This window comes from Chamaea fasciata, unplaced genomic scaffold, assembly GCF_029207755.1.
Source record: "Chamaea fasciata isolate MVZ Bird 193981 ecotype frontalis unplaced genomic scaffold, bChaFas1.0.hap1 SCAF_7, whole genome shotgun sequence".
NCBI lineage: Eukaryota > Metazoa > Chordata > Aves > Passeriformes > Sylviidae > Chamaea > Chamaea fasciata.
The window spans coordinates 47,767,326-47,839,092 of NW_027094092.1; the positions used below are offsets into that span (position 1 = coordinate 47,767,326).

The 71,767-nt window shown below is 44.1% G+C and overlaps 2 protein-coding genes across 3 annotated transcripts; one reads left to right on the top strand and one right to left on the bottom strand.

Annotated features, from left to right (window-relative positions):
• The first annotated feature begins 10,530 nt into the window (after positions 1-10,530).
• FAM181A (family with sequence similarity 181 member A) lies at positions 10,531-11,438 on the top strand. The gene has a single exon (XM_066186911.1). It carries the CDS (start codon positions 10,569-10,571, stop codon positions 11,436-11,438), a length of 870 nt encoding a protein of 289 aa, XP_066043008.1. The 5' UTR covers positions 10,531-10,568.
• A 5,386-nt stretch (positions 11,439-16,824) lies between these two features.
• ASB2 (ankyrin repeat and SOCS box containing 2) lies at positions 16,825-45,971 on the bottom strand. Of its 2 annotated transcripts, XM_066188717.1 has the most exons (10): positions 45,849-45,971; positions 39,618-39,882; positions 37,890-37,994; positions 33,369-33,535; positions 32,560-32,715; positions 30,356-30,601; positions 27,944-28,115; positions 22,598-23,159; positions 18,766-18,919; positions 16,825-18,036 (listed from the first exon to the last, which is right to left on the bottom strand). In XM_066188717.1, the coding sequence occupies exons 2-10, from the start codon at positions 39,860-39,862 to the stop codon at positions 17,900-17,902; spliced, it is 1,944 nt and encodes a 647-aa protein (XP_066044814.1). In that variant the 5' UTR covers positions 39,863-39,882; positions 45,849-45,971; the 3' UTR covers positions 16,825-17,899. The 2 variants fall into 2 exon arrangements, with proteins under 2 accessions (XP_066044814.1, XP_066044815.1); XM_066188718.1 differs by lacking the exon at positions 37,890-37,994.
• Positions 45,972-71,767: the final 25,796 nt, after the last annotated feature.

The following is a 71,767-nucleotide window of genomic DNA, read 5'->3' on the forward strand; positions in this document are numbered from 1 at the left end:
CCCTCATTCAGCAACTCCTACTCTCCAATTTGCCTTTTGACTGTTGCAGGGCAATAAGGTATAGGGTTTTCAAAAACCCCATACCTTAATTTCAGTTATCCAAGACCTTTCTTAAGTGTTGCTATCTAGAGACTGTCACTGCACATGTATAAGTAGAGTTATTTTTTCCCTAAGTGCCTTACGTTGTACTTGTCAATATTGAATTTCATCTGGCACTTCACTGTCAGTTGGTATTATAAGCTCCTTCTGCAAGTCAGCTTTAGGTTTTATTATTGTGAATAATTTTGTATCATCTGAAAATTTTGCCAATATTCACACGCTTTGACATGCCACATACAGAGATGGTGAACAGCACCAACCCCAGCATAAGCTCTTGGACATTCCTTTTGTAAATTTACCACCAGTCCAGAGAAAATGTTGCTTTATTTATTCTGTCACTCATACAACTACCTACCACATTACTCACTTTTTTTCTTTGAGATGGTGGTTGGTTTAAGCTGTGCTTTGGTAGCTCAGAAATTTCATATTTGAACTCTTTTAGCACACTTAGTTGAATGGCCTTTTGTCTTCATAGTTTGGCTCAGGTCGATTTATCAAAGAGGGTCTGCTTTACAGACACTGTCTGTGATTCTCTGTGTCCACAGTTGTTCCACCTTGCTATCAAAGCTTCAGCTTTGGGAACAAGGCAGGTATTTACCTGTTTATCAGGAATGTCAACCTTTTGCATTTTCCAGCAAAATTAATCCTTAAAAGAAGGGTCCTGTACACCTAGCTGTTAGACTGAGGGTGATTTCTCTACCAGCTCAGGCCTGGGGACTACTTCAGTGTCCAAGAATTGGCATTCTGTTGAACATGGGAGTACAGTGGGGTAGTCTTTTGTATTGTACCAAAGAAAAGGGTTAGGGAGGACTGCTGCTAATCAAAGGTTCATTTCTTAGAGTCCATGTGAATAAGTCTGTGTTGACATCTGTATAGTGCACAAAATCTCTACTTGTGTGTTCCCCTGAACTGGGATCTGGAGCAACACACATAATATGCTTATACCTCTTGTAAGTGAAAAGAAGACTTCTAGCAGTACAGCAAGTTGCATTTTCACCCTTCCTTTTCCATTTATTTTCAGTGCAGGCAGCTCTGTAGTCTACAGGTCTTTCTCTGACAAGCAGGTGCAGAGCTTGGCTTCAGTCAGGCTGGCAAACTGGTGAGTCTCTTTCTAGTTTACTTTGTTTACAATCTAGTTTACACCCCTCTGTGCTAGAACAAACAGCAGTCACTAAGCTGAGGATTGCCAAAGCTGTTGCTTATATCACTCTCTGCTGTCTTTGAGTGCAGCTCCACAGTATGCTTTCATGAAGAAAACAATACAAATTCTGATAAATATTTTAAGTATAAAAGCCTCCTCAGATATAAAAGTCTCATCAGATATAAAAGTCTATTACATTAAATTGCCAAGGTGCAAATCACACTGCAAGTAATAGACATTTAAGCTACTCTCAGAAATAGCTACAAATCTCATTCACCATGAGCCACTGATTATAGAATTTTGTTAGTGAAGCACTGCTTAAAAGCACCATCCACCTGGACTAATTTCCCTGGTTCCCATGATGGATCAGACCAGGACCCCCAATGTCACTGTCTCTCATGTGACGCTCTACTCATGCCTGGCAGTTGCATGCACAGACCTCGCTTGTGCAACAGTGACAGACTTCCCTATGTACCAGGTTCATTGAGGGCAGAAAGAAAAATAACAAACTTAATTATCAGACTTGAAAAAATTAGGTTTTAGACAATGTATTCTTGTTATTTGTCATAAAAAATTAAATACCTTATTTGTCTCTATTAGCATTCTCTCTGCAAAAGATGGTTGAAAAGATTGTTTTAAGGCCAGTAAACATAATTCTTTTTTTGTTTTGGTGGTTTTAGTTTTTTTACTTCACCCTATTGGTGTTCTAAGTCCTTTACATTCTGCAGAAGCACATACCAAACCCTGCTGCCTCCCATCAACACCCACTATAGGATCCCAGTGGATGTAAACACTGTTATATCCCAGGAAAGCAGAGTTCTAAACTGCTGCAAGTACCCAGCTCTTGTATTTTTAATGGAAAACTCATGATGGAACCTAATTTGGTACATGTAAAAATCCATGCTCATTTAAAATTTGGCTTCAGTGGTAGTAATGAGCCCAGAACACCTGGAGCAAATACTGAGCTCCAGCAGAGACTGACTCTGATCACCAGTACTTTGATTAATATTGGCTTTGTGATTTGCTCAGTTTCTTCAGTGCAGTATGTTCTGCAGACCCCATTTTCCTCTGACAATCTTCCTGATGCTTTAGGCAGGACTGGTCCCGAGGAATTGGACTCAAGCACCTGAAAAGTCCTCAGGCACCACTGAACTGAGGGAGCTCTGAGGCTGCCCAGGATTTTGCTCAGACGTCTTTGGTCCTTTTGCCCGGCCAGGGACTCGTGGACACAAAAGCTCGTTTGTTCGTCCGCGATGGCTTTTCCTACTCTCCTGGTGCATTTTAGCGCCAGCACCGTGTGGGGACGGGAGAGCACCCCTCGACCGCACCTCCATCGCCGTGTGAAAGGGGAGGAGAAGAGGGGAGGGGATTTGTTATAAACAACAGTTAACCCCTGATGTTGGCTCTTCTGGCCGGAGTAAAGGCTGCCGCTGCCCGGGCCGAGAGCAGCAGTGGGATGGAGGCAGGCAGGCAGGCAGGGAGGGAGGGAAAGAGAGAAGGAAGGCGGGAAGGAGGGAGGGAAGGAAGAAGGGAGGCAGAGAGGGAAAGAAGGAGGGAAGGAAGGAAGGAAGGAAGGAAGGAAGGAAGGAAGGAAGGAAGGAAGGAAGGAAGGAAGGAAGGAAGGAAGGAAGGAAGGAAGGAAGGAAGGAAGGAAGGAAGGAAGGAAGGAAGGAAGGAAGGAAGGAAGGAAGGAAGGAAGGAAGGAAGGAAGGAAGGAAGGAAGGAAGGAAGGAAGGAAGGAAGGAAGGAAGCCCTCGGCGCGGAGCAGGAACACTTGTGGCTGCGCGTCCGGGCCCAGCCGGGCTCCCGCAGCGCCCCCTCGCGGCGCCGCCGCCGCACGGCCCCAGTCGGGCTCGCAGCGCAGCCCCGAAAGGGCGCACGGACGGGCGGCTGCTCCTGCAGCAAAGGCGTGCTGCCGACCGGCGATTTCCTCAGGTGATGGCCACCTACCTGTGTTAACACAGCCTAGGAACGAAATGCATCACTGCCAGAGGCAGACCTGGCATACCCACTTAGCCTTGAGGCGCTCACTTGGAGACTACCAGGGCAGTAAGGGTGGCAGCGGCTGCCACTGCAGAGAAGTGCCTGGTTCTTCAGTCTGTGTGATGATCATTGCCCTTTCTGTGGAAGTTTCTCCATCTACCCAGCCTGCAGAAAAGCAGGCCCTGAAAAACTCCTTGTGCCCAGGTTGCTCATCAAGTGCAGTTTGCACTTCCTGCCACTTCTTCACGTTTCCAGGCACTCACCTCCTATGGACCCTTCTGGGCATTCCCACGGTGACCCTCAGTAACAGCTGCAACCCCTATCACCTTCGCATATTCCTTTGAAGCATAAGGTCATCTTTAGAGAAGGACACTTCCAAAACTGGGATGGAGGGATAACATCAAACTTGGTACGTGCTGGTTCCACGTCCTTGTGCAGCTTCCTTTGCCTACTGCAAAGGTGGCTGAATTCCCCAAACCATGAATAGTGCTAAAGTTACCAATCAAGACAACAGGTAGTGTAGAGAAGACTCAGAGATCTTTAGAGGTTTTTCTAAGCCTTCTGCATGGATAGTTCAGCCCAGCTAGGCTGGATACTGAGTCTTTATCCTAGTATGCCTCCAGCAGGACACTTAGGACTGCAAGAGGTCCCCCATAGCTTCTGTACTGCAGATGACCAAGAGAGTTTGAAGATCTGGTCCAAGAAGAGGGTTGTAGTTCATCAACTATTTCTGTCATAATAGGTAAGAAAGGAATTTTTTTTTTTTGGTTTGACAATAATGGCCCTTGTAATTTCTAACTGTTTATCAACAAAGAGAAACTTTTAAAACGATAGTCAGTGTTAGCTTTTATTGTCTCTATCAATCCTGTGTATAACAGACCTCAAACAAGCGTGGGTCCAAGGTCAGTTTGTGATGCACAAACACAGTCTGAGCTGAGACTGCTCTGCTATGCCACAGAAAAATAGCTTGTTACAGCCTCAGTGGCTCATTAATAGAAGGAGGAGAAAGAGATCAAAGACACCCCTTTTCCCAGACACCTCCTGGCTCACCCTTTAGAGGGGATGGCAAAGGCGCTTTAAGCAAAGCTCATCCTCTCTGAACTCCTCCTGTGCTGAGCCAGTGCCTGCACACATCTGTGGGTGATGCCCACACACCAGCCAAACCAAGGCTCTTGCCCTGCTCCACACTCTGTGGGGTGGTTCACCAGTGCTGGTGGGCAGACATTGTGTCTGGAAATACAACAAGGGAGGCAGCCAGAAGGAAATGGAACCCCACACTGTACCTTGCTGGATAGATTGCTGCCTGCCTGAAGCCTCATGGTCATCCTGACGTGGGGGCCAGCTCAAGGCAGCACTGCCTGGGGCTGCCTGCACCTTGTCCAAATGCCAAGGGCTGCAAAAGCAAGTGCAGCCCCAGCGAGACTGTGGTATAGGGCCATGCCCCATGGTAAGGGAATGCAGGTGTAGGAATGTCAGGGGTGTGTTTCTGGGCTGAAGAGCCCAGGGCTGATTTCAGTGCAGAAACGCCCATGGGGAGAAGCCTTGCAAAAAACAGTGAAGCAGGGAGCAGGGCTGTGAGGCCCAGGCCAAAATGTGGGCAGGAGGAACACACTACCCTTCTGGTCTGGCATGGCTCTTCTGTACCATGCAGTCAAGATCCAGGCTCTTTCCCTATCCAGAGCCTATTGTGTATTTCTTATTTTGCAGCTTTTTAAGAGAAGGTTGTCACCCTTTCATATGTTCGTATTAATTTTTTTTAATACTTTTTGCAGCAATGTTTCTCATCAACAGACACGCCCTATAACATTTGTCATGGAGTTCATCCTGCTCTTGAAATACTTATTTACTCCAAAAATACGTAAAGAAACCTATATTTGTCCCTGCTGCTTTTTTTCAGTGTGTACCTGCCATGTGGGGAGGTGGAATTTAAACCTTCAGAAGGACCAAACCAAGGCCATGCTTTTTTTAAAAAACATTATCTTATTCACCAAAAAGAGGGGCAGAGAAAGGCAGGATGGGCTTTGATCATGCCTAATTATGGAGCATAATATTGGACACAAGGATACAATATTGTCATGGGTGCTTTTTTTCCTGCCCAGAAAAACAAAATTCTCCTTAAAGAAACAGCTGTGTCCTGCCTGCGGCCTGCAGAAGAATGGCATTAGTCACGTGCAGTCCAACACGTAGCACAATTGTAAAGTTCTCTCTATGAGACTGACAGGAGCTATTCACATCGGCCCCCTCCACCATCTGCCTGAATGGCAGGCTGTGGGGTAGCAGCAGCCCCCCCGTGCTGTCTCTGCACAGCCTCAACACTTACTGCCTGCTCAAAGTCTGTCCCCAAGTGCAGAAAATCAGGGGCTGAAAGCAAAGAGAGGATGTCACTCAGGTCAAAGCAGACTGTCAAGAGGAAAAAAAAAAAAAAGAAAAAAAGGAGAGCGGGGAAAGAGTCAAAGCTTCATATGCTGGAGTGCTAGGCTGCTGTTTTCCTGGGAGCAGAGGTGTTAGTTTCAACAAGAAGATGTGGAGGGTGAGGAAAAGGGACAACTGGATAGCATGAGAAGGGAGAGAAATTCCATATTCTCTTTCCCTGAGCCTAGAGAACTCAGCTCTGGGGCAGGACCAGGCTGTGTGAGTGTCAGTGCCAGGGAGAGATGTCCCTGCTGCTGTCTGCAGTGCCTGCGTGCTGGGGTGCAGGAAGGGATGCAAAGGCGTTTGGCTGCACCCCTATGCACACACTGTCAGACATGAACAGTTCAAGTGAACATGCAGGCCCTGGAATGGACAAGCTTCCATCCCAGGCTGGGGCCAGGCTCTAAGCCAGTTTGGGAACCTGAGTGCCATCAGTACCATACCACCTTTCTCCCTCATCCCTCTCCCCTCCACACACTTTGAAGGTCACACTAGATGGAGGGAGATTAATTTTTATTCTATGACCTGATTTCCCTTCTCATTTACAGACAGTGACATTTTTCCTCATGACAGAAATTCCTGCTATCAGTTCCTGAGGTGCGTGGCTCGGAATTACTGCAATCCTTTCCTCTCCCATTGCATCACCTTTAAGGTCACCCAGTTCTTGCAGTATGATGTTAAATAACATCTTCCATTTTTATGCCATCAGTGCATCATTAACATCTTTCCACTTCAGTCACTGTCAACATGCAATCTAAAATCAGGATCCCCAAGGAAGAGCTTTAGTGGTCTTCCTCCATCCCAATACTACTCCTCTCCTCTCTTCTGGTTTCACCATGAATCATCACTACCTCCCCTCAGGTTCTTGGCTCTCCTTCTCAAGTGTGAAGACAAAGCAGAGGCTTAGGAGGCAGCAGGTGAGTGAAAACAGATCCTGCAACTGAATTATCTTTGCTTTTAACTGCCCATAGTGGATTGGACAAAGAAAACTAACAATTCACATGTGGCCCATCTGAGATGTTCTAGCTAACTGTCTGACATTTCAAAACAGTTGGAGTCCCATTTTCTCTTTGCTTCAAAGTCCACATCCATTAGGCTCAACAAAGAGTAACAGGACTGTTACCTAAATGGGCAAAAAAAGCTTAAAAAATTATAAAAAAATGGAAATTTATTTTTCACCTCTCCTCCTCTGTGTCATCTCTGTACTGCTCAGTTGTTCACTGAGCTGCCTTTTGCTCTACCAGCATGATTTAGGTGTTCCTCTCTTTGAAATGCTCGTGGCACTTATGGGGAGGGATCCCTACCCTGGGTAATGGTGTGCATTTTGGTTAGGGGGTGTGCTCACATGGCCCCAGATAACCTAATGCTGGAATACCTTTGCTGAATGGGCCCCTCAGCCTGGAAATAAACTCCATCAGATTTTGGTGTAGAAGCGACTAAAAGTCGGCATTGCTTACAATTAGTGACACTTTAAAAAAAAATTCAGGTATTTTTGTGCAAGAAAACATTCTTTCTTCTCTTCTTCATTTAGTCTCAAAGGAAATACTTCATTTTAGGAGAGGCCTGGCTGCAATTTTCAAGTGAATGGATTTATTCTTGTGCTTTACTTAAAAAAAGGAGTAAGAAAACTTTACATACCAAAAATTCCCAAGAAGACAGCTGTCAGGAGGTGACATGTCGGATATGAAGTAGCTCTCCAGCTGGTCCCTGTCTGCATGCTGGGAAGGCATGTGGAGACATTTTTTCAATTGCTGTACTAGTTTGACATGTTCACAGTGGAAAATGATGTATCATTCTTGAGCTTTTGCTTGGTGGACACTTCAAAGTGCATTGGATCCTCATAGAGGAGTGCCCTATTGTTAATTGTTCCTTTCACATGTACATTGGGATGAACATGGCGAGAGCAGCGAGGAACAAAAGGGCTCCGGTGGCCTCTTAGAGAAAACCCCGTGCAGCTCAACCTGAGTCTGACCTTGAAAGGGTGGGTTGCTCTGGTTTTTAAATCCTGCTTGCTGGTTCATTCCCCTCTGGCACCCCACTGTTACCAGCTGCAGGGGAATGGGATGGCAGAGCAGCGAGCAGAACAAGGTGTGGGGACCTCCCCCACCCCTGCCATGTGGTGCCCAAAGAGCCTCACCCTGCACGAGCATCCTTCTGGGAAAAGATTGGCACGGCTGTAGTGTAGGAGCTTGGAAAGGGCTTCTGCAGTGAGTGTATTGGAGGTGCTTGTTGTTATCCCCCAATAAGCAGGCAAGTCACATCCACCCTCCTCAATCCAACCAGCCCTCAGGCCCAGAGCACAGCTCAGGGTTCTGGGGCTCCCATGATTGGACATAGGTCTCATAATACACGGCATGAGTTTCCCAGGTCTCTGAGGACATAGTTCATTAATATCCTGAGATAGTCTTTGATTCCCAGGTACTTGTCACATTTCTCTCTCTCTATCTCTCCCTTTTTCTGCCTTGGGAAACTAACTACTTCTAGTGGGAGACTTCACCATGAAATGTGGTATCCTAGGCTGGGTTTGAAAACTCAAGCACAGGAGGCAGATTATTCCTGCAAAGAGAGACATGATGTCTTGGTGTGCATCTCTTTCAGTGAGCTAGACAAAACCTCTCTCTGTAGCCCCAGCTGCACAGAAGTGTCTGTGCAGGCCACATAGACACTAGGAGGAGAGAGGCATACCTGCAAGTAGCAAATCAGCCACTGTGTTACAGCCCACCTTCATGCCAACAGCTCTGCAGCGAATTCTGCTGCAGGATGTCCTGATCCCAGGGTCTCCCTAGACCAGAAACACCTCAGCCTGGGCACCACCACATGTGGCTCAGGCCAGACTGAGAGAAAAGGTGTGAATAGGGATAAGCCACCAATGCAGGGTTCCTGAAGAGTCATCCCTGAGGTCTGTGCCCAGACTTTCATATAATGGCACAGTCTGGATCTTGGCTTCCTCTGATGAAAATTGGATAAACAGAAATAAATTAAAATAACCGTCAGTAAAATACTTGTAAAATGTGGCTGTTTTCATCCCTCAGTGCTCAGGCCTTTGATGCCTCACGTCAGTAAAGCAGATTTTACTTCCAAAATGACTTGGACTTCAGTCCCTGCTTTCCTCAGCACACATCTGTGTTTGGTTCAGAGCTGGCAGTATTTCCCTGATGATGGGTGCACAGGTCCTGTGCCCCTATCCAGTCTTCCCATCCCCCAAAGTTCTGGGGACTGGACAGCACCAGCAAAGCTTCTTCAGCTGTGGGAGGCAGTGGGTGCTGGCTGGCATACAGGCTGCTGCCAGCTCTGTATCATCAGTGCACACCAAGGGCAGCTCTTCTGCTCTCCTTTTCCTCCAGCTCTAGGTTACACTGTGCTTTTAAGCAATTGTCACCCCTTAGGGACAAGCCTTCGAGAAGGCAGAGGGCTCGCATAACTCTGGATCAGTAAAGGAAGCAGCTCAATTAGCATTTCACACGCCTTTTCTTCCCTCTCTTCTTACCTTCCCTGCAGCGGGCATGCTTTCCCCTTAAAGGATTGTCCTGTTTCTGCTCCTTGCCAGCGTTGGCAGGGTGACAGTAGTCGAGTGTGCAAACTTGTGCTATTGTCCCCAGGCCAGGGGGAGTCATGGAGACCCACTAATATGACACAGGAAAATGTTTGCTGATGGCAATTCTATGGGCTTTGTCTAACTCTTTCTCCATCATGACGACTCGATTTAAGTCTCTAACTGTTTGACTACAGATGCAAGAGTACTATCCAACTCCATCCTTTTGTTCGGGTAGTTTGAATGGGTAATTCAGCTTTTGTGTAACTCAATTGAGGGGGCAAACATAAAGACAAGATTCTTGAGCGCTCAAGCTCCCTTTCCATGGATATCTGCACATCTCTTTAGAGATTTGTTCCTTTCCTACCTTTCTCTGACATCATCCTCCCCTTAAAAAAAAAAAAAAAAAAAAAAAAAAAAAAAAAAGCTCTGATGGGGAACGGTTAAAAGTAGGCTAGTCCAGTCCCCCGTATTATATTGTCCTGTGCCAATGAAGCATGTTTAGTATCAGCCCCCAGAGAGCTTTGGAGAATGCAGAGAAAGGGTTGTCTAAACTTTCCTAACTGATCTTCAGCATTTTTGCTTTGGGTTGTGTAATTTTTAAATGAAAGGTTTCCATCGGGGTGAAGAGGATAGGGAGAGTGGTAGAAATCATGGGGAAATGATTGTATTTATTAGCTGTCTTTCTGCGGCTGTCCCCATGGAGACAATTTGTGATGGCAAAGAATGCAAGGAGGGGAGGCTGATGCCTGATTGGGATGCTTTGTATTTGGCAAAGTGGCTTCTGATTGGCCTGGGAGAGCCCCGAACTCGCTGGAGTCGATATTCATTCAGCTTGCTCAAGTGCTTGCTAAACTACATCCAAACACTGGCGGGCCCAGGCTGCCTCCGCCGAGGTTGGCGGTGTGTAACCTGCCTAACGAGATTAGCGGGGAAGGGGCTCTCTCTCTCTCTCTCTCCACTCTGCAGCGACGCAGCCGCCAGCACCGGTGAGAAAAGCTGCCGCACGCCGGGTGAGTGTCCGTGCTCGCTCCCAGGGCGGCCACCCCGGCTTCTGTCCACCTCAGCGCTCCCTAACAAGATTAGGCGCTGAGCTGGCTGGCACTTGTGAGCCGGTCCCCGTGCCGCTGTGCGCTGGGGCAGCCGTGCGGGCGGTGGGCTGCGGGCACGCGTCCGTTCCCACTGCAGTTTTCCTGCATGGAAGCGAGCTGACGAACAACTTGTTTGCGTGGCTGAGAAGTTTGACATGTCCCCCTACCCTCCCTCCATTTGGTTAGTGCTGTTTGAACCAAAGCTTCTTGCTCAAAAGTTTGCCTGTCATGTTTCGCAGGTTTGCCAAGGTTTGTCTGAAGAAGGATTATAAACTTTTCATGGGAAACTCTGCACGGTGCATTCAGTGAGATGGCATCGGACAGCGAGGTAAAAACTCTACTGAACTTCGTTAACCTGGCTTCGAGCGACATCAAAGCGGCTCTGGATAAATCAGCTCCTTGTCGCCGGTCGGTTGACCACAGAAAATATTTGCAGAAGCAGCTCAAGCGGTTTTCTCAGAAGTACTCGCGGATCCCACGGTGTCACCCCAGCAAACCCCCCGAGTGCGGCTGGCGCCGGGGGGCAGAGGACCGGGCCCGCGGCCCCCAGCCCGAGGCACCTGACCCCAGCCCCCACGGCGGGGCTGCCGCCGAGAAGGTGATGCAGGCAGCCGAGGCAGAGGAGAGCCTCACCGGGGAAGGGGTTTTGCAGGAACAAAAACCCGAGCCTGCCCGACCGGACCAGGTGCCCATGAGGAAGCGACAGCTCCCCGCGTCCTTCTGGGAAGAACCACGGCCGGCCCAGAGCCTGACGGCCAGAGCCTTTCCTGCCAGCCCCGAGGGGCTCCAAGCCCCCAGAGACCCTCCTCCCTATGAGGGGAAGAAAAGCAAAAGGAGCCCAGACGCCGCTGGCCCGGAGAGCCCCCCTGACAGCGCACCACATGCCGGGGAGAAGGACCCCGCCGGGGCCCTCTCGGGCCGAGTGGGTGCTTGGACCTGCTGCCCCTTCCCCTGCCCCGGGCCGGGCGTGTACCAGCCCCCGGGCGCGCTGACCCCGCCGCCCTTCCCGGGGCTGGGGCTGTGGAGGAAGAGTGCGGCCACGCTGCCGGCGGAGGTGCCGCACTTCTGCAAGGAGGCCGATGGCCCGGGGCAGAAACTCTACAGGCCCATGGTTCTGAAACCCATCCCCACCAAGCCCGCCATCCCCCCACCCATCTTCAATGTTTTTGGCTATCTTTAGCGGGGCGGGTGTGGGAGTCATGCCGAACACGACAGCCCCTAAGGGGGGATTTGAAACGCCCGGTCAGCCTTCGGGCGTGAGCTGCTGGCAGCGCGGAGCGGCGGGCCAAGAGGGCCGGTGATCACACCCTCTGCCTCGTGGGCGGGCTGGAGGGAATTAGTAACTGCTGGGAAGGTACTTGGGCTGCACTCTCCCCTCCGTGCACGGGGGTAACTTGGGAATAAACCCTGCGAAGCCGGTGGCATGCAGCATGAGGCACACCAGGTCTCTTTCATCGATGGGCATTGTCTGAGCCGCGGCGAGCGGGGCTTCGGGCCATTCGTAGCTGCACTTGTAACACCTAGGAGACCTCCTCCACGTGGGAACATCTTTCTGGGCCCTGCCCTGCGGCAGCAGCAGTGAAATGAAACGAATTAAACGCATTCAAAGAGTTTTCGTACTTTAAAGTAATTCCAGAGAAGTCAAAGATATTCAGGTCATTTCGTTTTGCATGCAAGAGACTGGAAGGATGGTTTTTGGTATAGAAACCACTTGTAATTGATTTAAACTGTTGTTGTATGTAAATACTGAGAGAATTAAAAAAATAATAAGGGAAGAAAGAAGGTAACTTTATTTTGGTGATTCTGCAAATGCAGTCTGTTTAGTTCCGCCCCAGTGGGTAGACACGGGTTTGATTTGCAGCTGGTGGGGAGATATGAGGGCTGAAATCTCTGCCTATTCAGATTGCTATAAATCAGAAGTAATTCTTCTGGGGCTAGGATATTAGCTAGTGCTAAGCTGGTGCAAATGGAAGGGGGGTGAATTTCCACACCAGGAATTGCTCTGCATCAACAGAATAAATGAGGAATTGTTTTAGTTTAATACAAAACCATTATGTGTGATGGAAGAAAAAAAGGAAAGAACAGACTGCCTTGATTTCTGGTTGAGAGACATCTTTTATTTTGCCTGATTTTACGATGTTATCACAAGACCTGGTTGTAAATGTTTTGCCTAGTATTTTCCTAATTTTTTTAAAACAAATTGGCATTGAAGAATTTATTAGGAAGTGTTTTTAAGTTAGGTTTCTCTAAACCCATGGAGAAAGTGGTGCTAAGGCACGGAACATGAGATATGAGAGGTTTAATATTTCAGGCTTATGTATCTATTTAGTTGTACTGGAGTAAATCACTGAAGTCAAGAGAAATGTATTTTGTGAGGAAAAAGGGCCAAGGAATGGACACACATGACCTCCCAAGGTCTAAACCTGCTGTTGCTGAAGCTAATGGGAACTTCTCCCAGAACTCAATAAAAAATGGTCTTGACTGGTTTGGTCTCTGACTAGCATAGCTCTCTATGACTCCTGATATCTCTACAAGGGGAAAACCAGAAAACACTTAATTTGACTGCATTGCAGTAATTTAAAAAGTATAATCTGAAGCAATTGTAGAGTATCATTTTGTCTCTTTTGATGGCTTTGTTATTATATAACCAGGTTGCAACTTTTATTAGGATATGAATACCACTGGGATTAGCTCAGTTGGTTAGAACCTGGTGCTAATAAAGCCAAAGTTGTGGATTTGATCCCTTATGGGCCATTCACTTAAGAGTTGGATTTGATGATCCTTGTGGGTCCCTTTCAACTTAAAATATTCTGTGATTCTACTCTCAGGCTAAAAGTGGTTTACTCTTTCCCCAAGCCTCACATATCCAACCAATGTTCACATTGGAAACAATGTCTGTAATGTGTTTGTAGTGCAGGCGAACAGTAGAAATAGAGATGGCTTTCATTGCTTTCTCCCTGCTATGGCACTGGATATGTATCAAGCCAGTATAGACTATACCTGTAGGAAAGAGAGCAGGAAATGTCTTTGGTAGCACATACCTGTAGCTACATGTGAGGCATGATGTGCTAAAGAGCTAATCTAGGGCTTAAAGGTGTCAGGTTAGCTCTTGATCCAGAAGTGAAGATAGGAACATACTTAGGTGCCTTTCCCTTTTTCGGAAAAAAAAAAATCCATGAGGGAACTCTGTCCGTCTCCAGAAGGAGAGTAACAGAAACCAGAGCCATTGAAGTTAAAGGTAGGAGGACAAGGGCTTTTAATTTACAGACCTGTAGGCAGGGATTTTTTTTACATGAGAATGGAGGGCTTTTCTCACATCAATAGCTCTGTGTCATGTAATCCAGATGCAGCCAGATGCTGAAACTGAGTTCAGTGCCATCAATGCAGAGCAGCCTCCTTGGTATTGGTCTGGATGTCCATCTGGGTGGCCAGATGGAAGTAGTCATGGAATGAACTACTGGTATTGCAGTAGTTACTGTGCTCAAGTGCTCCTTAGGGAAATTTCAAAGTACTGTGGACCACACCAGAATAAGGATTTCTATAAAATTAAAATACTTGGCAAAGTGGATAGCCTCTGTATAAATTTTATTTCTGAAGAAATCCAGAGAAAGAAGAGAGTTAAAACCAAGTTTCTGTCTTTTGAATATGAAATTCCTAGTTTTCTTTTTTTTCCTTCTTTTAAACTCTTTTCCATTTGAATGTATATTGCTGCACATTTTCCATGTAGTAGAATAGTGTGTTTTAAAGTTATGATGAAGGATTGAAACAGACCATTCTAAATGACCTCTGTCTCAAATATCTATGCTTCTACACTCAGATTTAAACTAGTGTTACTTTTTCAAAATCCTTTGTGACATGGAAGTTCCCCCCACCCCAGCCCAAGGCAGGCAGTGGCTCTTGCTGGGGCTTTGAACTGGAGCAGCAGTGAAGTAAAACACAAACGAACAGAAGACAATTGTTAAGTATATTCAAAATCCCTGAATGGGGATGTGTGAGACTTTCCAAAAGGTTTGCAAATAATAGCAACTCTGCCTCCTCTCTAGCAATGCTTATTGTTCTCTCATCCCTGAAGTTAACAACAGAATTATTAATTGTTCAAGCTTGGATAGATTCAGAATTTTCCTGGATATTTTTGTGTTTGTCTGGTTGATGGTTGATGTTACTGTTCAGGACAGATGATAGTCCTTAAGAATCTACTTGTTTATTCATACTTTGAAAGATGGAAATATAACATTTGAGAGCTGCTATTTACTAGAACAGCGCAGATTTCAATTTTTAAAAACACAATAGCTTTTATAAATAATGGGAAGGGGGAGGTAAATGAAAAAACTTTCATACAAAATGAAATAAAAAAAATGCAAAAGTGCACAAGAACATCCAGTGAATTGCACATGTTGCAGTGAAAAAAAGTACAGTAACTAGGTAATGAAATATTCCTAGAACATTTAACATAAAGTTGTTGTCTCTGGAGGAGTCTATCACACCAAGTGAAACAAGCTGCTTTACCTTGCACTAGAATTACTGATCTGCTTACAAAGCCTGGCTTGCCTCGGTTTTGGAGCATTTTTCTTTTCACAGTAACTTGTAGATAGATGCATTAAAGGCACATTGAATTTGCAGATTCAGTATTGTGCACAAAATAGTATGTCAGTGACTGGAGTGGAGAGGTTGTGGGCTCCATTTCAGTGCAAATAAACGTAAACTGAGTGTGTGAAGGTTTGCTTTAAAGATTAAGCAGAAAGGACTTAATAACATTGTAATTACCAGACTTCCCCTCTTACAGGTAGACTTTTCTCACCTCAGTTTCTGTGCACAGCATGCACTTATCCTTCCCACAGCTGTGTTATGTTCCCATCAGACCAGTGCTGTCTGGCTCAGTGACTTCTGCTCAGGACAGATCTTTGGCAGCAATCAGGACATGGGTCTCCCAGTAGAAATGAAGGTCTCTTGGTTGAAAGAAGAAATGTGCTGTCCTTATTTATCCCATTCAAACCCAGTTTCAGCTTCTCCAAGGACATAAAAAGACATAGCTATTTGCTTGACTTTTGTGGACACAAAAATGTTGGCTCAGGGGAAATTCCCAGTTTGGGAAACTTATGAAATCCCACCTCTAGAGTTATACATGTACTTGGTGATTGTGAACCCTTCTACCTGCCAGGGTCTCCAGGGCTGTCACTGCACACCAAACTCTGAAGTGGTCTCCACCAAGCTCTGTCTGTATCCACCATCCCCTACAACTCTGCTGTGTTATGCTTACTTGATTTCAAGGACTTTTGATTTCTGTCAGTGTAAGACCCAAACTTTTGTTGTTCGGCCCCAGAAAGTGAGAGATGCATGAACTACAGTGATTTTCTGTCTCTCCAGGTACTGCTTACCAAAACAGGGCCTTCACTGGCAGAACTGATACAGTGATTTCTTGTTCCCCATGCTTTTCTATCCACCCAGTATTTTCCTATCCTGAATCAATTCCCTGTTCACACTGCAGGAGGCAAATGAATAGATCCTAAACTGGTAGTAAAGGAAGTTAGTGGATTAAACTTCACCAGTGGAGGAATCTCACCTGAATTTCCAAAGCTTTACAAGAAGATCAGTGTTCAGTGTGCATTGAAACTCTGTTGGTTTTTCAATTTTTGCATAAAGGGGGCAGCAATGGACAGAGTAAGCAATTCTGTAACCAGTCCTTTTTCTGCTCACATCCTGTCCCACAAGTGATGAACAGATTTCACACAAAGTCATCACAGTCTGTGTGCCCAGGCAGATTGTATAACTTGTATTTGTGCAACACACTTTAGTCCTGTGTTAAGGTATAAAACTTCACACAAATAAAATGCAGTGCAATGTGTTTTCCGTACTTAGGTTTCTATCATATTCCATGGATGCTATGTGGACCAACAAACTAAACCAGATCTGTAAGGTCTCTGGTTGGGACTCCAAGCAGACTATGGTGCACAGCTCCTCTATCACCTAAGGTAAGGAGTGTGCTTCTAGCATAAGATCTTCCATTCTTTCTTACATGCCTAGTGAGGAATAAAGCACTCATCAAAGCAGCTCATCAAGTCATACTTGTGAAGTGATCTGTAGTCACTGCCAATAACTGTCCATGGTCTCCTTGGCCTCCCCAGCAGTGAGGGAATGTGACTTGTTAAGAACTTCAATAAAAGAATTTCACGGACAATTATAGTGGTTCAGCAGATAGATGGCGACTTGTTAAGCTGCCATAAATCAGTTGTGGATCTGAGCTGTAAATAGGTGACCTAATTTTCAAAGAAGCTGAGATAATAACTTTCATCAGTGTAAAAGGAAGCTAACAGATACTTCAAACTTCCAAAGTCAGAAAATCCAGGGCTAAATTCTGAGAATTTTTTTCTGCTTCAGTAATATCTGATACTGAATATGATTTCCCTGGTTTAAGTGGAACAACACCTGGTGCAAGCAACTTGGCATGTTTAGGCAGCTGAATAAGGATTTGGAAACTTAATTCTGGGTATTAATTTCCATAAATTTTGCAGTTTGAATTCAATAATTTTAAAATAATTTCTCTTACTTTCAATCATGGTATTGTTACAGCCACAGAGGTCCAAGGACGTCAGAGAGGCTGGGTTTTGTAGAGATAAGATCTTCTGGGGGAGAAAGAGAATAAGTTGGTTCAGCAGTGTTGCCTCTCTCCTTCACATCACTCTCTGTTCCTGCTCCTCTAGGGCTTTGTTCTGTTCTGACACCAGATCCATGAAAGCATAAACCTACTGTTTACAGTGCAGCTACTTCTAATTTACACCAAAAAAAAAAAAAACACCCCAAAACCCCACCAAAAAAAAACCCCCAAAAAAACCCACCAAAAAAAAAAAACCCACCAAAAAAAAAAAAAAAAAAAGTGAAAAAAGAGCTTGGGTTGCTTTCAAATCCCCAGTCTAAGAAATTCTCTCAAGCAAAATTTCACTTCCTATTGCAAATACAATACAGAATGAACTGTATTCACTATGTGCAAATATATTTCGTCCATCCTGCTTAAATAAACTGACTTTTAAAGGATTCACCATTTCTGGATTTTAGTCTATTAAAGAGTTCTGAGATTTGAAGGTTCAGAAATCAAGTACTCAATAAGAAAGGTACAAAAACTGAAGTAAAATGTTAGCAAGGCGGTGTCAAAATATCAGAGAATTAGCAACCAACACACTTAGCAGAAATCCAAACAATAGAATAGAAACTGTAATATAAATTTCAGTCAGTGAAGGTAATGTGATTGTTTTCCCAAATACATTGATTCTTGACAAGTTCTGAGTTGTGACCATGGCAAGGATGCTGCACTCCACCACAGCTTCAGGACACTTTTGAGTTCCTCACTGATATTTGCTTCAGCACTACTCATTTGTCAGTGTTGGCTTTCCTTTCTTCTTCTTTGCAGACTAAGATCTGAGGTGAATGATATGTGTTTTCTCTTGAAAAACCTAACAGCAGTCTCCCATGTTAGCTGTCTCCTCCATTTTCTTCTCACTCATGCTTCCAAAGCACATTTCTCTTGGATTAGTCACGGCAGGCTGCTTGACCAAGTCAGCAGCAATTCCTCCCTGGCGTGCACCTGTGCCACAGTGGTGACATCGAGTGCCACACTGGGAAGCTGCTGCTTATCCCGTGTGCTTGGGGTCACTGTGAGTAATCGTGCTGTAAATACCGGATCAGTCTGTCTGGCAGAGGTAGGGTGTCAAGGAGCTTAATGCGGTTTCTTCCAACCAGGCTCCGTACCTTGATGCGGCAAAGGTGGGAAAGAGGTCGTGGAGGTTCTGAAAGACAGGTGGGTCAGAAACATGAGCAGAACAGGTTTTAGCTTGAGGGGCTTGAGCTCAGCTTGGGCAGGACAGTGTCAAGAGGGAAATGGGAGAAGAAAGAATGAAAAAAGGGTTTTTTTCTGTAATGAAGGGATAGTGTGTCTGGGATTGGTGGCAGATCATCTATTACCCATGACATGGGTAAGGATGTGGGGCTGAAGGTTGGGGTGCTGTACCCATCTCAGCCATAGCAAGAGCTTTCTAGAAGGATTTAAACAAGCCTCTTCAAAGTGTTCAGCCTTTCCACTGAAAATAAATGCAATAGGTACCAAATCTAGCTTGGTGCCACAAAACTGATTCTGATAATATCTATGAAAGACTTTTTCCTGAGGGAAAGGATATTAGGAGAGTGGAACATTAATAAAGGCTTTAAAGGCCTTTGCTAGGCTGCTATGGAGATAGCTGTGCTGCCACCTGTCCTGATCTGACTGAACCCCAGCTACATCCAAATGGACCTTTCTGCACTGCTGTGCTCATTCCCGGTGGGTCAGGTGGATGGCTGGTGTGCATTTCACACCACAGGACCAGTGACACCTCAGAAATTTCTGACCCTCATACCTGGTCAGTCACAGCAGGGAAATCCTTTCAAGTTCATGGGATGAATACTAAGAGGAGATGGAGACTGAGGTTTTGAAAGCCAGCAGTGGGACTATTTGTGCCAGATTCTTTTCTGGAAGACCATACCTGCTTTTTCTTTAATGACAGCCCAGTCCTCATAGCTGTCAATATGCTCCTTGAGCCGGGAACAGAGCTGCACATTACCCACATAATCCAGAAGAATATCGATGATCGGCCCGGCCCAGCGACTTATCTCTGGAGTAGACACCATTTCACAGAACTTCAGGGAAAAACAGATTGGCTACTATCAGTGGGACACAAATGCACTTGTGGAAACAGCAATTGCAATAGCCCTGACAGCTTTGATGGTGCCTCCCTTCTACCAGCTGTGAAGGGAATCATCAGTTTCCTTCAGAAAACTTCGACTAAGGCCTGTGCTTTTCCAGCTGAGGGTAGAACCCCCTCTTTGCATTTACAGGGATGACACAAATCCCTGGTGAAGTCCTAGCTCTGGAGCATGGAATAATGCTGAATTTTTTACAAGTCCTAAGATCCTACTTCCATGGAAATGCAAGGGTAGAGGAACTTTGCCCCAAGCTAGTCAGGGGCTGCTGAAAGGTCCATGCAGTCTAGGGCCCTGTGACTGGCATGCTGGGTCCTTTCCCTTCTTGGGTGTGGCTCCGTGGGGCAAAGAGGAATCTTGGGGAAAGAGGGAGATTCAGAAGAGTGCAGCATCTCCTGCTTCTTGTGAACCTGCCAGTATCTGCAGCTTTGGGGGACCAAAGATCTTACTAGAAACCAGTCTGGAGAAATCTCTGCACAGATGAATCAGAGATCTTCATGTGAGAGCTGTCCTCGGCCTAAAAGAGGGGTGCCTTTCTTACTCAGTCCTGGATCATGCAAATTTTCCATTGTCTCCAGTGTAAGCTCCAGAGTACCCAAATCCATTGCATGGAGGGCTTCTTATGGACATACTGAAGAAGAGACTTAAGGACCTGACTTTAAGCAGTCTCATTTTAAAAAAATCTGCCCACTTTAATCTAAATATGTATATTATACCAGTTTCATCTGTCTCTCTTAGGGTTCTGCATAAATGAAGATATCTGTGGGTGTAATCTGCATGCAAGCAATCAGGAAGTTTAACATGAATTAAATCATGCTGTGTGGATAAGAAGTCAGGTACATGGCCAAACCCTATTGAATGATGGTGGCTGAAGCACCATCCATCAACGTAATTGTTCAGAGTGTCTGCAAACACCTTCTAAGCCCGCACCAAACAGGAAAGAAAATGCACCAGCTTAAAGCTCCCTCAGTTTAAATTCCTGTAACTAGATGAAATTTGATTATTCATGCATGAGTCCTAACTCAAAATCATTAAACTCTTGTGTGGATACTCTTATTCAGAAGTAAAATTATATTAGTTCACCTAGTAAAATAGAGCTGCGGAAAATAAGGTTGTTTTGTTCAAGGTGAGAGCATTCACAGAGGTGTTTACTACTCTTCTGACTCTTATTTTTCACTGAACATCACCATGTAATGTTTCCCAGGACAACTAGAGACAGTAATGTCAGAAGGATCGTGGTGGACAACCCACAGTTCCCCACCTGGGCTGGTTACAGGGAGTGCAGTTTTGTTTATCTGGCTGTCACTCTCCGCTCTGTGTCACTGCCATGCAGTTCCCGTGGGAGGCACAGACTGGGCACCTGCACTACCACCTCCTTGCAGTAACTGCTTCATTAGAGTGAAATGAAGATGTGTGTAGGGCCATAAAACACTGGATCTTTCTTGCTCTCTTCTTGTCTCTAGCAGAGACCTTGCCTGCCTTTTTCTTTCTTCCCTGTTCACAAGCTCGACTTACAAAAAAAATCTTCTGGAATAAACATGTTTCAAAACACATTGCAGGAAAAGAAGCATAGCAAAATAAAGAAAAACAATGCAAAACTGCAACACCGGGCAGCGGGATTGACTAAGGGACGAAGTGGCTCTGAGCCTGCGCTCTCGACAGAAACCCGAATGCCCTCTCGTGGCAGTTCGGTCCTGCTGTCCGTCCCACCTTTCCGGGATCAACAGCAGTTCCAGAAACGTGGAGGGAGTCAGAAACCGTTTTTCTGTGTTCACTTTCTCCAGGACACATTAATTTAGTATCATCAGTGATGATTTATATTTGTACATTTTCCAAATCCAGTTGCAGTAGTTCATGGTCTTTTTAAAAATTAATAATTCAGATGTATTATCCCTATGTAATCTTACACAAGAAAATAGAAAAAGAACGTCCTTTGTGTGGAGAAGGCTGTTAGTTTCATATGATCCTCCGTATTTCAGAATATAAACCATATCATAACTACATATCATGAAGCTACCACACAAGCCTCATTTTTATTAGCCAAAATCCTAGCAGTAAAACCAAATTAAAAACAGTATTACAGGGAAGGGATTACTTTTTCTTCTGTGTGCATCTGTCCTTACTGCTTTCTCTCTGGGCACAGATAAAATTTTATATAATTTTTCTATCTCTGCCTTATGTGATGTGACCTTTAACTGTGACTCTTTTGACTAATATTTTCTTAGTCGATGGCTTCAGGTGAGATCCAGAAGGAACTGGTTTTGAGTGGCTAGGATACCACAGAGGGCTACAGATAAACCCTCTCTGCTTGTCTTGGAATCCCATCTCCCTGTTCACTCAATGGGCTACCATATCACAGATCAAGAACTAGAGATGATACATTTTATAAATTTTTCTTTGACAAAAAATACAGTATCCTGGAGGAATTTTGTAGTGACAAAGACTCTTGAGGGTAAAGCCCTGTTTGGATAAGAGATTATTGTGATGGACTCTTAAAATTCTCTCTGTAAGATTTTCTTTTTGGTTGTTTTTTTTCCCCATATATGTTACTGGAGAGTAAAGTCTTTTGGAAGACAGGACTGATAAAAAGGTCAAGATTTCCTAGGCTCTTTTAATGTTTTCCTTTATTCTTTCCACCACCAAAGAACATATGTTGGTAACCATACCTTCAGGATTCTTCTGAATCCCTCAAAGCTGCACTTAAACTAGACAGAAGCTGTTTGATTTCTTCTGTGATTCTTTGCAAAATAGAAAAACTGCCATGCTGAGATTTCATTTTTGTGTAGCATGTTGAAAGACAGCAAATTTTGGGTGGAGCATTAGGTTTTGAGATGCATTGGAAGGAGAGAACATACAGAAATCAGAAAAAAAGTATAATCTGAGATAGTGCAAAAATCCTTGAAGGGATTGAGAGTCCCATTCCAGCCCAATAAAAGCTGAGCCCAGCTGCATTTTAGAAAGGACTTCAAAGATACATGTATAAAATGTAGATATCTAAAGCCTATAAATGGCTCTGAAAATATGAAATCGTGGACCTAAATCTCCGTATCTCTTGTGAAAACATCAAATATAACTCAAATATAACTCATTCACATAGCTAATGTAATAATTTATGCTCTCTCTCCATGACTGCTTATCCGGCAGACTCAGAAATTGCAGTCGTTCACATTCACTAGTAGTTTACCCTCCCAGAGTGAAGCACTAGACTGTTTTCATGTAGCTAGTAGCTAACATTCTGTATCGGACAAAACAAATCCTACAGGGCAAGTTAAAAAAAGAAAGTTTCTACCACCCATATGCTATCATCCATATGTTTGTCAGGAAAATATGCCTCACTCCTGGGACCTCAGGTCCAGAGGAAAAGAGCATTGTAGAACTGTTGATGAGACTGTCAAGATGGCTACAATTCACTGTAAATTCAAGCTATGGCCATAGTGGTTGTTGCCTACCTTCCTGCAGTCATTGGACACAAACTTGGAATGTTTTTCTGTAAATAAAGCAGGGATAGTGGCATATTTTCTCACAAAGAAGTTGGAAAAAAAAATACACTAAAGTTGCCAAAACCCAATGGTAGATGTCCTCAAAAGTCCTGTAGGTAGACTAGGCAGTGCTTACCTGTACTACAGTTGGCTCCCTGGTCACCTGGGGATCATTAAGTCTTTCCCGCCTGTAATTTAATGCAGGGTGTGGGCCATTTCCATACTGACATTCAAAACAGGAACCTGCATCACAGCCCAGATCCAGGAGATACTTCAGCACAGAAAGGTACTTCATTGAAAACATGATGGTAGCTGGAAATGTGGTGGGATGACTTGATATGTAGGCATCAATATTTGCCCCATGGTCAAGAAGCAGTTTCATGGTCTTCAGGCAGCCATGGCGGATGGAGATGAGTAATGGGTTAATGAGGTCAACATTGGGGTTGGCTCCAGCTTGCAGCAGCAGCTCTGTGGCGTAGATATTGTTGTTAAAAACAGCAAAATAGAGTGGGGTGGTGCGTCTGTCCTCATAAAGGCAGGACCGTTCATCAGAAAGGGCAGTGTTGACCTCGTAGCCAGCATCTATCAGCTCTTCCAAGATATCGTCATTGTTGCGTTCGGCCGCCAAGTGCAGGGGGCTGATGCCACTCCGCTTGACACGGGTGCGGCTGGTCACAGGGATCAGCATGGACACAATCCTGCCAGGAGGAGACTCAGTGAGCAGCAGTGAGCTCTAGGGGTTCTACAACCCTGCAGCAAGTCAGAGCTTTATGATTGTACCTGTGAGGCAGAGCCCGCTAACTCGAGCACAGGAGCCACTCAGAGAAACCAGAGTGCAAACCTCAAACCTGTCAGCAACTCCCTGTGCACCTACCTTGCCAAAAATGAGGGTTGTGTGACCTTCCCCTTTCATGGAGGAACATATTTTTTTGAGATTTCCGATGAGTTTCTGTGATGTAATGGCAACTTCAGGGGCAGCTACAAGGAAAAGATGACAGACTGGCACTCACCCACCCTGCTGTAATTTCTTTTAGGTTCCACAGCCCAAATGGCAGATGACCAGCCAGGAACTACCAGATATTCTGCACCTTCATCATCATGCTGTGGGTAAGACTGGAGGAAACGGTGCACAACCTCCAGCCTGAGGTGCCAGGACAGAGAATTTATCTCACCTTCACAGAGTTGTCTTTACTGCTCAGCAGAGAAGGGTGCCAACACCAAGTGCTGGCAGGTCTTGTGAGTCACAGCCACAGTAATGGGCTTGACACCAGACAGGAGGTGAAACCCCATGTCTACAGGACTGAGCTAGGATAAATGATAGATTTAGTTCCCAGATACCTTCCCTATTAGATTTTGCAATTCAGTTATTACTCTGCATTGGTGCCTATCCTGTAGGCCTTCACTGTGCAGCTTTTGGCTATAGCAAATTCATGGGGCTATCGATGTCCATCCCAGATCACGGGGAGCCAAAAAGACAATTAGTAAAAGGGAGAAAAAGAAGTAAAAATATTTTCCAGGCTGGTTTCCATGTTTCACCTGAGGGAGAAAAAATGTGCAGCTGAGTCCTAAACCCTGGTAATGAGGGATTGTTATTGGGAAGCGTGATGTGGCCTTAAACACAACAACACAAATCAAGCTGCTCTAATATTTAATATGGATTTCAAATATAGGATGAACAGGAGCCCTGCAGTCATAAATCCATGCTCATTTTTATATCTGCACAGGTGTCAATGGAGCTGCATGACCAACCCTATGGGTTAAACCTTCATTTCCTGCACATAAAGTTGGGTGATATAGCCAAGGCCCTAGGTTGATTCTGCAGATATAGGCAAGTCACTTCAAGCTACTTTCACAAAGAGCCTAGGGATCATCCAGCCTGAGTCTGCCTGCTGTGTCAGGAGTTGCCCATGCTCCCTTTGTAATACCTGTGTAGAGAGGGATATCTAAAATAGGAACTTGTGTGCACTGGGAGGCCAAGCACACCTTCTCTGCCTCTTTTCCTCCCATGGAGACTACTCTACCTAGCAGTCAACAGCTCTGGTGACACACAAAGATGCAAAGCTCAGTTTCCTACCATGTAGTGTGTCTCCTTTGAAATGCTGCATATTTTCAGCTTGACTGCAATGGCTAGTCCCAACACTGGGCCCTCAAACATGTATTTACATAATGAACTAAGCCAGTAAAACCTTTGTCTGCAATGATCTTGTGATCCTGTAAATGACTGAGCCTCCAACACTCCCAGGAGCTAAAATGAGAGTTGAAGATGCATAGCATTTTACAGGATTATGTTCCTATTTACATGATGGACTGTTGATGTCTCCAAGTTACTTCAACATCTCATTTTTAAACAAAAAGGCTTTTTAAATTATGTAAATATCTTGGGAAAATAAGCACTTTTTTTTTTCTTTTCTCCAAGCAGTCACACTAATTTTCCAGCACTGTGACACTTGCCAGGGAGCAGGAGGTTTGGGTGCTGGTGAGCTGGCAACTTCCCACCCTCAGCAAATGTTCTGTAAGAGCCTAATAACAAAAAGGGCACAGAGCACTGTCAGGACACTACGCCAAGTACCAGCATTACTCATCCCATGATCAAATGTTTTGAAGATTTAAGGATCTGTTTTGTTCTTTCCCTCCAGCATGTGTGCTTCAGCCAGCTCTTCACATCTGAGTTAAAGAGGCACTGCATCATTTCTGTCTGCAAGGGGAACCTGAACCTTACTGCATGGGTGCCACGCTGTGGCTCTGCATCCAAATGCTGCAGTGTCCTAGAGCCCAGTACTGTCCCTGTACCCCATATTTATTTTGGTATGACAAGCAGGAAGCGTCAAATTTTTATCAGTTTAATTATGCAGCTTGAACCTGTGTCTCTTTCTCACCCTCCAAAGTAGGTCAGTTCAGTAATATGGTGCCTCTGAAGCATTTCCTAGAGGGAGAATGCAACTCAAGTGAAGGCAGCTAAAGCCAGACAAGTCAGACCTCATCCCATGTCTGTCACAGGGATAAGCTTCACGTACAGTTTTTAAATAGTGCCAAGATTTCCCTAATCCCTGACACCTGCTTCTGTGTTTTCTATTTGTTAGGGGTTATACGGAGGAGGAGGCAGAGCATCCTTAGTGTGAGCATGCCAAGTTTACTGACTTGTATTTACTTATTAAATCTGCCCACGTTTCTCCCCGTCTTCCCTTCCCAACATCTCAGTTCTAAGGGGGAAAGAGTTAAATGCCTGCTTATGATCGTACTACAGCTTATGAGATGACCCTTATGATTTTCAGGTCAGTATTGACAAGGTGTCATTTAAAATAAACAAACACCAAGCAACAAGAGTTGACAGTTGAGCCCTGGGACCACATTCTTGGCTTTTTGATCGTAGGGAGCCTTCGTGCTCTGGCAAAAAGTTGAAGTGTGGAATTCCTGCAGAATTACGTACTAAATCTGCAGGAATACAGAGGTCATCATACGGGGTGTTATTTTACTGGATACCAGAGGAATTAAGAATGATAAGCCAAATGGGCTAAAGTTTTGTCATTTAGATAAATATTTATAAGAGAATATATTTTTCTTTTGTCTTTCTTTTCTACTTAGTTTGCATCAGTTGTGCACAAAATTTTTGCTCAGTCTTTTACAAGTGAAGGAATGCAGATTTTGAACTAAATTCTGGTCTCATTTGTGCTGCTGGTTGTTGGGAGTAATAGATGTGAGCCCTGAATCAGGCCCTTGCTTTCACAACCCAGGGGTGAACTCAGGTTGTGGAGTTTCCATGTAAATTTCTTTTCAGGTCAGAGTGTGAGACTACTGGGGGGGTGGAAAGATTCAGAGACCTGGCCCATACTCTATATACAAATTGGATTCAGATCAACTTACTGTACTTTCAGATAAACTTCTTAGAAAGCGAACAACTGAAGCTGAGTTCTGTCTCTCACACAAGAAAACAACTTTATAACTCAAACCCTGGAGAAAATTTTGAATCACACTTATGTCAGTCAGTGCAGGTACATGATGTAAGTGTATAAACCTGTTACGTAAGTTGACACTGAGCTACCCTCTAGAATACATGGCTTGCATAAGGAACCAGGCCTACTCCAATTGCAGAAAATTAATATCCTTAGGTTTATCAAAGTGATTTGAGAAGCTTAATTGGCATTCCCAAGCAAATCTAAATGCTAGAATGAAAATTATGCTAGAATGAAAATTCTGGGAAGGTGTAGTGATGTTAAAAGCTTTTATTCCTGAGATACTGTGAAATATGTAGGAATCCACGTGAGCAGTTCTCTGCAAAGATACCCATCCTGTCCAGAAACAGGCACTGTAGTTGGACAGACACTCTCTGTCCAACTGCAGTCTAGAAATATTTTGGTAGAAACTGTGATAGTCAGAAGAGTGCTCTACAGTCACCAAAGCGGTCTGTTACTGCAATGAAAAATTAGCTGTGGGACACTCACTCTTCCAGAAATGAGGGATTAAAAGCAGGAACTAAAGCTTGCTCTAGGACCCGAAGTAAATGCTATGGAGTTCAGGCTCAAAAGCCCACTGCAATGTCCCAGGTTACTACTTACACAACAGTGCAACCAGACAGCATCTTCTAAATTGATATTCTTTATCACAGACTATAGTTTGTCACTTTTCTAGAAAAAATCTCTGTTTCAGAGGACTGGTAATTCTACCTGATTTCTGCTTATTTTTTTCCACTAGTTACTTTTCTCCCTGTTTAAAAAATATGCTCAGCTCTATCCCAAACACTTTTAGTTTCAGAAAGAAAGCAGTCGGTGTTTTTATGAATTTGTCTGTTACAATTAAGAGTTATTTAATTACTTACTAATAATATATATTTTCCAGACCATGAGAAATTCTTGTCCTTCTTTTCTGAAATCTTTAAAATTTCCTGAAAGATTTCTGAAAGGAAGGATATCAGAATTGGACACCATTTTCTAGCAACAATCTCACTAATGCCCTAGAGATCCACTTAACCACTTCCTGCTGTCAGAAACTGAATTATTGTTTAAAAACCTGAACACACCAGAGACGAATCCAGCATCTTCTGCTTGTGCAGAAGATTCACAACGGCCCATGTAGGAAAATGATTGCAAACCATGCTGCAAAAACTATTAAGGGCTAACACTCCCCACCAGTACTTTTTCTATTATATTTCAAGAATATTTTGAGGACTCCAGTTTAATTCACTTCCAAGATACATGGTGTTATTTAGATGTAATAGGTGATGTCTAGGTAGAATTAAAGGAATCTTTTACTCCACATTCCTGCTCACCCCATCCCATCCCATCCTATCCCATCCCATCCCAGCCTCTAAACACTCTCCAGTTTATAGTTTCTATCCTGAGCTCTGCAAGCAGAAAGCCCACTTCTCAGCTGGTATCTGCCTTGATCACATTGCTCAGAATTAGTTCTGGGACCTTACATTCTCCTTATTGTAAGGTCTTTGGATTCTTGTCTAAAAGATGAAACCATGAAACTAACTAAAACTTACTCGCAAATCCCTTTTTTGGCTGCTATGTGAAGAGGTAACAGGCCATCCTTATTGGCTTTGTTAGCATCTGCTCCTTGGGACAAAAGAAACTCCACAATAGGCACATGTCCATTTTTACAGGCTTCATAAAGAGCAGAGGCGTTATCACTGGCTTGTGTATTTATATCAGCACCTAGGAAGGAAGACAACCTTTTAGCACCGAAAGGTTAAAATGAGATGGGAGGAACATACTTTCAATTAACACATTTCCATGACACTGAAGCTATGAAATGTGCTGGATGGGGGTGTGAATATGGTCATATCAGAGGTGGCACAGTCATACCAGCTATACACCTTTATATCATAGGTTTACATTTGTTTATAACATGATGGGAATTTTATGAGGGAGGGTCTATCACAGGTGGCAACTGTTAGGTCCCAATCATGACTCCAGGCTCCATCAGCTGTGGCTCAAAGGTAAAAAAAAATTAAATGGGCTGTTCTTTATATGGCATGGCCTTTCTTTCAAACACAGTAATACCGTCAATATTTATGTGTTTGCACTATGTATATATACTATTCCTGAGCAGGAGTTTGGACTAGATTATATCAATAGGTGCTCTCCAAAATTCTATGGATATCTATTTATGCTATATATTTATTTATATGTATCATTTATACCCTGCATAGTCACACTGTAAGTATTACACACATTTATAGTATTTATACTCCTTTTTAATTTTAGTATGTGTCCAGGCTAAAATAGTACTCTATAAAATGACATTTGCGTGGTGCTGTTCAACAATTCTAAACAGGTTTTATTTGGGAGTGCCTTAATCAATGAATATTGCATCTCAAAACTCAGCGCCTGAGGCCATATATCCACTTCATGAGGGTTGGAGTTAGGCTAAAATGGTAAGTTTTACTACAAAAAAGAGAAATATTATCAATGAACTAATAGATTATTTGAGAAATTCTGTCTTGAGCTCTAATGTGTTCTTTGCTTAATAAATAACATGCAAATATAAACCAAGACAATACTTTTTTGCCATAAAAAATATGGAATCTAGCTTTTTGTGTTGTAAGGCCCTTAAGCCTGGGTTTTGGTTGTCATATACTGTACCATGGTGCTCTCAGGAAGGCTGCTCTATGTGTATCCTAAATGGGAATGACAGTTCACTGGAGTTTTGTTTCTAAACTCCAATAAAGAAACCGATCAGTCTTCTGTTTGGTCATGAAAACTCCCTGCCAATGAGAACATTTCCCTGGGCTCTCACCCTAAGCTGAAACATCTGTGTTGTGTTTGGCTCTTTGAAGATGTTGTAGCTGGAAACATCAGGAGAATTACAGTGACAAAACATAACACAGGACTACGTTCCTAATGAGAAAAAAACCCTTTTTATGATGAAAGTTGCTCATCATAAAGAATGAATTATATCATTCCTGGGATGCTCAGAAGAGCTTTTCAGGGCTTGAAACAATTGGACAGTTCTGTTGGATTTTTTCTTGTGTATTTTTCTTAAAATTGAACTTTAAGGAAATCTTAATATCTATCTAATTTGAAACACAAATCACTTTCTGGCTTGATTTCTTAAATCATAGGCAGCATGATGGACTAACTCCTCATACAAAACTCTCTTGACAAGACTAGCTGGGCAGCAGAACACATTTTTTGTTTCCCAGCTCTCATATCTTAATCATACTAATTTTTTCAAAAGTTTTGTTATCTTCATCACCAGTAAGCTCTTATTTTGCAAGTGCAGGAGCCATGTCTTACTTTCATTGAAGATATTAGTCCATTTTGAAAATAAAATATGCCTCAGAACAGTAGTGAAGTGTCTTGTGTTTATTGTAAAGCTGTTTTAAATGAGTAGAGCAGTAAAATATAGGTTTAGTGTAAATTAGATTCAGATTCACTCTGTTTATATGTTTGAACATTTACACATAGGGAGAGTGAGTCTGCTTCTATTTGATATAAACCCATAAACTCTATAGTGGTACTTTATTTTCAGAGGATACATTATGAGGACCACTAACCTTGCCCATCACAGCACATGCTTGTGAGCAGATAGGGTTGGCTGAAGTTCAACTTCTGCCATCTGTGACCACCTACAGCTGTCTTTTGTGACTGACTGGATTTTAGGCTACATGTGCAGCATTATGGGTTTAGAAAGCTGTTAGTAAATGCAGTCACACAGCACCACATTACTACTCAAAGCAGGTAACCATGAATGAATGCTGAAGAAGCACATGTGCTTCATGTATTTCATCCTCTGTGAAGGACCCTACCCAGTTCCACCATCAGGGTTTTAGTCCCTCTGTGGGCTAAGCCTTGCCTCAAGAGACAGAAAAACTGAGCCAGGGAGAATTACTGGGAAACTCTGAATTATTAAGAATTGAATGAATAGGTGCATATGAGGTGCACGTACTCACCACATCCTGCAAGGTATCTCAAAGCTTCCAACTGCCCACTCTCAGCTGCCACAAATAAAGAAGTGATCCCATAGGCATTTGCTGACTCAATCTTTGCACCCCCTTTGACAAGGATATCCATGATCTCCAGGTCATTTCGGGAGACAGCCTCATGGAGAGCAGTCCAGCCTCGATTGCAGCGATGGTTGGTATCTGCATTGTATTGCACCAGGAGTCTTGCAGCCTCTGCATTCTTGCGCTCACAAGCTGTTTTAGAAAAAAGGGAAGAGACTAGGACAGGCTTTTGAAAGTGTTTTGGGTGTTATGTACCCGTTTCATGTAGCCCAAGGCAATATAATACAAGTAGGCCACAGTAAGACAAAAGATCCATTTGGGTCTGCATGAGAGCAAAGGCTGTTGCCAAGTGACACTGCTGAGACTCAGAAAGGATGAGGCAGTGAAGCCAGTCTTCAGGTGGACCTGGCTAAGTGTCCTGTGCAGGGGTTGTGCCAAATCTGGTACTTGGAGAAATCCAGCCCAGCACATTTGTACCAACAGGAAACCACAGGGACACAGAGAGATGATAAGGTACAGGAAGTAATTTATGAAGAACAAATATGTTACAGAAGTCATGTGATCTGAACACTTTCTTTCCAAATTCTGTGCAAACTGACTCTTCATCTTACTGCCATGGACTACAAATAAAGCTCCATGTAGACAAGGAAATAAAAAAAGCTCAAACCAACAGTTGTGTGAGTCACTAGCGCTTTCTCAATTTATAGTTCTATTTATAGTTCAGGACCATCCAAAGATAGTTTCTTAATAATTAATAGCATTTTGTTGATTTTTATTCTAGCAATTTGTCCCATAGGTTTTTGAATCCCAAATCATGAGGCTTCCCGTGCACTTTAATGGCAGGACTCCAACCTAAAGGTACGTAGGATGAGTAGCTACACTGAAAAACCCCCATTAGCATCTGTTGTACAATGTACAGAGGAGAAGCACATTTCATAGCAATTAATTTTTTCTTTGAAATAATAATGTCTTTTCTCACAGAGGTCCCACCTTTTAGTTTTGATTCTTCCCTTGCAATAGCTCCATGGTGTTCTCCCCCATAAGAAGGTCTCACTCATATACTGAAAGCAACTATGTAATTAGACATTTCTGTAATTATCTACCCATAGCTCTGCAGAGTTTAATTTGCTTACATATGAGGAATGACTATTTTGTTATGACAGTTCTTTTAACTCTTTTGTTATTGTTGTTGGAGGATGGTGTAGAAGATACTGCATTGAGGCTAGCCCATTCTTACTAACAGTTCTCCTCTGGCTAAAGGGTGTTTTCATATCATTGTTGTGATTATTATTACTATGAGCAATACTACTACTACAGCTACTACTACTACCACTACTATTACTGCTACTACTGCTACTGTGTATTTAATGCTCAGCTGAACAGCTTTTCCCTGGTCAACTAAAAGCCAAAATTTTAAAACAAAAGCACTTTAAATGCAGCTCTAATGCTAGGCATCCAAAGTTGGAGGCAAGAATGTTGTTTTAACCTGTATTATGTGTTTTTAATGTTTTAGAGTGCTAAAGATTGTCATGGCAGGAGCAAAGGAGGTTGGATTTGAAGGTGTGAGAGGTCTACTCTGAATGTTTGTGATATCATGGATATATTACTATTCTACTAAAAGAAGAAAGTGTTCTCTCCAACCAGCAGCAAAGTGATATGCCTGTGTTAAATACTTTATCTGCCTCACTGAATTGTTTATAATTGTATAACTCTCCCACAGTACACAGCCTGGCCTGACCCACACAGTATATGAATCACTGGCATGTCTACAGTTACTGTACCTGCACTTCTAACAGCTACTTAGGTCCTACTGTTTAGCAAAGCATACATAGTCCTTCACTGCCCAGCTTTCTGTAAATTTGGGACATTGTGCAAACAGTCCATGCTTAGGGCCCCACTGAGAATGTTGCCCCTCACCCTCAGCACCCTATCACAGCCTGCACTCTTCAAGGCAGCTGCCATTCTTGTCTCTGTTGAAGATGAAATAAAAGGCCATAGCATGGCAGGTCAGGCATGGGAGATAGAGGACAACCACAGGGAAGCAGAAAACAAGAGCTAACCACTGACTTTCAGCACCTCATCACTAGTGATCCTGCAATTCTGCCTGGGTTCCAGAAGAGCTGGTCAGCCCTGTGAAAGCAGCTCCTCACCTTTGTAGAGCGGCGTCTCTCTGGCCTTGTTGGAGATGTCGGGCTCAGCCCCAGCCTGCAGCAGGGTGAGCAGGCAGTCCAGGTTGCCCCGGCTGGTGGCCAGGTACAGAGCTGTCTCCTCATTGAGGGTGCGCTGGTCGATGGTGCCGGGGTACGCTGTGAAGGAATGGCGAGCCCAAAGTCATTGTGGCATGTAGTGCACGAGTATCTGCGGCACCACCACCCTCTTAAATTCTTGAGGGTTTAAGTTTTTGTTGTTTGTTCATTTCCATAAGCAATGGAAGTTGGGAGTATACTACAATGTTACTATAAGTCAAGCTGAGTATCGAAACCTGTCTTCAGTTTAGATTAAAATGTTCAGCTTTGGCCATTAGTGATGCAGAAAGTTGTTGAGCAACTGTTCTTCAGCTGCAGTTCAAAAACAAACTACAGTAATTAACTTCAAGCACCAGCAAAGAGATGCTGGGTTAGATGTACCCCCAGGGGAAAGTGAGGTTATTCCTGTCAGCATGCAGCAGCCAAGCAGCTCATAAGAGGAGAGAGCTCAGCTTCAAGGCCTGAGCATGAGAAATCCTGGGCTTGGCAGAATCTATCCCATATCACTTTCTCCCAAATATCCTAGCTTTTAGAGGCTTCAGTCTTGAAACCTACTTTCCAAGAGAAGGTGAAATTAATATACGGACTGGGAGGTTGGAAAGAAACTTCATACACAGCCCCAGGCTAGGACTGAAGTACTGCTAATTTGGCCTTTTATTTTATTCATGTTCTTCTTTTCCCTTTTGTAATGAGTTAGTTTTAACTTCACTGACCTTTTTGCAACAGGCTCAGGCAGCCCACTTGGCCATAGTATGCAGCTTCATGGAGGGGTATCCAGCCATCCTTATTAGGTACAGAAAGGTTTTTTCCTGATTTCATCATGTTGGATACTGCTTTTTCATCTCCATCCCTGATTGCTGCCACTACAGGGTCAGTTTCTCTTTAAAACAAGATTAATACTTGGTTATTGCTCCCTTCATTACTGAGAGGCTTTCTGCAGCAACATCACTGTTTTATTTGCCAAAAATAGTGAACCCCTGCAGCCTATATAGCACATATTTGTATAGTGAGACACCAAAGGGCCTGTAAAGGTAAAAATTGTCGTCTCTAATTTTGTCATGGTCAGCAGATGAGAAGAATCACTGTCTGGGGACACTGCTCACTCTCCTCAGAATGTAAGGAAACTAGGTAAGTGTGACTTATGTCTGACACAAACACTTACGTTTTAGATGTCGGGAGTTGTGGAAGATTGGCTCTGACATTGCTCTATACACTGCGGAGTGTCCATGACTCTTATAATTGCATCACCTTGCTGTCTCATGTGGTGTGGTTCTGCCATATGAGATCTTTTAAATAAGATCAACTTTGAAGAGAATTTTCCCTGTTCATCCTTAAAGAAATTTTTAGATTTGATATGTGGGTGGCTATAACAGAAACTATCAATAAATCTTACTCTTGTATTTTTAAGACACTTCTTATTTCTTCACACAATCCTGTTTTCAGAATTTAGCCAGTCCACTTATGAAGAAGGGAGAGCTCTAGTTAGAGCATGTAAACACTGGGGTGTTGGACTTGGCTCTCCTTTCTTCATCCAGGGAGGATTGAAAAAAATCCACCTACCCAAATCCCTCTGCCAAGCATGCATTCCGCACGCTCTGGGCAGCAACCCATTTCTCCGAGCTCTCTGAGTGTTTGCAGAGCAGGGCTGACCTGGGCACACCAATCCTAAAGCAACAGTGAGAGCTCCTGTGAGTCTCCCCACACAGTGCAAGTCCCCACACTGCCTGACAGCCACTTTTCCCCAGGTCAGCAGCACCTGAGCAGGACCTGCCACCCTCCTTCCACCCCTTCTGAGGCTCCCAGAATCATGGCAGGTGTAGGGAACTGGGGAGCTTGTACCCTGCAGCCAAGGCAGGCGGGACCCTTGCCTGTGGTGGGCAGCAGCTCTGTGCATGCTGGTGCCTTCCAGTGTTGGCATCTGCTTGGGCTCCAGCTGAGCTGTGCTGGGACAGAGCCACAGCTTTGTTACTGTGATGCACTAAATTACCTAGATTCAGCACAGCCAACACCGTGAAGGAGGAAGCACTTTACCAGTTCTAATGGGGACTTGCAAAAAATTAATGTGGACTATAGTTTCAGAGACAGAAAACAAGAAGTTGCAGAAAGCACTGGAGCATTTGTGGTTTGAACTAGCTCCGCAGAGAAAATCTTGTGGTCCTGGAGATAGAGAGACACGGGAGAGAGGTGCATGTCTCAGATTACTAGCATTGCCAGGGCAGGAATACAGCATGTGGTGGAGGTCTTGCAGGCTAGTGATGATGGGAACAACCAGAAACTCCAGTTATGACAAGAAGAAAGTCTAAAATACCACAACAGAATTAGATCAGAGACAGAAAAATATGGGCAGGTCAGCACAGGAGTCCTCACAAAGCAGTATACTGGAGCAACCTCTGCACTTTGGGGGAGTTGCAGGAGCAGCACTGAACTGCATTGCCTTGTAGGGGCTGGACAGACCAACAGTCTGAAACTCACACAGGCCTCACTAAATTCGGTTTGCCCAAAGGCACACAATCTATGCCATAAACACTGATATTACCATTGAAAGAAATCACCAAGCTGGTTTTCTGAGGATAAATTCAGGGCCAGGAGTGGAACAGGTGATCTCAACATTTGTGCCAGAGAATGGGAAAAGACATGATTTCCCAGGTAAAATAGTACTTGGTTCCACTTGCTCCTTCTCTAAAGCTGGAAGCAGTGATTTCAAGACAGTAGGGTCACAAAAATAGCAACACTGGAATGAGGAGAGAGATGGGGCACAAGGCCAGGCATTTTTCCTGAGAAGATAACAGCTAGAACAGGCAGCTGCTGTCCTGGCCACAGCCCTCCCAGGAGGAATCGACTGACCTTCTGATAACTGCTGGCCTGATGTCCCAGGGACACTGCTGTATCTCCAAACTGCTTACAGTACCCTGGGGACTAAACCTAATATTCATAATTGTGTACATATAATAGATTTTTATACAGGTGTTTCAAATTGAGCATTTTGTTGAAGTCTACTAACAGCAACTATTGGCATTTTTGGCTGGAAAAGGAGGCGGAGGTGGGGGATCTTCATCTTTCAACACCTCTGGCACAAGGCTGCTGAAACCATCTGTTGTTCTCTGTAAAGGCTCATGTTACACATGTAGGGCTGTGACCTCAGGATTTGGGCACATGATATAATTACTGGTGCCTAATGAATTACTGCATGCCAGGTGGGCCGTGGCAGGAGTCTGCACATGGGCTGGCTCACAGCAAATGCAAGGTAAATCACATTATCTGAGACCTCAGGGAAAGCAGGAGGGTACCTTGGATCTGTGCTGGGGCTAAAAATGTGTGAAGAATCAGTTACTATTCTGCTTAAGCCCTCAGATGTTGAATGAAGCAAACTTCTGTCGGGTTCCTTGACCTTAAATGATTCCTGAGTAAGATGAGGGGGTTTGCTGGACCAGGCTGCAGACACTTTAGCCAAGAAAATTCCAGATCAGAACAGAAGATTTAATGAATCTCCATGTGAAATCCTTGTTTTCTGCCTGACTTATAGTTGGCTGTTATAAAAACCCACCACGTTTTGCTGCCTGGATTTCATCAGATATAGAAAATACAAGTATTAAAACTATGGAGAAAGTCTGAAGATATGATGAAATCTTAACCTTATAGGCAACTCAATAGAATTACTGCATTTCAAAGACCAGTAGGCAAGATAATAAATACCCCTTGCAGATGATATATATGGTGCAGTCCTGAGTGCTCAAGAAGAGGTTCAGTGGAGCATGGAAAGGTTCAAGAAGTTCCTTCTTTTCCTGACAGCCTGGAGAGGTGCAGGCAGGATGATGGAACACCACTTCCCCAGGTGAAGCCAAATATCATCCCTGCCTAGCTCTGAGACTAGGGCTATAAAAATGCCAGTCAGGCTCTCCTAGGACTTCCCAGCTATATTTTTGCTCTACCTGACAGCAGAGGAGGGCTAGTTTATCAGCCTTCTTGAATATTGAACTCTATGCAGCTACCTGGTGGAGAAGAACAGCCTGCCGTCAAGTCCTCTACTGCATCAGAGAGGCATGCAAGGAGTGCAGAGCACCTAGTGAGAGGATGTGATTTCAGTGTGGCCAAGGGAAACTGGCAGGTGACAGGGATAAGGGAGGAAGAGGTTTTCACAATGTCAAGGAGTACCATGCCAGAGGAGGGCCAGGAACAGAGTCTGAATCAGCCAAGATGCAGGGGGAGATGGGGGAGATGGGAGAGCTGGGTGAGAGGTAAAAGGAAGAAGAATGGTGGAAGGGTAGTCACTGCGCCTGTGCATCCAGGGAGGGGCTTGTAAGATGGACTAAACAAAATTTGAACTGGGTAGATAGAAAAGGTGGGAGTTTCTTTTCTGCAGAACACTGGGAAGTTCTGGCTGTAACACTTTACTCTTGTCATTTGATAGCTAAGGGCAGGTGCATGTATCTATTCTGCACTACTGAGCACTGTAATAAACCCATCATGCTCCACACATTTCCACTACACACAGGCACTGAGCAGAGCTTGGGCCACTGTCTGCTTTTCTCATCCATGACTGTGTTCAACTAAGCTTATTTGCAGCCTCTGCCAACCGCAAAACATGGCCAGGAGGATCAGTCAGTCAAGACAGTTTCCTTCTTGGACAAGTAAGCCCTCCTCAGTGTGACTGGACAGCACAGGTATGGCTGGGAACAGGCATGGCATCTTGGGAGCATTTATGAAATACTTATTTGGAGGATTGGACTTTCTCACCTTGTTTAAATAGTGTGATACATTTCCCCCCTACTTTTCCCCATTGCTGCACCCTGAACTTAGTACCAATGCAGTTACTATCAGCACCTGCCTGCCTCATCTATCCTGTCGATAAGTGAGGCAGTCTATATAAATTAACCACAGTGCAATCATCCCCGCCCCGTTGTCCTTGTAACCTCAGAGCTTCTGACTGACCCAGAGTCCCCAGGACATGACCACTGTGGGGATGGAGAGAGATAAAGAGGGAGAAGAGAATAAGGGATATTTAAGGTGGGTCACTTGCAAGAGCACAGGCATGGCCTGGGGCAGCAGGGAGGCTGGAAGGAAGGAGTGCAGCGAGGGTGAGGTGCAGGTGTCAGTGAGACCTCCTCCAGATGAACACCACATTTCCCCCCACCAGGCACCATCACCACCCAGAAGACATGTCTCAGGGAGAGAGTGGGCAGCAAGGCTTGTTTTGTCCACAGGGGAAAGCAGGAGAGGGAGAGGGAGACACTTACACGGGCTGGGATGTGCTGAGCAGGCTGCTGTCGTACCTTCGCCTGAGCCCCCGGGCTGCCCCCGAGCTGGATGGCTGAGCACGGCCTGTCTGCTGGGCCGCCAGTCTGGAGTGGCGATGACATGAATGGAATAAGGAGAAATACTCCGAATAGGAGAAACAGGTCATGCTGAGGCAGGAACAGAGACACACATCCACAGAGACGGAGCGAGCGAGCCTGCCGGTCAGGGCTTTGAATAAAAGCAGATGGCCACGGCTTGCTCTGCACTGGATTCAGCTGCTCACTCGGCTCGAGTTTATTTTTGGCCCTCTGAGGAAGCGTCAGGGGATTCAAATGACCATATAAGACAACAGTGTGGTTAACCCTACCACGACCACACAGGAAGCAGGCACAAAGCGAGGTGAGGTGACGTTCATCACCTCCAAGGAGCCATGCAAACAGGTCAGAGGTGGGGGTAGAGGAGGAGCCAGAGCCACTGGATGTCAGCTCCATTTCCATCTCTCTTCTCCCAGGTGGCAGAAGGATCAGCAATGATACAGATTTGGTGCTACAAGCTCTAAAGGTTTTCCCTCTGGTGAGAGGTTGAACCCTGCTGGGCTGAGGCAGGAGAGGTTAATGCACAGAACTGCTAATGCTGCTTTTTCCCAAAATAGCAGGTGTTTGAAGGACCTTCAACAAGGACAGGACCAAGTGGCCAGGGAAGCCTTTATTCTCCCCTGCATCAGGTCTGTACAGGAGAGCTGACTGTATAGGTGCACAGTAATCACACTGAGAAACCGCAGCCTTTGGTGGGAGCTGGTGGCTGCGCAGCATCCTAATTCCACCGCTATTCACATCTTGCTGCTCATCTAATTGTCCCCAGTTTCCCAGCCTTGGAAACCAAACAATTGCAGGTGGTAATGAGCAAGGCATCAGAGGGTGATGGAGTTATGAAAAAGGAGGAGGAACAGAACTTCAGTAACTCTTAGTTGATTAAAAAAAGAAAAACTAAAGTAACTTAAAAGATTAAAAGGGTATTTTTCCTTGCTTTGGAGGTGCCTTTGGAATCTATTCACAGAATCACAGAATTCCCATCCCCCTTGAGAAATCTGACTTTTATAAAATGAAAGGGGAACAATATCTGGGTTTGCAACTGTCAGCAGGTCTCTGTGACCACAGCTCTGAGTTGCAGGAGAGGGGGTGCTGCCATGATTTGATATCTGGAGTTGCTCTTGCTTCAGAGTGGTGTGCTTGAAGTCAGACTGATCTGAAATAACTACATCCTTTAAAAACTGAAATATTTAAAAAGTAGTCAGGTCTCACTGTTTTATATACCTGGTTTTTGTGCCTCTCTTATGTTTTCCCATAACAAATGCTTTGCTCCCTCTCTGGCAAAACCTAAGCTTGGCATACAGAGGGGAAAAGGAGCAGCTGGCTTTCGGAGGACTTCTGTTGTTCAGGAAAGCTTGTGGCTATGCCCCTTTTTCTTTTTTGTTTTATTTGTTGCTTAAAACAGACAACACCAAGCAAATCCTCCTCTTGCTGCGAGCACGTAAATTGGTGACCTCATTGGGTTTATAGCAGACTCGGCTTTGGCACTAATGACAGACTCGCAGAGGAGCCGCCTGGCAGAGCTAATTAGAGAGCATGTGCGCTGACAGGGAGCTGTTTTCCCCTCTGACAGGGAGCTGTTTGCCCCTCCTGGGCAGGGCTCTCTGGGGGGAACAGCTTGGGCTGGCACTGGCTTACCTTTGCCAGGGGTAGATGCGGTAGGGAGGGTTGTGTGGGCTGGCACGGCTGGGGGTGCCCACCTCACCAGCACGGGCCACCAGTGACTTCTGGGGGCTCTGGGCTGCTGGCTGACCCGCTGGGTCCTCTTCCAAGCTCTGCTGGATGGCCATCTTTATAAGCTCATCTTCACTCAGGCTACTGTACAGACTGTACTCCTCGCAGCCTATTGTTTGTCTTTGAGTATTTGCTGCCGTCGTAGCCATTTTTATAGTTCTTTGCTTTCCTGCAAAAGGAAATTGTGATCATCAAAATCTGAAAAATGAAAAAAACTCAACTATCTTGTACTGTCGTTCAGGTCTGCCTCTTAATTAGGCTGGCCAGAAAACTCTTCAGAAATCCTTTACCAGGGAGAGAACATTATCAGCTAAAATCTGCATGTAAACTCCATGAACTAACTCCTTTCAATTACAAAAAAATAACTGGTTTAGCTGGTGTTTAAAAACGAGGGAGTTGTTGCAGGCAAAGCGAGTTTTTATCTGCTTATTCTGGTTACCCCATCTCAAGAGAATATTAGGTAAAGGAAATCCCCTTAAGATTAAAGAGACATTTTTTTCAATTTTTTTTTAGGAGAAGACCAATGGATATTTCTTTTTGTTCATTTTATTTCTTGCTGTAATTGCAGGAAATTTAGGGAAGAGGTTTTTCTCTTTGCTGGTTTTCTGTGAGGACAGGTTCTCCACCATGAAGTGCAAAGAGGCTTTGTAATTTTTTCCACCTTATCTGGAGATCTCTCTAGCAACATGCAAAGCTATGCTTTGTAGTGACTTTGTTTCACCCAGCAAGGAGAGCAACACCACAGTGGTCTGTTTCACTTCTGATTTTTTGCTTTTTCACAGAACAAAGTTCAAGGTCATGAGTGAGATGGAAATGAGAGAAGGGGGAAACATTGGGCACACTCAGCAATCACAGAATGACTGTGAACCACCACTGCAGGACTCTAAAAGGCGAAGACAATTCAAAATACTGCAGAATTTCTAGTAGTGATAGGGAAGCACTGATACCATGAACAGTACAGTGCTCTAGCAGGACTCATTCAGATGCCAGAGAGCACTCTGGCCATCAGTGTTCAAGATCCAAGGGTTTATTTTATGGGAGGAGGTGGAAAAGCTTGCCTCTTTTAGGAAGATAAAGCCAATGTGGAATAGGTTTGATTTTATAAGCACTGAGCAAGACCTTTGTAAGATAGTAGGGAGCACTGGGGTGGGGAGCACTGGGGTGAAGAGCAATGGGAACAAGCTGCTCAGGAAGACATGAAGATGACAGGGGAGGACAGGGACCCAGCAGGACAGGACTGTGGGGACATGTCCCCCAGGTGCAGAGAAGTGAGGGGCTGCCTGAGTGTAGCAGTGGAGTTACTGAGAAAGCTGCCTGCCCCCACGCTATGGCTGCCAGCCCCTGTCCCATCAGTGCCACAGCAGGGTAAGTCTCCAGCTCCACACACCCCTACTCTGCCCAGGATCAGATCCTACTGATCTGGGCCAGCCAGCAGAGCCATCAGTGTGGGGACAGCAGAACCACCTACCCAGCTTCCCAGTGCTCAGGAGCTGCCGCAACAGGAGCCTCAGGGGAGCTGTCAGCTCTCTTTCCCTGTACAGCTGCTCTCTCCACCAAGTACCCAGCTCAGCCTGGTTTTCCAGGCACTAACACCAGCACCAATGGCAGAGTGGTCCAGCAGGCCACAAGCCTCACACCAGGAAAGCGCCCTGCTGCAGCAGCCCTTGCTGCTGTGTGTACAACCAAGAGACAGTCCTGACCTGGAGGAAATGGCAGCTCCCCAATTACAGTTTGAAGAAATTGCAAGAGATTGAATTAATTAAGTAATTTAAACTCTTGGATTTAGGCTTTTCTCTTCAGACATGGTGATATCTCCCACATCAATGGCCATCTCAGGCTCTAAGCCCCCTCCAGAAGAAGTGGGAGGGCTTCAGAGTAAAGGGAAGCCCAGCAGATTTCAGATTGGCATTATGACTTTTAACAACAAAGGATGTGTTTTACAGCCATGCAAAATGCCAAAATAAAACCTTCAATTGTTGTAAATAATGCAACCCAATTTTGGTTCTCTCTCTCTCTCTCTCTCTCTCTCTCTCCTTTTTTGGTTTGTTTTTTTTTTTCCCCCCTTTTTTTCAGCCAGATCTCTCATGGCTGCTATTGCTTCCCTTCTCCAGTCAGTGCCTCAGCTCTGCTATGACCTTTGCTGTCCCAAAGATCCAAGCCCAGGCATCACACTGCTGATAGCCTCCCTGTGCCCCCGCTGCTCCGGTACTTGCCTTTGGCTGCTCTCCAACCAGCAGCTGGCCAGGAACCATGACACAGCTTTGTGTGTCCAGCAGCTCCTGCTGCTGTTAGGCTTACTCAGCCCCTGGCATGCTGGGCAGTACTTACACAGTCTCTCAGCCTGGGAACTCAGGTAGTGACTGGTGAGCTGCAGGTGTGCTGAACCCACCGGCTGGAGCTGGAAGGAACATCCAGCAGTCGTCTGCAGCATCCAGCACTGCAATGCCTGAATGTAGGGACCTGGCCCCAGCGGTGACTCAGAAACCTAAACAAAGCTGTCAGCAGAGAGGGCAGGATCTTAAGCTCCCAATGAAGGTGATGCATAATGAATCCTTGGAGAAGGCAAGAGTGGAGATGAAACTGCTCCTCTCTGAGGGCAACCTGCACCAGTGCAGGCTGTGACACTGATCCCTCCTCTGTATTCTCCCCAGTCCCATTGCCAGCATCTTTATGCTGTGCTTCTGAGCTGGGTGTTGCAGTGCCTTCTGTGGGAGCCTGGGCTTTAAGGACTGTACAGCAGGCCTCTGCCAACACTTCTCCACACCCTGGCTCAGAGGGCATAACTGTTATAGCTGCTTCACCATATCACAAATGGATCTAGGTATAAAGGCTGCTTCTGGACCTTCTTCCCCTCCCTCCTTTTGTTTCACACATTCTTAAGGCAAAGGGAGCAAAAGGGAAGATTTCAAATTTGTGGAGATCACTCCTATTTCATTGTCTTTCCTTTGGTAGGGGTTAACTGGGTCCAACCTGCTCACAGAGAAAAGGGAGAACCTCTCCTGCATGTTGGTGAGCCTTGCTAATCTAAATATTTTGACAGGAGTTCCATAGAGTGCAGAAACAACAATGTTGGCTACAGCTCCCATCACTGACTCATCCTGCAGGGAGAAACTTCATAGGGCTCAAAATAGAGAAAGCTTTCGGTTCTGCTCATCGCACTGCACAAACATGATGGAGGTGTGGGGGTCACATCCTGGGCTGCAGGAGCTTTTGGGTCCTTACTGAGAGCCAGGGACCAGACTTGGCTGCCCTGAGCCCCTGCGGAGAGTATTCTAGTTGGGCTTGAAGCTGTCCCTGCATCCCCCTGCTGTCTCCACTTTCTCAGACAAGTGTGCGTGTGCAGTTTGCCTGTGTGCTGTGACTGATTCGGCAGGAGGCAGGGAGCATGCCTTCTTCCCGGCAGCTCCCTGCAGTGTGGAGCACAGCAGAGCCACCACCCTCCCTTTCCACCTGAGGATGCTTTTGTTTGAAGCTGCAGGACCACAGGACAGGGGCACTGGTCTGAGTTATGTTTGTAAGGAGCTGCAGTGAGACAGCTGAGCTGCAATAACAGGCTGAGCACATGCCCTTGACTGGAGGCTAATGCACCACAGCCTGATTCAGTTTACCCTTCTTTCCCTGAGGCCAAACTCGGTGGCATCACCTGGCAGTGCCCTGGCTCAGCTGACACAGCAGGGCTAAGTTTACCCCATGTGAGGCCATCAGTGAACTGCCCACCACAGGCTTAATAAAGCTCATTAGACTAATGTGCTATAAGCTAAATATTTTCCACCTCCTGTAATAAAGGTGTGAAAAAAAAATCAATCTTTGTTGCTAGAAATATTTGAACAAGTCTGGATTAATAAGATCTGGCCAAAGTGGTCTTTCTAAATGCAGCTTGAATCTATTTCCTTGCTCTAAGCCAGCTTACTATAGGTTTAAATAATTGGAATTAGATTTAAAAGTTAAATACTGCATTTATTCTTCATCCTAACTAAGGTTTTGGGGGAATGTTTTAACATTTGGCTGTACTCTATTTCTCTGGCAGCCCAAGAGCCCATCCTCACACACAGGTAGCACACAGCATCTACTGGGACAGCAGAACCTGATTTTTAAAGCTGTGGGTATGGGGCCTGTATTATTTCTTAGAGAGTGCTTTGCTTTCAGCTCTGATGGCTTCAGTAGTGATCTCTCTTGGCAGAGACATGTCTTGGGATTCTGCTGTCAGTGCTGCCATTTAGTAGGTCAGTCTGACAAGATCTGGAATCTAAACTTACCACCATTTCCACACAGAGTCTGATCCTGATTTTAATTTTTCCGTCCTGATTTCAGTGAGGGTTTGTTAATTCAGATATGTAATCAGGCCTGTGCCATACAGAAACAACTTGGATACATCCAGTGACCAGAAGGTAAAGTTGGAAATAAAATACTTGTGCAAGGACCATGCTGCGACCTTCTAACCTGTGTTGATGAGCAGCTGTACTTTGTAGATCTCTGAAACTCAAGGTACTACTTACAAGGGGGACTACTAGTAATCACCTACATCATGGCAAAAGCCAGAGACAAACACAATTAGGTTGCTATTATATTCGGACTACAAGCTCTGTCAACATACTGCTTCGGAGAATGGGCCTCTGATCCCTGATGCAACATAAATAAACAAGGATTACGGCTGGCTTTGAACATGCAGAACCGTGCAATTCAATACCATTAGCATCTGTAACAACTGGTCCCTGTTGATAGCACTTCTTTAAAGAAAAGCTTAGCGAGGCTGCTGGTCTCCTCTCAATGGATCCCAGGCAGCAGAATTAGCAGAATTACTTATTTCTGTCAGAGAAGGATGGCAGATGAGTGACAAGGTCATTAAGGGAACAGAGCCAGACTTTGCCTGCCTTTCTGCTGAGCTTATTCCAGTCAGCTGGTAACTGAATACAGAACCTTGTTATTTATGGCTCAGGGTGCAATAAACCACATTTGTGAAAACACAACCAAGTCTTTGGAGGCTGCAAAAGAGAGAGAAGATGAGCAGCTTCATCATTTTGCCTTTTGCAAGGAGTGGTTGAGCTCCTGCTTCTGCAGATCTGTGTTTGCCTTTCCACGTGTTTGTCTTTACTTCTGAAAGCAGCAGGAGCACACGGGGGAAGGCAAACAGGGCTGGATGTCTTCACAGCAAACTGAGCCTCTACTTCAGTTCTTACTATGGCACCTCTCAGGACAGAGCCTTCGTGGGCAATGGAAACCAGACCAACTTGCAGTACTTAAAGCACTTACATTTTTGTGGCATTTTAGGTCAATTTCCTGATACATCTTTGCAGTTTTCCAAGGGTATTATACTGGATAACTATTACAAGGAAGCAAATGACTTTTTTTAAGAAGCAGAAATATTTCAGTGCTCATCAGATCTACCAGAGCTGAGACATCAGAAAGATGACACTTCATGCTGTCCTGCTGCAGCAACAAGCAAGGATTCTTTGTAGTGACAGCTTATGCAAACCACTCAAGTTCTAGCCCAGTGCTGAATGAGCAAAGCCAGGCTTCCCAAAGGAATCCTCTGAGCAAACAAATCCCCTTGTTCAGCCTCAGCTGTCAAAACAGGTCACCTATCAGCGTGGCATATGCCCTGATGCCACCAAATCATGATTCTGCACAAATTCTTTACTGGAAATCATACACCTGCCAGCTTTTATTTCTTTTCAGAACATATTAATTCACACAGAAATCAGTGCAATATTAGCTTCATGTCAAACGAACTAGAAATTTAGAAATTAAAGAAATGATTTGCTGACGTAATTTTTCTCCTTCACACTGTGCCTTGCATGCTACATTCTACCTTAGTGTGTTGTAGCTACAGCATTTATTTCTGAACAAGATATTCTAGGGACAAAGATACAGGCACCACCTGTGAGTAAAAGAAAAATAAGGAATTGATGGTGCTACTGTTCTGTTTAACACCAGACAGTGTTTTATGGCATATTAAACAAACAAACAAACAAACAACCAAAAACCAAAGCCCAAAACAAACAAAAGCAAATCACAAAGCTCCCAAGACTGTTAGGGTGTTAGGTTACAAACTGCTGTAGGAATAAATATTTGCATAGACATAATTGAGAGATTGAAAGTACTAGATAAGTTCAAAACATGCACATTTGCATTTACCTTTTTGTTCTGAATTAAAAGGGTAATAATAGTGTTGAAATGGGTTATCTCCTTGGTTAAGTCTCAATTCAGAAAATCCTCGCTGGTATTTGTCTCCCTGCTTTGCCTGGATGTTTCGATCAACTGCCGGACAGCTTTGAAACACGCTCGCTTTGAAGCCTGGAGTTTATTTCTGGATCACCCCATGATCAGCGAATACAAGCCAAAATATAAGTTGTTCCCAATCTCAGATTTCCTGTTTGAAGATGCACAGCAGAAACTTGTACCAATCCTAAAGTTCTTCTTTGTTTCACTATCTGAAGAACTTCACTTCATCAACATCCTGTAGCTAAATGACACAGATCTGACCTTTCTATTACATCATTATTTATTGTCCCTGACAAGTAGACCATATATGGATATGTTTCTGGAACCTAAAGAAGAAAAAAACATGCCATATAATTTTGAATATGCTGTCTTGGAGAGTTTTATTTGCTTGGGGAGAAGTGACCTCCATTTACTTTTGTTTTAGCTGATGCTTGTTAAACAAAACAACCAAACATTACATGGGTATTTACTGATATCTTGGAGTTGTTCATATGTTTTTAAGGCTGCAAGCTGGAGACTTCAGGATTCCAAAAGATGACAACAGCACTTGTGAACCCATTCCAAATAGTATTTGTAAGAGCTTACTAGTGGAAAAGGACTGCTCTCATGCCACCTAAATGTGAACAATAGACTCTCCCTCAGACTCCTCCAGGCCACAAATGTGAAGGGGTATCCATTTGCCCCACATCTGGAAGAGGGCAAGCTGGCCAAGGAGGAGATAGCACTGATCCAGGGATGAGTTAGAAGAAAAGAGTCAGGCACATGTAGGAGAACTGACACATGGATCACAGGAATAACAATGCTCGCTTTGGGAAGGTTTCTTTGTGTTTTTCCAGCTAATACAATGAATGAAGGGAAACCATATTAGGATATCAAACTTAGGCATATGCATTTTCCTTCAGCTTCTCTTTCACTCATTCCCATAGCAAAACATTGCATATACCGAGAATAAAGCCTAGATGGAAGTGGGTCTGGAATCCTTTCTGAGTACCCTGTGGAGGCTTAGGTTCACTGTAGGCACCCTGTCAATGCATGAACAGCCCCATCTGAGGCTTAGCAAGAGCAGTCTTGGAGGGGAAAAAATGTAGCAAGACCATATCATCCAATAATATATGATTCCTTTCAACTCATCTGCTTTGTTTTTAGAGTCTTTCAGGATCAGCATCATTCCCTCTCAATGCTTGCTCCTGAATCCATCTTGCTCCAGCATGACATCATGGTGAGTACATGACACATCTTCTTTCCCTGCTATCTGAAAAACTATCTTCCCCTCATAACTAGTGTTGAGACTTGTTTTGTCCAAAGTTGAAGTCATTTAGCAGGTACTGTGACAAAGGAGCCCTGGATGTCATCACCAAGAGTGTGAGAAACTCTTATGCCCTTGACAAGATGCCAGCCAAACCTCTGTGACTTCTAAACAACACCCAGTGCTTTTTTTCCTTGATACTATTTCAGGATTGTTACAAGCCTTGGCTTAAAACCAAGACTATCTCCCACATTTAACCCTTCTGCTTGCTTTTTGGCAATTTCTCACCTTTGATCATGAACTCGAGAAAAATTGCTGATACTGTGATGCAGGTTCATGCTTTGCAAAGGCAAAGGTGTCTGAGTTTTCCAGGATGGCCTATTAGATTGTGAAAAGACATTGGGGCTCAAGGTCTCATGGGCTATGAACATTACAGGTGGCTCCCCATGCCATTCCCAGCCAGCACACTGCAGTTCCCTTCCCTCCCACTTTTCTGGGCTTCCTTGCAGAACTCTGTGCGCCCTTGATGTATTTGAAACTGCACTGAATGCTGATGCACCATTTTCCAATAAAAGCATGGGACTCTGCTTCAGATCTATTTTCAGATACCATTAACTCTCCCTTTTGTCTTGAGTAAATCATTGAACTCCTCTGTGTATCATTTTCTACATTAGTGAAGTGGAAATAATCAAATGCATTAACTTCAGAGAACAGTCCAAAATTCCTTGCAGATGGGAAGCCAACAGGACTACTTATATGGATAGAGACTGCTGAATAAGAACTTATTTAATTAGTATCTGTGAAATCCTCAGAGGACAACCTCATATAAGTTTGAATTTTAATTACAGAAATAATACTATACAGAAATGAAATCATGCATTTGGGGGTTGATTTTTTCCCCTAATAAAACAATATTGTGGCTTTATTACAATACATCCAAAGTGTAATAATAACAATGATGATTTATTAGCATTGCATCAGATTGGCTAATATTTCCCCTGGGGAATGCAAAGTTACAGACCTGCATTTTCAGCTTGACCCTGACACATTTCAATAGATTACAAGTGTCACCTGCAAAAATAAATATGTAAATTTACACTATTTTCTGGGACAAATTTCAAACTGAGACACTGCATATTATATCTATTCACTTCCTTTAAAGAGAAGTGATGGAAATGGCCAACTCATGCTGATGGGGGTGGGTCAGCTAGGGTCTCACAAACAAGTTACAGTGGAAGAGACTTGAATCTGGGAGGAGAAAAGAAGGATGACCATGTGAAAACAAATGGCAAAATAATCAGCAAGATTGTTTTTTCCTTCATATTTCCTCAAAATAGCCAGAAGAAGCCAGCTTAGGAAAGCACATTTAAAGTTTCTTTCCTTTGTCTCTACTTCTATTAGTTGAATTTATTAGCCCATCATCACTATTAAGCCCTTCAGCTCTACTAAGCTACACAGCTGAATCTGGCAGCTGAGGCTGGAGGAGAAAACAAAGTTTGTTTGTGCATCCCAGGAGACCAGAGAGCTTGTTACTGACTCATTGAGTGTGCAGAGCTGCCACAGACGTGCTTTCACATGAGGAAGTGCAGGTGAGAATGAACAAAACACAAACTATCTCCCACAGCCTGTATCTACCAATGGTGACTAACTCTACTGCATCCAGACACTTGGCACATGTGTAGCTGTTCTAAAAAGAAGAAAGTACTGACTAGTTCTGTCAGTAACAGTTCCTGGGTAGAAAATCCTCATAATACTTTACCTCAGGACAGCATATCTCTTTATGCTCCAATTACCTCTAACTGTTGTCTTGTTACTTAGATGTGTTCTGAATTTTTTACTGCAGAAACACAGCAAGGTGTTTGGAGTGGCACATTTCCCTGTGAGTATAAAGCTAGAGTATACAGCTAGAGTATGATCTATTTACCATCATATCCAATGAGAAGAGCTTTGCATTCAGTGTTGCCATGCTGTGCTTCTGTCAGACAGTCCCAAAGATTAAATGTGAACACCAGAACCGCAAGCACCTCTCCTGCGCCTCCTGCTACACAGCCCATGTTCAAATAATGAGAATATAGAAACTCCCACAAGAAAAGATGGTTTCAATTTACTTTGCGAGAACTAATGATTGCTTTGGCCACAATACCCTGAGAGAGGTGAGGAGCCAGAGGAACTTCTGTGGGAAAAGGTGCAGGGTGTCAACGCATGCCCAGAGGTAATGAATATGATATACATTATTCCCTACTAACTTTGCTGCCTAAATTCTTCTCCGCTGGAAAGATGTAGCTGTTTTTGAGATCACTCTACCAAGATTATAATTCCCCTTTCAGAGGGAATTTATCCAACTTCAGTGGTTGCTGACACACACCCTGAATCAGGGTGGACTTTGGTCAGTGTATGACTTCCACCTCTGCACAGCGGCTCCTAAAAGAAAATTTTCTCTTTCAAACCTAATCAAAAGGAAGTCCTCACTCCTCTGGAAATGTGACATGAGCACAAAGGGGAACACCCAGTATCCAGGTCCTAAGACCACTTTCAGGTATCCAGTGACTCAGCCCTGCCAGTGAGCTTTGTCAGAGTGTACAGCTACTACAGTCAATGTCACTCTGCAAATGTCACCATAAGGTCACATCCTCTGACTCAACCTGAAAGAAAAATCAGTCAGAGGGAACATGAAAATCTAATATGAAGTGAACACAACCCGAAGACTGTGTAAACAAATATATGTTCCTTGGAGGAAGAGGCAAATCACAAACATTATCATTTAGTTCTCTTTGCTGTGCAAATATCATTTATCTTATGTAATAATGTATGTTAGTAAGAATTCTAATGAAAGACTTGCCTTTACCTTGACCTTTACAAAATCCACAAAATTCAGAGATATTGCTGCAATCCCAGGGCTCTGAGGTTCCTGCAGGAAATCAGGAGGATGGGAATGGCAACCTGAAACACAAGCTGCTGTGAATAGCAAAGGTCCTGGGAAAAACAGTGTCTCCAAACTGATGGAAACATGAAACCAATTTTTATGGAAAACAACTTTTTCATAGATTTTAAAGAAGAATCCTTGGATATATGCAATGGCTGTTTACCTCTCCATTCAGTCTCTTAGGACAGTTTGTTTACAAAGTCTCTTTGGAAGCTTTTCTGTGGTACCCTCTGATTCCTTTCAGAGTGATTTGTTTCTAACTACTGTGCCTGCTGAATGTAATAACTTTTTTATTGCTCTCCTTCCCTTCCTGCAACAACATGATAGGCTTTCTGCATATGGATCTGTCTTTGCTTCACTCTTGCCAAAGAGACAGACCTCAAAAACCAAAAAAATATCCCTCTCTAAATTCAGCAGCTTACAGTAATGTCCATAACTTTTACCACAATGAAATCCAAGGAGTTACAGCTCCCTGTATGCTTGGAGTGAAGCCAAGGCAGGTACAGGTAGAGCAGCAAGGCAAAGCAGGACCCTCCTGTGCACAGCCCCACGGGAGAGGTGCATGGCTTGGCCTCTAGAAGGCTGGGCTCCAGCCTGGCTTGGGATGGATGCTGGAGGTTGCTCCTGACCAACTTGAGTGGAAGTGACTCTGCTGCCATGGCACTCAGAGACTGAAAGCGAGGGGACAGGTAGTCCTCCACATTGATCCTGCTATGCTGGCCCACTCCCTTGATAAGGTGGCCAGGCCTGGGTCATGGGTGGTTGCATGCAGACAAGAGCAGCAGAGGCTCCAGAAAAGGCTGTGCTAAAGGAAACTGCACCACCCCCTCTATTTACCCCGTGCTGTTTTTGTGTGCTGTCAAATTTGTATGTAATAAATACAATCCCTGAAGGCCTGGTCAAATGAACTGTCCTTTATACTGCCATGGAGAAAGCTTCTTTGTCCTGCACTGACTGAGCATGCAAACAGAGAGGAGCAGAGGTTTATGCCTCCTTTAAGTTCAAATCACAAAGCAACAGGTTTGATTCACAAGGCTGACATTTAATTATTTGCCCTACATCTCAGGTTAAATTTAGAGCTAAATTTAGAACAAGTGTCTGGACAGAATGTCATGACACCAGTGTATATCTGTTGTACAACATGCCACATGAACATGTAATGTTCAACCCGGTTAAAAATAACTGTACGCTTACCTAACTCAGCAGACTTCTGTACGCTGTCTACTGAGCTGGTAAGAAGACAGTGCAATAGTAAGAGTCACAAGTATATTCTGGAAAGAGATATTACTAAAAGCAAGAAAACAGAAAAAAACATTTTTCTGTTTCTGCTCTTGCTTAGCTTTTTTTATCAAGTAGTAAATGCTGTTTCATTGTAATATAAGCACGACAGTCCAGATAATCTTAAAAACTGTGTATAAGTAAATTTGAGTGAAATTGTGAAGAGTTTTTTCATGACTGAGGTGAGGGATCACTCATTCCTTAAGAGCAGAGTTAAATGGCTGTTAAAACTCCCACCTTAAGCCTAAAAGAAGACAGATTCTTTCACAGTAAAAAAGTAGCTTGCTACATACAAGCTACAACAGGGCTATGCAACACCAGTCGATGTGGCTGAGTCAGGTAGACCCAGATCTCCAAACTAAGCATCATTATCTTCCTTGAGCTGTGTTTGGAGATCACAGCTCCAGCAAAAACCACACCTGTTTTACAAGAAGTGAGATGGAAAATTTGTTTAACACCTTTTTAGATAAGATGCAACAGCACGAAAGCACAGATGAGGGCTGGAGTAAAGAGCTGAGCTTCAGCCAAGCTGCTTGGATGTCACTGAGAGCTGTAACAATAAGCAGAATGTATTTCCTGTACTTGAGCTGTGTCTGTGCTGCTGTTCTTTGGCATTTATCTTGACCCACCCTGCTGATAAGGACAGGTTCAGGTATTTTCACCAGGCCTTGTTTGGTGGGGCTGCAGGTGCCTCAGCCATGCATGGGTGATGGCCATCACTGCCATTACTGTTCTCCTCCAGTTACAGGAGCTGGCAGCCCCCGTGGCTCTCTGCTGAGGAAATGTCCTTATAGGGCCCCAGCTCCACCCTGGAGCTACAGCCTGGCAGAGGGCAGGTCACCAGGGTGAGACAAAATGCTGAATGCTGCTGACCAGCAAATGGAGAGGCCAAGAGCTGTGCAAATCAGCTGGGTGTCAGGGTGCACTGAGAGCACCCTGGCAGCATGCCGGGCTGCTGGGCAGGCACTGGGGGAGCGCTTGTGGTAACTGAGAAAGGAGAGAGTTTTGTTTCGAGGTGCTACAGATGGGATACGGACAGTTCCCTGGGTCACAAGGCTAAAGCTGGTCCAGCCCAAATGAAGGGGACTGGTACTTGAGAGTTGCCCAGGAGCTGATGGGAGCCTGTGCAGGCTCAGTCTGGGGACAGGATGATCTGTCGCATCATGGGCTGCAGTGGTACTGTCTGGTCTCCTCAGCCAAAACTCTCACCCGCAGGTGGGACAGTCCTTTGGGAAATGCAAGAAACAGCTCTGTGTGTAGGGAAATGTATCCATCTACTTTTTGCTTGCTGTCTGGATACCAAAGCACAGGCATGCCAGCACAGTACCTTTCAAAAGTGCTTAAATCAGGTTCATCATGTTTTCCTTTAATGAGTGATTTCCTTTTGACCTGAGATTGTGAAAGAAGATAAGGTGTCTAAAACTATTCACACTATATATGAGTGAAATGGGTGCATGCAGGATGTCAAAGATATTTTCTCTGAAATGTTGTAAAGACTGAGTCATTTCTTGGTTAGCACATCCTATTTTTCATGAAAATGGTTTTGCTTTCTCTGCTGCAATTGTACATCATGTCTGCCACATCAGTTGTGGTCACTATTATGTGTCATGGATTAACCTCTGATATAATCTTATTTTCTGTGGCTTGGCACCTAAAAATTAATCAGGCCAGTGATCAGCTTAAGTGGACCTTATAGGCTGAACCTAACAGTGGTGATTTGGGAGCATTTGCAAGAAACTTTGGTCAGGATAAATAGTTCCCTTCAGAGACATCCTGCCAGTTTATGATGACTGGTTTAAATCTTCAAAACTTGTCACTTTGCATGCAACCTTTCCAAATACTTTTTTATTATTTAGTCCTCAATAGTCTTGTTTTCAGATAACACTGAACTCAAATAAGAATCTTGCTAAATTATGTATCTCTGTGAAATTTTGAAGCAAGTCCCAGGGCATCAGATAGCACATTCCTGTGCTATTGTTGTCAAGCTTCTGACAACCCCTTGCTGTGTACTAGTGGATACCTACAAGTGGTTGAAACACCAGGAGCAGGGACCTCACTCCCTGGTGCATGCTGGCACTGTGGGTCAGGCCCAAGGGGAAAGCCAGGCTGCAAACACCAGCCCAGATCTGAGTCACATGGAAATGACACTGGGGTATGCTGGAAACAGAATTCAGGTTGCACGGGAACTGTGGTTAGCTCTAAAACATAGCCAAAGGAAAAAAATATCCAAAACCTCATACATGCACCAAGACTTCCCTTTTTCAGGCAGCAGGTCTTGATGTGCCAGGTGATTCACTGGGGCAGCCTGTGCAGCACATGGCAGCAGCAGTTCTTGAGACACAATTGTGTCTGGCAAGAGCCAAAATACAATCCTTCCTATTAAAAAAAAAAAAACAAAAAAAAAAAAAAACAAAACAAACCACCAAAAAAAACACTTGATAGAGTATATTTTCACCAGTTCTATGAAACATCTGCTGTTATTGGTTCACTGCTTAGGATATGAAGAGGAATGGAGCATTTCATAGTATTTTTATTTTTTACAGAGGAGGAAAAAGGAGGATTTACCAGAAACCACTGGAGTAAGTGAAGGTTGTTGCCCCTATTACTGATCTTTGTAATTGCAATCCATACCACATGTTTGGCCTGAGGATCAGTTTGTTTCTGCTCTGCATCACATCTGTGTAACAAAGCACGGAAACTAATATTTGTTTAGTGGTATGCTCAGGTATATTGGTTCAGTACCAGGGAAGCTGATGGAGTAAGTGAGGACAAGGCCAACAGCCAAAACCCGTGAAGATGTCATAATAATCTAGAAATAACAGTCATAAATCTTTAAAGAAATAATAGATCAACCAGGTATCACCAAAGTTTCTTTCCCTAGGGTAATTCTGTTTCGTTATTTATGAAAAAGTATTATTGTCTCTTCTAACCCTCTGTCAGGAGACACATGAATAAGGACTCTCTCTCTTTGTATGCGTATGAACAGATATTTTACTACAAATCTGCTGTACTTGGGTAAAGACTGAAGTCCTTTACCTGAGATATCCATTACATTTAGTGTGGCAAAACAAAACAAAACAAAAAAACACAAAAAACATGGGAAAATAGAAGATTTCTCCAGCTTTCTTCCTATAAAGAAATTGTTCATATAATTAAAACTCTACTTTCAGACAATTTCCATCTGTCTTTGTTGGAAAACTGACAAACAAGGGCAGAGAACACAGATTTTTGCATTTATTTATGTAAAGAACAGGAAGATCCCTAGGTACTGTAAATCAGTGCCTTCCTGATTATTTTAGTGGAACTGTACTTACTTGCTTCCAAAGTAAGTGGTGCTCAGGCCTACGAGCACAACAGTCACTTCAGAGAGAGGCAGATGTTCCATCAAAAGATTTTTTACACTGTGCCTCAGATCTGTGAAATAACAACACACAAATGGTGCACACTGACTTGCAGTATGAATTTCTTATGAAACTTAACTTCTCCTTTTAGAGCTCCAAATCAATATTCTGTGTTGGATAAGAAACAGGAAAAAATACTTCAATCTCTTTTGAGGTGAGTAAAAAGGTCTTTGCTGATCCCATATAGTTCAGGGTAATTAACTGACATCCACAATTACAAATACACCTGGAAAGGACATGATGCACAGAATCTGCCACTCTCTCTGAGCCAGGCATCACTGAAATATAAGAAACAGGTGTGCATTCTGCAGGTAGTTAGGTTACTGAATTGCAGTAAGCAGGAAAAAGAGTTTATTATGGGGAGTTTCTGTTTCTGTTTCTCTACCACCTTGAGTGCACACATCAGAATTCTGCACTAGCTAAGCCTCCTCAGGAAAATATCATCTGAAAGGTTAGCAGCACATTATGCATATTATCAGAAAACCAAATGAAATTACATCAAAATAAAGCTACTATTCCATATAACTAAAATGGCATAAATCAGATATAAGCATGGGGCTCTGCACCTCTTGCTTGTTTCGTACAGGAAAAACACACTTTACTGTGCAAATTGAACAAAATACTGCTGAGACAACTTCGACTGGGAGGAAGATTTAAAAAAAAAAGATAAAATTTGTGTACCTCTGCACATGCTGCTGTAAATATGCACAATTGCACCACAGATGCAATGAGAGGACTAGGAACTGTATGAAAAAAAGGACAGCATCAAGAAAGCCAAACACCTTCTGAAAAAATCAAAGAAAACTAACCCCATTCCTCCAATTCTATTTGTAGCATTTGCACTTTGAAGCTATCCTCAGAACTGATTATATTGCATTTTTTGCAGTTGATTCAGAAGCTTTCAGGCTGAAAATTTCCCCAAGGTCTTGCACTCAGCAAGGGGGGGGGGTGGGGTGGTGTTTTCCCAGATAAGGGAGTTAGCATGACTTGGCAGCTCTCTGCATAGTGGCATGCAGAAGAAATATTTGCCAGGGTAGGCCTTGAGGTTTGTGCTCACCTGGCCACCATCTCTGCCTGGCCATGGCTAAGGCTGCTGGGGGAACAAGGTCTGTGGCCAGGAATGTGGCTCCCTGAAGCCCCTTTCTGCTCAGCAGAATGACTGAGTAGTAATTTTCCTGTACACACAAAGTAGTAGTAATTTTCCTGTACACACAAAGACCTCTATCTGTATACCTAGTGTTGAATGTTTGTGGGTGGCACCTCAGAACATAAAAGCAAGCTGGAATGATGTCAGTAGGCACTGACTGAAGTTAAATCTGTTTTGCAACGTGGGGAAGGAAGATTGTAGAGGACAGTGAGGTGATCATCATTGCAAAATCAGAATTTGTAGGAAATCATATGGAGTCAATAAAACTATAAGAAGATAACAACATCATGCATAATAGGGCATGTATGTGCACAGCTGATTGACTCAGCCCTAGACAAGCTTAGGACAGGCCTGGGAAACAGTATGTGCAGCTGCTGCTCCTGCACTGAGTCCATCTAATCCATTCCTCTGCCACAGTGTGCCCAGCACTGTGGTATCTATTTACACAGCACAGAGCTGTGGCAAATACATGCATTGATCTGCTCTAAGTTGCTGCACAAACCTACTTCCTTGCTGCTTACATTGAGCTGCCTTGTCCATCAACCTGCTCAAAATGGTGCAAAAGATTCAAGAGGCACAGTCCTTCCCACATATGTTTGCAGCAGTTCTTTCCAATAGAGTATGTCTCCTAAAGAATCAGCAACATACCAGACATAGCCATTAGTTTTGCATATTTCAAGACCATTGTCTTGCAGTTTGCCTTCAAAGACACTCATCCCCAGTAATAAAACACTCCAGGCTTCCAAACTTTATATCTATGAAAAGCATGAAATTCATAAGATCACCTAAGACATTTTCTATACCACTAATCGTGGAACAGATTCTATGCCCAGTGGAAAATGTAGCTGGGCCCATGTCTCATTTTCCTTTTTGTAAACCCTGTGAGACCAGGTACCTTCTCAGATATTCCAATTGCCACACCCATTGAATAAATCTCTGCAGAGATGGTAGGATAAACATTTCACTTGAGGAAAATCTTCAGGAGCTGTTTAGCATCCATGCATACCAGAAGATCCATTCCAAAGACCATCAATTGAATTATACTCATAAATACATGTCAATCTTGCCTATCAGGACCTGGGCTCCCAGATTTATAAAATTTCAGAACTTTGGATTCAACAGTGATGTTAAAGCAAAGTGCAAAACAAAGGTGGTCTTGTTGGTAATTTCTGTGTTGAATCCTCCTGTTGGAAACATCACCTTTCTCCACTGTGCAATATGATGTCATGTATTTGCTGCCTGGCCCCTGTGTGCAATCCTAAAGTATAATCTTTGCAATCTTGTCAGGAAGCTGGACAGGTGTGGTTTATATTCCCTCAGTCTGTATTTAGTCCACTTTGTCCTCATAAGGAGCCCTGCCCACATGGATATATATTTTTTAAAAAACACCCATTCATTTTATATGCAGAACATCTCAAAGTAGAGTAATCTCTGTAAACACTCGGACCAAAACCCCTTTGGCACTGAAACTGCTGATGCCAGAGCAATAGAAGAGACTCTTATCTTTGTCTCAGCACATCCCTTCCTCACCCTTGCTATCATGAACTACCAGGCAGAGCTGTGTGGTTGTATGCCATGACAATGCACCACGTATCATCGCTATTGTCAGGATCACAGAATCAAGAATCTCAGAGTATTCTGAATTGGAAAAGACCCACAAGGGTCATCAAGTCCAACTCTTAAGTGAATGGCCCGTGTAGAATCCAAAACCTTGCTATTATTTAACACCATGTTTTGACCAACTGAGCTAATCTGAATTAGGAGAAAAATCTTATCACTGCAAGCTGGTATTTTTCATGCAAGGTCTGATTCCAGAAGCAAATTCTTGATCTGTTTCCAAACATGCAGTGTAATCTTTATTTAAAAAACAAAATCTAATAAAATACATCAGTTTCATGTGACATTTCCATTTAGCTTAATATTGAACCCAAAAGATATGTTGAAATAACAAAAAGTACTGAAATGACCTTACTTCATAAAAATGTTCAAGTCCTGTAGTTGCTTTTGAAACCAATCAATATATATAAAAATCAGAATATTAAACTTCCCTATTACCAATTCAAAATTGTTTTAAGATCTTTTCAAGCCATAACTACATTGAGTGTGCTCAGGGCAAATTACCTAGAGACAAGTACATGCATCCTGCCCTCTTCTCTTCCAACTAACCAGATTATAACACCAACAAATGCAACCAATTCCTTTTTAATTTGCATTAGCATCACTGAACTTATAACTTGATCAAAGGATTAAATAAGGATGTCTCAACAGAAAATCTGTAACTAGGAATATCTTAAATGGAAAAGATGGTGCTTCATTCACCTGTTAAATGCAGCATTTAATTTATCTTGTGCCAGAATCAAGCTTTTCTTTTCATAAGTTTTTTTAAGACTAACAGTGGGAAAAGGAAATGAGGCAGCGCAAACTACTGAGAAGAAACAGAATTTAATGAAATGACAGAGGGAGAGAAAAATAAACGGGTAGCAGAGCTTGAAAATTGAGAATCAGTTAGGGCTAAGCTCACTCTGCCACAATATCAGACTGTAACACAGGGCTGCCTCTGATTGCACACATTCTCATCTGACCTCCTGCATGTCCATTGTTTCATCTGTTCTGTTAGTAAAAGAAATTAGCACCATGTTGCAGTATTGGTAATAGGAGCAATGTACTAAAAGGGACTGACTGCATCTTTAGGTCTTGTCCCTAGCTGTAAACAAAAATTATGCACAATACTCATTCAGAATATAATGGGGCCCATCAAAAAGGAACAAGGAAATCTGGGCGAAACACATCAAGGGGCTTCAAGAACAGCTGAGCTGGACAAGACAAATGCTGATTTAAACCAAAAAGGGGACTTGGAATTTGGGATCTCAGGTTCATTCTGCAGTCAGTGAGGATTAACCTCTGTTATCTAGCCTATTTATCAATAAAGCAGCCACCTAAAAATGTGGATGATGGATCACGCTCTCCCCCTCCTCTAGTCATGATTTAAATACAGTGGCTCTTGACTGTGATGAGAAGTTCTCCAGGTTTAACCCCCGGGATATCAGCTGGTGATCAGCCACTTCTGATGGGGGTCAGGGATGAGCAATGAATGAAGCTGCTCATCCTAAGCAGTGCTGAGTATGAGGTAACACAGGGCTCCTGATGACTGTGGGAGGGTGCTATGTGATTTAGGCACACCCAGCATTAGAGGGCTTTCAAAAGGCTGTAACTTACAAGGACAGGATGCAAGTTGGAGGGATGGTGTCCAACATTACTCTTGTCCCAGCTCCTGTTACACCCAGTAATATATTGTTCAAAACCTCTTTCCACTGATTACAAGACTTTTTTTTCAATTCACTCATGGCCCTTTATTTCTTTTGCTGCCAACTCTATCCTTTAGCTCAGCTGGTTCTCCATTCTCCCTGATGTTATGCCCTTGCTTTATTTATGGAAAGCCCTGGTATCCACTCTGGGATATTTTCTCAGTTGCGGTGAGCCAGCCAAGTTCCCGTTGTTCCAGCCAGGCTTTCTGCTCCCCTGCTCTGCTCAGATCTCCCTGCTACACCTGTGTGGTCCGAGTCAGCCTTTTGGACACACTGCATGCAGTATCTGGGAGTAGATCTCATAAATGTCTAATACCACAGGACATAATAATTGCTATTATTAAGTATTATGGTAATTAAAATTCTTATTATTTTTCAGAAGAGCACTGGGAGGCTGAACTGTCAGAACTGCTGGATTTCCCCCTCAAAGGATAGTTGTTTTATATACTCCTTCAACATCATAGAAATTCTCTTCATGAGGCATAACATGATTAAAAGCTTCTTTGACACCAAAAGGTCCCTTTAACAACACCTTTCATTCTTACTGTTTGAACTGACTCTTCTAGAATTGTCTTGTGTGTTTCTCCATTTGCTTTGCAGGCTGCAACAGCTAGAGAGGAAAATTGCTAAATACAAAGTCTGTGAAGGATTTCCTGCTGAAAAACAGTGACAAATTTCCTGACAGTGTTACTCCAAGGCACCTGCTGTCTCCTTTACTGTAATAACAGCAACTGGCACTGCTCGGTTTGCTCCTGAGCTGGGTCTGGTTACCAGCAATCAGCTGTGCAGTGCTGTGCTGGGATGCACCTGGCAGCTGAGGGCAGGAGCAGCAGGGAGTCAGTCTGACCCATTCCATGGGCTGAGCCTCTGTGCCTGGTAGGCACGGTCAAGGGGCAGGTAGAGGTGAGAGAGACAGATCCCTCCAATAACACCAGCAGCCCAGTTTGACCCTGGGATCTGCATTGCCTCATGGCTGGGAACGAGGAGAGCAAACTCCTCCAGCTGATATTCTGCCCAGCACAAAGGGCAGAATTCTTCAGCTTCCCAATACAACTGTGCTTGGGAAGAAAATAAGTCAGGACTGCACAGTGCAGCTCAGCAGCATCACCACAATTAATTGATAGCGTCCACTCAGGAATTGGGTTGGATCAAGATGACATGAAGTTGCTGAAACGGGTAACAAAGTGTCTGGTTCGTATCTGCCTTGCTGAGCTTGCTTTTCAAGGTGGGCTCTAAAGCATGCCTCTTGCACAGGAAGTTCTTAGACCTGCAACTCCAACCATTTACCACAGGCAGCAGGTGTGCTGAGCCTGCAAAAGTGGGCAGTGATGCTTGGATGGCTGCAGCACATTAACCCTGCGAGCAAGCACAGACTGGACTCCAAGTTGGTTAGAAGCATCCTGAGCCTCCAGAACCCCATGTTTCCCATTTCCATTGTTGGCTGTCGGTTCTGTTTTGCTCCTGGCTCCACACAACCATGCAACCCTCAGGTGCAGCCAACCTGGAGAAAACTGCCTGGACACATTGCAACCTATATTGGCCTGGCCTTGCTCAGCACTTTTCTCAGACCACACAGGCACATGCTCAGGCCCCAGGACTTGGGTTTTGACTATGGTTGGATTCCCCTGCTGCAGGTGACTGTGAGTCTTGCCCTAAAATGGCTCTGCAGCACATGCTTACATGGGAACAATGTGGATGGGAGACAGCCCTGAAATTGTACTTCTGCCCTTTTGTGAATGACACAGCCTGATTATTTCCACTTCTTTATTAGGGGGTGTAGTGGATTGAAAGCAAAACAAATGAGAGGCTCCAAGTCAGAGATACAATTTAATAGGAAGAAAGAAAAGAAAGTAAAATAAAATAGATGTAATAATACAAAAGACCACTGACAGAGTCAGAATACTACTTGAGCAGAGTGATGGAAGCAATCTAGATGAGCTGGTCTTCCTGAAGCAGTGATCCTGTAGCAAGGTCTGGTAGCTCTGTTCCTCTGGAAATCCAGTGGGTAAGGGCCCCCTGTACTGTCCCAAACTCCAGATTATATCCAGGTGAGAATGCTTGGTTCCTCCCCCTGGGCGGAGCATCTCACAATGGGATGATGAGTCATGCAGGGGATCCTTGATGGCCCATTAAACAGAGATAGCTCCTGGAGGGAGTTATCTGTGAGTCATGGGCAAGGCATTCAATGAGCCATTCACAGAAGATAATGGCCCAGAGGGAGAGGGTCTGGGAAAACACTGCCCCACCTGGATTCAACAGTTCATGAAGATGGTGATAGAATACTTTGTGCACATCTTATACTACAACCCAGGACAGGGGATTAGAGCTGCAGTAGAAGAGGCTCCAGACTGTTTTATGGCTCAGTGTTTTTCAGCAAATTGTTTGTGACCCTTGTAGCCCCATGCAAGAGGGTTGTGATATGTTGAAACTTTTATTACATTATAAAATGAAAAGAGTCCTGCTCCTTGACCCCCTCCCCACCATGTCTAAGGTCAACTATGCTCTGTCAGCTTCTCCAAACAAGCAAATCTGTCCAACAAGCTTTGATATTTTTTTTCTCTTGATTTTACAACAAATACACTGGGGTCAGGGGAATATTTATGTTAGAATGAGGGGGCCACCATCCAGTGGAGGCTCTTAAACACAGATCCAGCTTGCAGAAGGCTCATTGGGTGTAGATAAACCCATTTGTGTTTTAATGTCATATTTAAACACTTAGGTGATTTTTTTTTTTCAAATAAATTCCCTGTTGTGTTGTTTATATACAGGTAGAAGACCTGTCTATCACTATCAAACTCCATAATCCTGCTGAATTACACATTAGAGAAGACACAATAAATGCACCTTTTTAAATGCAACTTAAATCCTACCTGAATCCTTTCTAGCATTCCAGGTCTTTGGGTTTCCAGTCCAGTCTTAGTCTGGAGTGATAATTTTGCACCAAAAGCTTTATCAGACAGAGCTATTTAGCACCTAGTCAGGTGTTAAGCTTACAAATAGTTCATCTCTTGGCAACATTTAGACCTTGAGCTAAGAAAAGTCACTGGTTTGCTTTCACTGTCAGGTCAAGTCTGTTTGAGGGAGTGACCTATTTAAAGGACACAGAAGTACCTATGCAGAAATTAAAAAAACCCAAAGCAACAAAATCCCCAACCTACAAAAACCAAGCCAAAGTCCAAACCAAACAGCTTTTCTTAAAAACCCATTCTACTCATTGGTGTGAAGTCTCCCAATGGATTGATTTCCTTGTTGGATCACTATTGGGTTCCACTGTATTTATTCTCTACTGATGGAGCAATATTTTACTTGAGGGAGAGTTTTCCTTCTTTCTGTCTTTATCACCATGTTTTACAGAAATTAAGTTTCCTGAGATTAGAAGTGTAAATCCCTCAGTAGGAGAGGTATGAAGTCCCATTCATTTCCCTGACAAAACTTTGACATGAAATCACTTCATCTGCCTTGTTTTCTTACCTTTCACATTCTCTGAGTAGAACTGGGTTGTTTCCTTTTGTCAGACTTTAACCAGCACAGGCACTTTACATGATTTTCTCATCTCTCAATCTAGTTTATGCTTCGGATTCAGCGGGTTAAGCAGTATTCCCCCTGTTCAGGTGGGGGTGAGAAAGAAGACACTGTGTTTTTTTTTCCTCAGGAGTCTATTTCAAGCCTCTTCAAAGTAGCAGGGAAACCTGCAGTTGCACCTGAAAATGCGAAATTCCCACATTTAAAAACTCCCAAGCACAAATCACTCCCAATTTCCATTTTTGGAATTCTTCACTGTTGAGATGACCTTCAGATGCAGTAGAAGGGAGCAAATTGAGAGCTGAGACACAAGCGCTCCTAATTAGTCATCTTGAACCGCTTCCCACTACTAGATGCACTCCCCAAAAGTGAGATTAGGTTGTTATGCAGAGGTCCTGGTCCTTCATGGACTTTGTAAAATGCAGTCACTTCCTGAGAGGTCCATGAGAATCCTGCAGGAAGCAGTTTGTACATCAGTAGGATTTGGCTCCTACCACACCGTGAAAGGACCATAATGTGTATGTGATAGATAGTAGGTGGCACCTCTATCCACTCTGTGTTTCATTTCCTTCTGCCCTTCACTGATCATTTGAAACCCAGGTTACCATCAGGAAACACAAGACTCGCCTACAAAACAGATCTTGACAAAGAATTTAGTCATCCTGTCAGATGACCACAAAAATAAACCCGCATGACCTTGAAGACACGCCATGGGAACATGATACCACAAAAATTGTAATGTCATTAAGCAGGTTATTTCTGGTTTATAAGGTGGTATTTAGGTCGAGTCACACCACCTAAAAATCAAATGCTTCTGGGTGCTGAATTTCATCTTCTTGCAAGAATTTTTTAGACTCACATGTGACAGCTGGACAGGGGAACATTTTTTCAGCTATTGCTGATGAGAAATATAAAATATATCTCCCTCATTTGAACAGGGAAGAAAAAAAGCCCTTTTGTCAAATGAGCGGTGTCAGTGGCCACTGCACAGTCTGGATACCCTCCCTGTTGGAATCTCTCATGGGTATCAAGTGGGTTCCTGAAAGGAGGCCAAGTGCAATCCAGGCCATGGTGATACACAAACATGGGGACTGAAGCCTATTTTTGACACATGTTTACAAAATGTTGCTACTGAGGCTGATTTCTATGATTAAAAGAATACTCACTATATTTTTGGTTCAATCAATCATCCTTATTTATTATTTTAATTCGGATAAATTGAGAAACTATGTGCTCACTGGTAGAGAAAGCAGCCCCAAAAAGCCTGCCTCCTCATATGATCACCCTGGATCTGAACAATACTCCAAACCAGGTCCCAGGAAGGCTCCAGTGCTGCTCACTGGGCATGGTCTGTGTCCAGGTGGCACTAGTCTCATCACTGACCTTTCTCCTCAGCAATGGCTGAGTGCTGATGCCAGAGCTGCTCAAGGTTTACCTCAGTACTGACACAGAGAGGAGCTGGTCCTGTCAGCAGGGACAGAGCTGCACTGCACCCTGCAGAGCCCTGGTGCCTGTGGAGCAGCCCAGCCTGTGCTTGTCCCTGCCCAGCCCCAGAACAGCATTGGCAAATTTGTTAAGACTCTTGGAGTCACTAAGAAAAACACTTGGTAACTGGAAGCCACCAGAGCCAGCAGTCACTCTGCAAGTGAGAGGCACAACAGTGGGTCAGCTTGGTGCTCTCTTCATCCAGATGCTGATGAGAGAGTTTTCCCACTCCAGAAGGGCAGCATCTTGTGAAAAAAACCCCAAAGAGCTGTAGCTACACACCACCCAGGAGAAAGGTCATTTCAGACAACAGGTGAACAGGTTGCATGAGGCCAGCCAGAGTCACGGGGGGGAAATGGGGACAGGGACAAAAGATTAGTGTCATTAGCTAGCTGCCAGAAGAAAGAGAGGATCTCCCACTCCCAACGGGATCTGTACTGGGCTGAAGCCCTGCTCTGTCAACATGGGAAGAACGACCTTTTCTGGGAACTTGGCAATCCTCAACTCTCTGCAGTGGGCAGAAATTCACACAGGGCTTTTGTACTGTGGCAGAACCAGGAGAAAGTCAGGCTGCTGTCAGACACCCCATCATAAGCAGCCCTGGCAAGGAGGAGGAATTTTCATCAAGCCTCAACATGAGGCAGGTAAGTAACAAACTTTGAGTATGGCACATCTGTGGCACTCCTTCATGAGGACTACACACACCCCCATGTCAGCTAAGCCTCTGGGGAACTGCCCTGCTCACCAAGGCACTCTGGCAGCTGCAGTACCCCTCAGATTAGCAGCATTGCTGATGACAGCAGGAGTACAACTAGCCAGGGACAAGGAGCTCCAAACTGTCTCTCTGCTTACCAGCAAAACTACAAAGACACTGGGAAAAGGTGACATACTACAATGCTTGAATTTCCTCACAAAGAGCAGTATTTCTCCAGCTCTTGCTTTTTCTCTGAAAATTAATAGATACATTAAACAACAGAAACATTGGGGGAAATGAGCTAAAAAGTGTTACATATCACCAGCAGCACATGCACCTATGCATGTCTGGTGTGCACATTGCTAGTCTCATTTTGCTGCCAGTCTGCAACACTAACAGGGTTCAGCTCCTTTTAGGTGATCTGACAGCAGACAGGACATAAAACCAGGACAGGGAGACTTGCACTTTTTGGCCGAGATACGTCACAACATGTTCTTCAAAACAGATTTTTCAAGATTCAGCCCCTGGGAATGTAAACCTGGGGACCAGAGTAGTGTTGGAGAAAGCCATAAAGCATGCAATCTGCTTGAAAAAATAAATCCACTTGGAGAGTGCATAAGTTTAGCTATGTATGGACATTTCTAGAAAGTGAGATGTGCCATGGTTTTTCCATCAGTATTTCAAGAGTTTTCTCCAGCCTCTTCCAAAGCCCTGTATTAAAGGGGTTTAGCAGAATAATCCCGTCTTAACAGAGAGATAACAGAGACATGGAGACATGCTTGGTCAGAGGAAAGGGAAAAGAACAGCATCCAGATGCTACCCCTTTACTAACTCTGAACCTTGCATTGGGTCTCTCAATCTTCAGTTGAAATCCTGGCCCTAGTGAGACAAGACCAATTATTTTGCCTTGCAAAAATAAAGAGGAAGGAGGAAATCAGTTCAGCTTTATGGTCTCAGATCTCAAATTATGGACCTAGTCTGTGTCTACGTGCATTTCATAGCAAGAGCAAGAAATCCTAAAGGTAAGATATGCTAATAACAATAAATAATCCCAGTACTGGCCAGGAATAGTTAATAGTGTACATAAAGAGACTCCTTCACTTACTGTGATCACTCTGCCTGCATTCTGAGCTATAGCATGCGCCTGCAAGGGACAGCACAGCTCCATGACAATGCTACGTTGAAGGCACAGGCTGAGGAGAGCAGAACTGTAACTCAAATCCTGTAGATTACGAGGGTACTTAAAGCAATTAATGGTTTCCTGCAGAGGAATCCTCTCCTTTTCATCACTAGAATTTATTTCTGAAAAAATTCATGTCATACACTTAGTGACACAGGCAGATGAATCCAGAATGTTACCATTTCATGTTGGAGACCAGACTCTGTGCAAGATGCTACGAAGACACAAAACAAGTTACCAGTGGGTAGTGATGGAATAATACAATGTGGAGAAAAAGTGGAAAGCATCCACTATTTTGGGTGAATATACTGCTACTTCTAAAATGGAGAACCTCAGCATTAGGCTAACTTCTTTTCTTAACTAGTTCTTCTTTTAATATCTTGTAATTTCTTTTCCCGGCATATCCAACTTGGTAAACATACATTTAACTTCTGCAAAATGGAAACACACGGGTAATAGAAAACATTGATATTACACTGATCATGATGGAAATCAGTGGGACTAATGTACATTTTGGTGCATTCTGACTCAGGGCATCCACTTTGAAATTAGTGCAGGAACCCCCATTTAAATTCCTTCTCTGGGGAAAGAAGATGTTACTGGAATCACTCACAGTGTCAATATCATATCATGGTACTTCAGAATCTTTTCAGGCTGAGGCCAGTGGTATTTGGCCTCTTTGTTTCCCCACACTAGCTCCTCACTAGCACACTCTGCCCATTGGATTTATACTGGTCCCTTGAAACTTCCCCTGAACCTGGAGTTGAACAAGTCTGTGCTGAAACCGGCCCTAATCCCTCTCCTCAGTGCACACGGTGCCCTTCCTAGTCCATTATTCAAGTCAGTAGTTCCAAGAGCACCAGAAGCCAAAAAATGAGAGTGGGGTGCAATTCTCTTTTGCTCATCCTCTTTCCTACGCTCCCTGCTTGATGACACTCCCACTCTGGGGGGCACCTCAGTTTAGGAGATGAAGAGAGAGGAGGGCAGCAGGACCAGAGGCTCTCCAGGGCCAGAAGATGTGAATAGCAATGGGGGAACAAGAAAGGGAAAGATGCAAACCCAGAATCACTGATCTCATGACAGTAATTTGGTACTGGCCAGTAACACACACTGTGTTGTATTATCACAGCATCCATCACTCTGTATGAGAAATTATTCACTACCTATGAACCACAGGGGCTCCGCTGACTTATGCCTGGTGAATATCTTACCCAGGATTTCCATAATAGCATGTTCCATTCAGTTTTCCTGCCAAATCTCTACTCTAGGGCAAGCTTGCTAGAAATCCCTAGCAAACTGGAAAGGAAGCATCTGACACTGCTTTGCACCAGGCTGCAGGGAACCAAGCCCTTGAGTTCTCCCTCACACCATTCTAAACAGAAGAGCTGGTTGGTGAAGTTTTGTTTCCTAAGAGTCATGGAATTAGGCACTCCTAAGTGACTCACCAGCAGATGAAGCTGGAGGCACTCATTGCAGGCAGCATAAAGTTCTTTCAGATCTAGCATCAAACCCCTTGTCTTTTGTCTCAGTCCAAAGGTAGCATCAGCTTTAATAGCTCTGGCATCAAACCACTTGTCAAGACCAGCCCTCCTTGAGTCACAAAAAATTATCCCCAGCTAGTAAAAGCCCTGTGGGACAGCAGCTGGGAAGAGTTTGTGCTCCATGCGTATTGGGAAATTCAACAAGGAGTTGTGCTGGTGCCAAGGATGCCAACTTTTAGGACAGGTAGGTAAGTGGTGGTAAGAGCTTGCACTGGTGCCTTGGCTGGCAGACGTGGAGCTGTGTCCAGAGCAAAGTGCAGATTCACACATGCTCTCCAAAATGCCCCACCACTGTGCTGCAGATCCTGCTCTGTTCTCACCTCATGGATCCTGAGCTGCTCCCTGGGTAGCTGCAGAAGCAGGGCTTGTGACTGTCTCCACCTTGCTCTTGCCCAGGCACTGCTATGAGAGGTCATTTGGCCTCTCAGCCTGATGACAGGGACCTGGGTAGGCACTTTGGGTGAGAGGCTTGTGTCTGGTCTGCCCATTCTCTCCAGCAGGGGTGTGGTAGAGATGGTTCTTCATCCAAAGCATGGGATAGTGGGCTGGGGGGACCTGGGCTGCCACTGGACTGCACTGAATGATGTCTGGAGTGAAATTTCTCTTGATCACACAGAGGAACACCTCTTCTCCAATTGTACCACAGCCCCATGTCCAGTCAGTCCACTGGTAAATGAATAACAATGGCTTATTTCAGAAGAGTGTTATGTAGCAGTTAATTCATAGAATGAAATGGAATGAAATTGATTGAGTTGGAAGGGTCCTTAAATACCATCTAGTTTTAACTCCCCGTGCCATAGGCAGGGACACCTTCCACTTCACCAGGTTGCTCAAAGTCCCATCCAACACTTGGCCTTGGACATCCACAGCTTCTCTGGGAACCTGTTTCAGTGCCTCACCAGCCGCATAGGAATGAATTTCTGCTCCATATCTAATCTAATCCTGACCTCTTCCAGTTTGAAGCCATTTTCCTATCCCTACACACCCTTTTAAAAAGCTTCCCTCCAGCTTTCTTGAGCTCCTTTAGGTACTGGAAGGTGTGTTGGGGGTTGGGTTTGTTCCTTCTTTCTCTGGGGAATTTTTTCCCCACGGGTTGCCAAGGGGACCGGGTGTTGGATACTTGAGAGTGCTTGGCTGAAACAAAGAGATGGACAAAAGGTGGAAGGGGGAGATAACGCAGGTAAAAGACACAGCTTGAGGCAGCTGCGTGCTTTTCTGTTTCCGGCGTTCGGGAGACGCGTGTCGGCCGCTCCTCGAGGATCTCAGCCGCCGCAAAGCACGCCGAGCAGAAGCTGGGCCATTTTTCTGCCTCGCCTTCGGCTCCTTCGGCGCTGCTCCTCTTGCTGCAGCGTGACCCTGCACCCCCTGCGCTGCCGGGACATCCTGCCCCTGCCTGCCGGGACACCCTGCCATCCCAGCTACCAGCCCGGGACTTTTCCACTGTTCCAGCTTGGTGCTCTGAGGATCCTGCAGGGACACCGAAACCAAACTGCCCTGGGTTTTGTGAAACAAAGCCCTCAAGGTTCTTGGTACTGTTGTCGTTTGTCATTAATGCTGTAGTTGTTTGGTGGGGGGGGAGTTTTTTTTTTTGTGTTTGTTTGCTTTGTATTACATACTAGTAAAGAACTGCTATTCCTATTTCCCAAATCTTTGCCAAAGAGCCTCTGATTGTAATTTTACCTAGCAGATACCTGTCTTCCTAAACCAAGACAAGGTGCTATAATGTCTCCCCGGATTTTTGACTTCTTCAGGCTGAACAACCCTCAGCCTGAACTCTCTCAGCCTGTCTTCATAGCAGAGGTGCTCCAGCCCTCTTGATCAGCTTTGTGTCCCTCCTCTGGACTCACTCTGACAAGTCTATGTCCTTCTGAGGTTGGGGGCCCCAGTGCTGGTTGCGCTACTCCAGGTAGGGCCTCAAGAGAATGGAGTAGGTAGGGAGAGTCACCTCCCTCAACCCAATTCAGCCACCCCAGATCCTGTTAAGTTCCACATTTCAGATTTTTGAATGATTTTATGATACCATAGTTACTACATATAGTGCTGTTGTATGGCTAAAGACCAGAATGAACCAGTACTCCTATGGTTTGTACAGATAAAAATAAAACCTCAAACAAAATCACTGAAACCACATCACCTGCACTCATTTGGAGAAGGACATGGATTTTCCTTTGGTATCGAAGGCTAAGTTCAGTAGTATTTGGAAGCTGATGTTATTTGATAAGTAGGAATTATCAAAGCTCAGTTCACAGCTCAGAAACCTTTAAAAGACATCCCCTATATAAAAAACTCTGTATAGCCAACCAGGACGAAGTCAGGAGATGAACCAGCTGCAAATTAAGCTGTACAGTAAAAGAAAGAAGAAAATAAAAAATGTATTTAAAGACCTGAGGCAGACAGGTGTTCTTGTTGCTGATGTGTTAAGACAAATGATTGAAGAACAGTTTGTGAATATGAAACATGACCCCAGTAAGTCTGTCCAGTTCAGTCAGCTGAGGGACAGCGTGATTTGCTGGGAAGGGACAAGCAGTGCTACAGAGCTCTGCAAAACCTCATTTGCCAGGGAGAGCACCACATCTTATGTGATCAGCTTAATTAGGACTTAAAAAGCAAGAATTAAAAGTGATACATATTTCCTACACTTTCTGTCTGTCTCTGTCCTTCTCCTGGCTCCCTCTCTTTACTTGAAGTGTCCTTACCCAAAACTGCATAGTGGGTCTCTCCTCTCTTGTTTATCAGTGTGCAGAAGAGAGGACAAAGCTTCAGGCACACGGAAAAGGCCGTTGTGCACCAGTCCTGGAGTGAATCTCATTAACACATTAACTGTTAACAGGCACTGCTAATGCTGAAACTGCTTCTGAATAAACAGGACTTTCTGAAACTGTGGAGTTTGACAGAAAATGAAACTGACCCTTGAGATACTACAACAGTTATGTAAATACCTGTAAAATGAAAATCACAGTGTCTATAGACTGGAGCTGCACTTTACCCCCTGTATCCTTCATCATTCCTAGAGGCCAGGATCACCCTCTCTCTGGCAAGTAGCAAAGGCCAGGACCTCCCAGGGAAAGGAAGCTGAGGGGTCCCCTCAGGATCTCAGCCCTCAGACAAGAATGACAGCTGCAAATGTAAAATATGACTTTTCAGTGGCATGACAGCTCCTGTTTTGACTACAGTCTTTCATGTTTTCAGAAATTAAATCAGAATTTTCCACTGAATGAAATGTTCTATTTCAGCAACATTTTGCCTGGCTTTCCCTCTAGACCAAAATGCTTGGAAGGAGTTCAATTAAAACTGTAATATTACAGTTTTAACTATAAAACTATATCAACACATAAACATTTTTATTTTCTTATTTTTTCTTCAGGCGACACTGAGTTCTTTTTTCTATAGGAAAACCAAATGTTTGGAGCTGCTGTGGTCTTCTTTTCTGTGACAGGCCTGCAAAGGCAGAATGGTGCCCATGGTCATTCCACCATTACATAGATCCTCAGATGGAAATCAGGAGCTCTGACAATTAAATGAACAAAACTCAGAAATGTCTTGCTCCTCCTCTTTCCACCTTTGTTTAACCTGTGCAGTGTAAAATGCAATGGAATTGCACTGCTCCCAGGCAGCTTGGGGTGCTGGGCAGTGGCAACAGGTGCCCCTATTCCTCACCTGCAGCTCCCCACCACCTTCTTCCAGCTTCTATCAAGATTCCTGCCTTCAGTTGCTCACTGTTGCCCACTGCAGTGACGTGGTTTAATCTTGCCCAGGTCATTACCCACTTGAGCAAATCGGGATTTAGCTGCTCCAGCCTCTTGGGGGAAGCCCAACAGAGGGTAGCAGTGTCACCTCTGGGTCATGCTGTGCATTGCCCCACTGCATCCCATCGCATGCACTCAGATTCCCATGGCCCTGCTGCTGTCCCACAATGATTTACACACAGCTGACCAGTTCAAATGGAGACCTGGCCTCAGACTGTGAGAGCACCACAATTACAAGTTTGCAGAGGGTAAGTACCAATGATTGAACCATCTGAGTGAGATTTTCAAAAGAGAAACTCACAAGAAGTGTCTGCTGAGACTATGAATGGAAGTGAGGAGAGTTAAACAGTCCTTTTTTCAGGCA

Bases quoted from the DNA above. Each gene is read 5' to 3' on its own strand.
- FAM181A (XM_066186911.1), top strand. From the start codon at position 10,569: ATGGCATCGGACAGCGAGGTAAAAACTCTACTGAACTTCGTTAACCTG.
- ASB2 (XM_066188717.1), bottom strand. From the start codon at position 39,862: ATGGCTACGACGGCAGCAAATACTCAAAGACAAACAATAGGCTGCGAG. The intron at 32,716-33,368 runs GTCAGTGAAGTT...ATTCCTTCACAG, and splicing joins CCTGAGCCTGTTGCAAAAAG to CGTACCCCGGCACCATCGAC. The intron at 18,920-22,597 runs GTAAGCACTGCC...TTTTCCCTGAAG, and splicing joins GGGAGCCAACTGTAGTACAG to TTCTGTGAAATGGTGTCTAC.